The sequence below is a fragment of the Sapajus apella genome, unplaced genomic scaffold (genome assembly GCF_009761245.1).
Source record: "Sapajus apella isolate SASKATOON/1434 unplaced genomic scaffold, GSC_monkey_1.0 scaffold134, whole genome shotgun sequence".
In the NCBI taxonomy this organism is placed as follows: Eukaryota; Metazoa; Chordata; class Mammalia; order Primates; family Cebidae; genus Sapajus; species Sapajus apella.
The window spans coordinates 1,934,329-2,006,417 of NW_022437074.1; positions in this window are offsets into that span (position 1 = coordinate 1,934,329).

Here is a 72,089-nt window from a genome sequence, read left to right on the forward strand (position 1 = left end):
TAGTCATGGAGGCTGAGGCAGGAGAATCGCTTGAACCCAGGAGGCAGAGGTTGCAGTGAGCTGAGATCACACCACTGCACTCCAGCCTGACAATAGAGTGAGACTCCAGCTCAAAACAAAACAAAAACAAACAAAACCCTGCTCCAAGAACAAGACTGTAAGAAGATATTCCTATTTTGATCTTGATTCTGTATGGAGGAGAGAAAAAGAAAAAAGCTTTCTTTGAAAAGGTCAACCTCATGTAGATACAAAAGCAAGATAAATATTAAATATATGGCTCTGAATAGCTACAGCAAAAACTTAAGTTAGAAAAAATTTCAGGTTTGCAGTGCCTCTAGGTAACTTTCAGAAGCAAACTATCTCTGAAATCCCTGACCATCTCTGATGACCTGTTAACCTGGGTCAAAAATAATTCCCACAATGATGTATCAAAGGAAATTAGTTTGTAAGAAAATCATAAAGCATTTGAGGAAATAAAACATGATGAGCAAAAGTGAGGAAAACAATTCATTGGAGAACTACAGTTATACATTTTGCAGGCAGTAGAATAAACATTTTTTAAATATAAATATTTAATATGTTAACATAGGAAGATTATTAAAATTGTAATAAAAGAAAGCCAGAAAAATGTGAAGAATAAAATAGAGTTTCTAGAAGATAAAAATTTTAATAAATAAAATTTAAAACACAATGGAAGAAAACAATAGCATTTCAAATTGCACAAAAAATCTAGTAAGCTCTAGAACATAAAGGAGTATTACAGAATGCAGTGTAGAATGACTATCTGAAAACATGGAGATATGAAAGAGGTCAGGAGATCTAGGGGTTTGGTGAAAGAAGCTAAGATGCATCTAATAGGATTTCTTAAAGTAAACAAGATAAGAATAGGAAAAAAAAAACTAATGGGTGAGAATTTCCAGAATTGATAAGGGATTCCAATCTCAGATTTAGAAGGTCCCCCACTTAAACAAACAAAACAAAAAAGCTATCCCTAAACACGTCATACCAAAAGAACAGTTAGTATAGTAACTGACTTTTCAAATCAGTAATGAATGCTATCAGCCAATGAAATAATATATATGAAGCAATGAGAAAAAATTAACTGTCCAACTAAAATTGTATGGATGGAAAATCTATGTTTTATGAATTAATATGACCAAAAGCATTCACAAATCAACAGAAACCTGAGGGATTGTATTTACAAAAGATGCTCATTAAATAAAATTCTGAAGTATATACCTCAGGAAGAATGAAAATGATACTAGATGAGAGATCTGAGATACATAGGACAAAAAGCAAAGAAATGCTAAAATGTCAAATGTGGGTAAATCTGATATGGATTGACTATAAAAGAATAATTGTATTCAAATAATGGGGATTAAAAGCAAAGCTGAAATAGAGTGCCAGACATCAATAGTGTATAGTTTGGGCAGAGAGCAAGAATGAGTAATCCTGCAGTCTATTTATTTTTCAGAAGAGGGGCAGGGATATTGCTATGATTATTAAAATTTATAAAGCAACTTCCAAAAGAACAGAAGCAGAGAGTGCAACTTCCAAAAGAACAGAAGCAGAGAGTGCAACTTCCAAAGCAACAAAGACAAAAGAAATGTGAACAAAATGAAGCTGTTTTAAAAGTATGCTAGACATGAGAAATCGTAGAGAAGATATAATACTACAGAAAAACAGAAGCTACAAAATCATGTGCTAGAAATTTAAACGTCTTAGAAATTACATTAAATATCATTTAACAAAATGTCTTTATTAAAGTATACAGATTGTCAGTATGCATTTTAAAATTTCCCATCAAATCAGGTCTAAAATCAAGCAAAAGAAAGATGGCATAACTACGTTAATAGCAGATTTAAAAAACTTAAATAAAATAAATTTGAGAAACAATTTTCTGACAAAATTTCTCACAAATAGAAATATATGTAACGGTGAGAAAGCTACAAGGCAATTTTATTGTTCCACCATTTGACCAGAACACGTTCACACTTTTATGTTAGTATCTACAGGTTTTGTCAGTCAAAAACTAAATGAGGCACAGGAGATTGGGAGGACACCATTAACTAATATGATTTAGCACCTGGTAGAAATACATAAGTTTCTTCATCCAATAGTGGGAAATGTTGTATCAACTTCAATTTAAAAATGAAATATAAATATGGATTTTACCACATTATGAAGCAAATCTAAACACATTTTAAAGTTTTATTGTTATGCAGTGAGTGGCCTCTAAAATAAAACTAAATTAGAAATCTATTATAAAATATTTAAAATAACTCTTGAACATTTGAAACTGTACTCCTTTATAATGTCATGGGTAAGAAAATAAGTCATAATGGAAATATAAAATACTCAGAACTACATATCAAGATTTCAATAATCAGGCATAAACAGAACATAGCAAAAAAAAAAAGCAAATTAGAAAACTCTTCTCAATGTAACAAGTTAGACGTAAACTGAAAGAACTTCCAAATTCTTAGATTGGAAGACTTCATATCAAAAAGCTGGCAATTTTCCCTAAAGATTTTAATAAATTTACTCCCATCCTCTGAAAATGGCTTTCTTTTTTCTGGTGCTAAAAATTTAACTGCAACTTGCATGGACTCCTCTAGCAACCACGAGTGGGAAGAACTTGCTTAATGATAACCTAAAATGCAGGGAAAAGAGATTGTTAAATTTAATTTTATAAAAATAATTTTTAAAGTAAGGTCTTATTTTGGGTTAGGTATACTGTACGGCACTTCAGAATCATTTTTTCCTTTAATTATCACTGAAACCATAGACAATAGATTTAATATCCAAATTTTACATAAAAGAAAGCTGAATCAGTATGCATTTACAGAATGTGCTCAAAGTTCCATCCTAATAAATTGATAAAAGTTAATTCAACCCTCACATAATTTTATACCAGAATCCATGTACTTACCCAGTATACTTGTATGACTACCAATAGTTTAAGAAATAGGCTAAACAGTGTAAAGGACTAGAGAATTACATTACTCCAGAAGTAAAATTGCCCCAGAGCCCTCAGTAAAATATACCACCATAAAAATAATGTTTTCCTGTTTTATTTGTTTAAATAAACTGAAAATTGTGGATATAATAACGAGACAAAAAGATACACAAAAAACAGAGTTTTAACCCCAATGAAATTAAAAGGTAGTGCCCAAACTTAAAAACCACCTATATGCAAGGCTTGATCGCAATGAGGATGGGTACACTGCTAAGGGGAGGAAGGTCTCCCACACTGACTTAGGCTCATTCAGACCACTGATGGGGCAAACATTCTACAAAGATGTTTGTCACGCCGCTAAACAGCAATGCCTTGCAATGATCTGGGGGCTTGAAGCTTTTGGAACTTTCTCATCATCTCTGGGTAGTGGGACGAGTCAGATAGAGGTAGTAAATTTAAAAATAGAGAGCAAAAATAATTTAACAAGAAACTGCCTACTGATTGAAGGTTTGGAGAAGAGAAAGGGTGGCAATAACTGCAACTGCTAATCTTAGTTTTCTGCCAAGATCTAAGGCTAAATCATGCAAAGAAAGACGTTCCAAGGACCCTTCACTGTAAGCAAGGTCAGAAAAAATACAGCAAATGGTAAAGCCCAGCAATAATGTGCAGGCTGAAGAATTCAAGGAGAAGTGTACAAATGCCTGCAAGGCACTTTGAAATGCATCTACAAAAAATATGGATTGATGATTGGAGAGAAGGATGAATAAATGGATAGATACATAATAAAGTTAATAAAATGGTAACTGTAGACTCTAGGCAATGGGTATACAGGGATTCGTTGTATAATTTTTTCAACTTTGATGTATGTTTCTACATTTATATAATAAAATGAACAATAAGGGACTGTGTCAATAAGCCATTTCTAAAAAAAAAAAAAACCCAAAGGCAATGAGTTAGTAGAAAATTATTTAAATTCAATAAAAACTGATACAACAGTCTGCTTCAGATCATCATGCTGATCTCCCAGATTTTAGCAGGGATGGTTTTCCTGCAGCCCTTAAAACAATCCCATTTAATAAGTAATAATTAGAGGGCAGCCAATATACAACCTTTGCAAGTTGTTGAAAATATACAGATAAAATGAAAATGAACATAATAAATAAAAAAGAAGTGAAGAAAATTCACCAGAAAGCTGCACTCTGAAGAAAATAAAATTTAGAAAAAACAAAAAAAACACGCAACAAGAGAATCATTTTCCATGACAGCAAATGTATCTAAATTAGAAAGTTTATTTAAACAGAAACTACATATAAGATAGGAGGGATCAAGCAGGGATTGTTTAAAAAGATGAAGAGTAAGCTAGCATAGGTTAGGAAAGAAACAGAAGAGAAATGTAAAGTCATTCCATCATAAAAGTAATATAAGAATCAATTAGGAGAATAAACCCTTGAAAACAGGTAAGACACAACATAAAAAAAAAATGGTTTGAGAAAAATGTGCCTCATAAGCTGGGAGAGGATGGTAAAAGATTACAGGATTAAAGATGGAGTGATTGCTCTAGAAGACAGACAAATGATATTTTAAAACTCCAGTCATATCTGTGGAGGAACTAAAAAGAAAAATGGAAGAACAAACTTATTCTCATGCGTGATTTTTAAAAAATTGTTAAATAAAAAATCTGCTTATGGAAAATGCAGAATAGTTCAGGAAAAAATGCAGAATTATCAACAACTACATATAACTTGGTGAAATACTGTTTGAAAATATAAAGACAAATCCATGTCATCCTGAGATAATGTAATTAATTTTAGTTATTTGGTTTCCATTAAAAAATTTATAAAGCGTTAGGTACAGTGGCTCATTCCTTTAGCCTAGCAATTTGGGAGGCCAAAGCAGGAGGAACACTTGAGCCCAAGAGTTCAAGACCAGCATGGACAACATGGTGAAACCTCGTCTCTACCAAAAAATAAAAAAAATTTAAAAAATACAAAGAATTAGCCAAGCTTTTTGGTGTGCATCTGTAGTCCCAGCTACTTGGAAGGCTGAGGTAGGAGGATCATGATCACTTGAGCCTAGGAGGTCAAGGCTGCAGGGGACCATGATCAAGCCACTTGCACTACAGCCTAGAAGATAGAGCAAGACACAGTCTCTTTAAAAAAAAAAATCAGAAAGGAAAGTTTGATAATCATTTTTCAATGTGTAAAATGGTATAAAAGTAAAGGAAAATTTTTGTATTTATCATTAAATATATTTATATTATATTACCTACAATATATATTTGATAATCATTTAATTATATATTATTTTTGAAGGTATTTTTCCTCTTTAGAATAGCTTGTGTTTAGATACACAATATGAAACAATGATCAAAAGACCCTGTGGAAGAGCCAGTGTTTCCAGCAACAGCAGAATAGCTGGGGTTTGCAACCTCTGATTTCCCTGGAATCTCCTAGATTGATGCCTGGGCCTCCTCACCTCACCACAGGAGCCACAGGTCTATAGGATAATGTCAGAAGGACTAACAAATAGATGATAAGCTCAGCAAATTAAAAACAGAATAAACATGATGAAAATCATTAAGTCAAACAGACGGGAAAAAAACAAACCAAAGCAAAACAAAACCAAACTTTGACAGGAGCCTGAGAAAAATACTTATATAAAATAGTAAAAGAATTTATGGCACTATGGACATTGCTTCAGGAAGTATGGAGGCCAGGGATGTTGAAATCAATCTTTCAAGTACTGAAAAAAAAATGCAAACACAGAATTCTATACCTGGCTCCATTTAAAAATAAAGCCAAAGATATCACCTAGGGTGATGTTAGTCAAAGTGGAAGAGTAAGGACTGCTGAAAATATCCTCTTTGTTATGAGCAAGGGAAAAAATGAAAAGACAATGTTAGAATCAACTTTTTCAGCACTCTGGAAAAAAACCAAAGGCTTACAGCAACACAACAAACATTTAGTTAAAAACAAACAAACAACAACAACAAAAAAAACCCCAGCAAATCATGGTAAGAAAAGTGACAATGAGCTTTGTAGCATTTTAACTTAACATAGTCTCCTCCACCACTCTGTCCAGCAGCCTTAAAAACTAAAGCTTGCATTTTTGGTATGGAAGAGAGAACAAGTCAAGCTCCTGAAATCCTAATTTTCAAAGAATATTTGATCTGTCTCTGATTCCTGGGAAGACCTCACTAAAAATGCTTGTCTTTATTTGCCTCATTCCAACTCACCTAGTTCTAAAAGCCTCTCCTCAGGGATTGTTTGTTGATAACAAAACTGCCTGAAGTGACGGATTACAGTTGGGAAAATAAAAGTCTAACCAAAAAGCTTAAAAAGAAAAGCTGAGAAATAGAATGCCCATAGCGGCTTTGAAATTATCCAACATATTCATGGGAATCTAGAGGCCACACATGTATATAGGGCTATGTGCATTCTCAGGAAAGACTGGAGAAGACCCTACTCTCACCTCTGGCTGACACTCGGGCTCTCTACAAACAGCACTCTACATGACCTGACCAAGCGTTGAGGACATGCCTCAAAACACACACAGCCCCCCTGCAGGCTGGGAGACTTATGGATCCCAGCCTTCCAGGAAATCACTGTCCAATCAATAGATGACATGTAGAACAGGAAATTCAGTGGCCACACTTGACAAAGATATAGATTTTATAGAATTAGTCTGGAAACACTAAACACGCAAACAACAACAAATCAAATAAGCAAAAACAGTGAAAGTAAATGGATGAAAAAGATATACTATGTAAATATTAATAAAAGAGCTGGAAAACATACAAATAACAGACAAAATAGACTTTAAGGCAACAATTCTTACAAGAGACCTATGACAATATTTTAAATAGTAAAATGGTTAATCCCTCAAGAAGACATAAAAAAATTAAACATATATGCATGTAAACATATATGCATACACATAGTACATGAAGCAAAGAAATGAGTTAAAGGGAAAAATAGACAATTCAATATTAGTCAGATATTTCAAAGTCTGAATTTAATAATGGATATAATTGCACAGAATATTAACCTGAATAAAAAAAAGACTGGAAAATCATTACATCCAAATAAATCTTACAGACATGTATAGAAATAGAATAGTCCACCCAGCTATAACAGAACACACAGTCTGCTCAATTTCACACGAACATTCCCCAAGGTAGACCATATGTCAGACCTTAAAGCAAGTCTCAATACTCAAAAAGGAGTGAAATGACACTATATTCTGTGACAACAATGGAATGAAATTAGAAATGAGTAATAGAAGGATATTTGGGAAATTAAACAACACACTACCAAATAAATAAATCTCAAAGGTAATTGCTGAGAGCATTAGCGAGCCAGAGGCTGTCGTTGGACATGAACAGACAGAGATACAGGGAAGAGGGCAGATTGAGGGTACAAAGAAGAAAGAGCCCTCTTGCCATATGGAGGAAGTGGGTGTATATGACGTCCAACTGAAGATTTTGTTTGATTGCCTATGAAACAAACAAATTGGAATAGATCACTCAGTATAGAAAGACAAAGAAACAACACCTTAGTCTCTATTTATGCATTTGTTTTGAATGGGTAAAAATAGTCAGTGTTTATATGGTAACTAACTTATAGGCAGACATTTTTATCTTCATTCTCCAGTCTATGAGAATTTTATATAAGATCTGAAATTTTAGAGATCTGAATATGGTGTGAGGTATACAGTCTAGCTAAACTTACTATATATAAAATGGAAAAATTTACTATATATAAAATTTATTTTTCATTTAGAGAAAACATTGTTGAATAATGAATTGGCACTGTTAGTACAGCCTTCTGAAACACTCGAAGTGGCATTCTTTTGAGAAAGGAATGTAAAATAAGCAAACTGACTTTTTCTTTAAAAAATAAGGTTTCTAGAGATATTTCTACATTGTCATATTTATAAACACAATGTCTTAAGTACATGTTTGCAAGTCATCTTTAAAATATTGTCTTGCAATATATATGTTTTTCAGGTAAGTAAATTATAGCTTAAATTTAGACATCCAATTGGAAAATATTTTCATTGCATTTTTGAAAGGTGAAAAAAATACTATCTTTTCATGGGCCAGAAGCTTTGTCCATGTGCATGTATGAACACATGTATGTGTGCATGTGTGTATACATGTTAACATACATGTTCATGCCCACTCACATATACCTTACAGACATCTATAGAACAGTCCACCCAGCATCAACAGAGCACACAGTCTTCTCAACTGCACATGGAACATTGCCCGGGACACTGTTCTCTTTCACTTCAGAGTAAAATCAAGGTGTAGCTTGTGATGGGTGTAACCTGCACTTCAACCACAGTAAAACTAGAAATTGCTAGGCATTTGTTTCTATTGGTCTCATCTTCCTTTGAAGTATAGTCTAGTTCTGGCCAGTGTTGACCTTAGTAAGAATAGGTCAGGAACAACTGGAACTCATGTTGCTTTGTTACAAGAGATGGTAACATTTGTGTAGAATCTGGCTGAGTAGGTGCTCTTTGCCCTCCTAAATAATGAGGTTTACTGAGTGTAACAGAACTCTTCCTTCAACAAAGAGTGTGGAACTTGATGCCAAATAATGCAATAGGAAATTGGGCACAGCTCTAATGGGTGCAGCAGCACAAGATTGGGCTTTCTCCCAGAGTAGCAAAAGCAATGTGCAAACACTTATTCATACATGTTCTTTTATTTTTTGAGTCTAGCTCTGTTCTTTTGTTTTTTGAGTCTAGCTCTGTCACCCAGGCTGAAGTGTAGTGGCATGATCTTGGCTCACTGCAACCTCTGCCTCCTAGGTTCAAGAGATTCTCCTGCCTCAGTCTTCCAAGCAGCTGAGGCTACAGGCATGCGCCACCATACCTGGCTAATTTTGTATTTTTAGTAAAGACAGGGTTTCACCATGTTGGTTAGGCTAGCCTCAAACTCCTGACCTCAGATGATCCACCTGCCTCAGCCTCCCAAAGTGCTGGGATTACAGGTGTGAGCCACCACACCCGGCCTTATATCTATTCAAATATATATATATATATATATATACACACATTTATAGCAATAGTGGAAAACAAGAACAAATATGACTTGAAAGAGAAAGTAAAAGTCTTCAAACAAGAGTACTGCCAAATACAAATAAGTGTGACCTGAGCAGTCACAAGGCCTACTAATGGGCTTTCAACAACTAGCAATGTGATACCATGACCTTTTGCAGCATACCTAGAAAGGAGAGGGGCAGAGAGAGAGGAGAGGAGAGGGATATGGAAACACTGAGGAAACAAGAGCAGGGCTGTGATTGCTCAGCCATTCACCCCTGGCTGAAATGCCAAGGCCAGAGTCAGTTATAAAACAACAATAATACCCACAAATTGTATGTGGCTTGGGTTTTGTGTAAATGCACAAAGGAAAAACAAAAAGCCTAATGATTTCTTCACCAAGAGAGCCAATTATTCTCTTCTATTAAAGATCCCAGTTGTAGAATTATGATCACTTGTGATCTGAAATAGCAGTAGTCTACTAGACTATTAATTGTCTAGTTTTAGGACTAAATTCCAAATAGAGAATGAACTGTGCTTGCTTTTCAAAACAAGGTGAGGTAGACGGCCGTATGAGCAACCCCAAAAAGTGGCTAAGTTTAATGGCACTCTCCAAATCTCCAAAATAATTAGAATTTCTACAGTTCATACACTTCTCTCCAATATACATATTAAAGATGTGTGTTCATCTACATTTGTATTATGAACAATGGCATCTTTATAATGGAATATAATAAACTCAGTTTATGAAATATATATATATAAAGAAGCAGCTAAAAAGTATCCTGCTTTTACATCCCCATACCCATTACACATTGGCAATTTATTCAAATTTTAGAAGCAATCCAAGTTCCAAGAAAATATTTTTTGTGCTTTTTATTATTTATAATGAGAATATTGGATTTTTCTATATATTTATCTCATCATAATATTTTCATTAATATAAGAAAAGGAACAAATTATCTCTGGTAATTACTTTTAAAAATAGGATGTATCAAACTGCAAATTAATTAAGCAAATTTTTTAATGTCCTTAAATATTAAAAAAATTACGTCAAAGAATCCCTATAAAAGCATAGGCTGCAAAAAGTATATTAGCCTGTTACTTTCCCAAAATGATCATTGTAGTAATAATTTTAGAGGCCCATTTACTATTAAATATTACTCAAATGTCTGGAAAAGTTAATATTCTGGTTAACTTAATGTTCTAGTTAATTTAAAGTTAATACATTAAAAAATGTAATTTGGTGTAATGTAGGATGGCCGTTAACAATTGACTTAATGTGTAGGTGGGAATCACAGTGATCTATTTTCTGTACCTTTTATAATTCTCACTTTTAAACAAGACAGATATACCTAGAGCTTTAACTCCACCAAGGCCTTGCTGAATAAAAGCTGACACAGTGGTGCCTGGAACTCCCTTTCTCTACATCAGTGAGAGCAGGTTGGAATCACCTGAGGATACCTTAGGTGCGTAGGGCTACAAGACACATTATCATGCTCAGGGCTCCTGAGCTCCCTCACGGGATAGGGCCTCTGGTTCCTAGTTTTCATCTCAGGGCCTGATTTGGGCCTGAATTCTGTCTGGAACTGAAATCTAGCTGCCCGAATTTCAGAACTCCTTGCCTAGTCCCTGCCAGTATCTTCACGCTAAAGGCTGGTCCTGGCTTTTGAAAATTTTAAATTTAGTATGTTTGGACCTCCTGATCTGTGATTCTAGAATGTGTCCAATTCCCACTTATGGTTGCCTAGAAACTTCTGCCCCCATCTTCTCTCCTGTCTCATGGAGGCTGATCCTCACCCAGTCCTGGTAAGTCTGGGGTTAGCTCTGGCCTCTGAATAGGGAAATCTCTCATTTTGGTAAGGTCTTCCAGCTCCTGTGCCATGTTGTGTTGACATCTTCATACCACTCACAAATGATGATCCAATTTGCTGCACACCTGGGTGCATGTGATTTATCACACTTAACAAACACAATATGTGGAATTTTTGAAGACTGATGTTCTTCAAAGATCGGCCCCAATCTCACCCATGTCCCAATAGACTTGTTACTGAAGTTCTCATCATGAGGATGACTCCTTGGATTAATACAATATTCTTATATCTACTCCAAAAGTATTAACTAAAAGAAATAACAGTTATTAACTGCTGACATGCAGCAGGGTCCTAAGGAAATAAGAAACAAGACAGGAACAATTTTATTTATTCATTCCAAATATATATATTGAACATTTGCTATATGCAAGTCTCTGGGTTAGGCACAGTAAAGAGAAAATGCATTAGTGGTGAGCTCAGAATAAGCAGAAGCTTGGTATAATATACAGTTGGTAAGGAGTATTAATATTAAAAACAGGACGAATTTCTATATCACCCATTTATACATGTGTAACTATCTCCAAGATGAAAATATAGAACATTCGCAGCACACTGGAAAACTCCCTCATGAGCCTTCCCAGTCAGTAGCCACCTCCTCCCCCACAGGAACCTTTATTTTTATTTCTATCATCATAGATATATTTTGCCTATTCTTGCATTTCTTACTAATGATATTATTCAATAGATATGCTTTTGTGTCTTGCTTCTTTAATTGAATGTTATATATCTGTGAAATTCATTCATGTTATTATGTCTAATAGTAGGTTATTTTTTTTTCTTTTTCATTACTGTGTAGCTTTTCATCATATATGCCAGAGCTTACCTATTTTACTATTGATAGATTTTTGGGTTATTTGTAGTTTAGGCATATTATAAATAAAGCTGCTATATATATTCTTATAAATGCCATTCAGATGCATACTTCTGTTTCACTATCTCAACAGTGACAAGAAAATTATGTAGGTTCACTTTTACAATATCTATTAATTTATTCAGTCCTAATTTGGGAAATTAGACATCAATTATTGCAAGGCAATACATTACAAATTAAAATTCATGTTTGCTTGTTTGTTTGTTTTTTGTGAGACAGAGTCCCCGTCTGTCGCCCAGGCCAGAGTGCAGTGGTGTGATCTCGGCTTATTGCAGCCTCCACCTCCCGGGTTCCAGCGATTCTCCTGCCTCAGCATCTGGAGTAGCTGGCATTACAGGGATGCGCCACCATGCCTGGATAGTTTTTACATTTTTAGTAGAGACAGGGTTTCACCATGTTGGCCAGGCTGGTGTTGAACTCCTGACTATGGATGATCCACCCATGTTGGCCTCCCAAAGGGCTGGGATTACTGGCATGAACTGCCATGCCCAGTCAAGGTTCATGTTTAGCCCACCTTGATCTCAAGGAATTCAACCTAATACCTAAGACATAAGCTGTTTTCCCCCTCCCTTTCTTCTTACTTTTCTTTCCTTTGATTCCTTTCTTTCTCCTTAAGTCAACCGTTTGAAAATAACCTGCAGAGATCCTATCCCTTTGCCCTCAATAATCTTGCTTGTATCTCCTAAAAACAATGACACTGTTTTACATAATCATAGTGCAGTTTTAAATTTCAGAAATTTTAGCACAGATATAATACTATTATCCAATGTGCAGTTCATTTTCAAATGTTGCTGATTATTCCATTATTGCTCTTAACAGAAGCTATTTCTTTCTCTTTTTTCTTCAGGTTATACTTTAGTGTCACATGGTTCTCCACGTTTCTTTCACTTTTGTTTTCAAAGTATAAGCTTGTTGCATTCTAAAATATTTCTCATTAGTTTGTCTGATTTTGTCTTATGATTCAATTCAAGTTATGCATTTGGGGCAAGAACTGCAATACTTCAACAATAATGCAATGTCTTTCCCAGTGCCTCACACTAGGCAGCGTTTGATTTCATTAACATTGATATAATTAATCAATAATTAGTATTTTCCATAATGTTAATGTTGACATTTTGGTTAAGAGAATGTCTGGTACATAGTATGCATAGCTTAAAAAATGTAAAAATATAATGTTTGAACACATAAAGGAACAAAAATTCTCTGTTAGAAATTTTTCATCCCTAGATGAAAATATTTCATCCCTAGATATATTTTCATTGTAAAATGTAAAAATGAAGATAAACAAAAAAGAAAAGTCATACTTCTCAAAATACGTGACTATTATTAACATTCTGATGTAAAGGTACACACTTCAGGTTTATTTTTTCTGATAGTAGTACAGATATACAGACTTACAGATTTATAGTTTTTATAAAAATAGTATTACATTTTACAAAATCAGTTTTCTTAACCTTTAAGGTGAACGTCCTTCCAAAGTAATCATTAAGCTTCCACAATATCAGCTGGATACTTCATAATAATTAATTTGCTTTACTTTTATCTCTAGAAGACAGAGTAAATGTAAAAAAGGAAGAAATATGAGACATAATTTATGAGGCACATACATGTATATGGTTTTTGCTGTTGTTTATTTGGACTTACTTGTTCATCCATCTTTTTCGTCTTTTTGTGGGGATTAAATTCAACTTCAACTTTTCTATAATGACTCAGTTATTCTGGAGATGCCAGTGGGTCAGTTCAAAGAATAAGAAAGATGATAGTGAAGGAGAGAGAGGAAACATAACATTGGCTAAATAGTATTAATGAAAATCTGTATTTTCTTTTTCTTTCTAATTAACAAGCATTTGGTTGTGTTTGGTATTGCTAACAGGACTTGGTGAATGTTCTGTGTCACTCTGCCTGTGTGTGCGTGTGTGTTTAAATATGAGTGTGTGTGTACACCTCCTTCCTTTCTATTAAGATGTGATAATGTCTAGGGAATATTATGAACGTAGTTTGTAGCTTATTCAAAAAGTAAAGAAAAATATCAATTTCAGAAAAATCACACTGTGGACAGAGAGTATAGTCTGCTTGAAAACAATAGCAAATCTCAACAGGGGCTAGAATGCCTTTGTAAAGTGTTGGTAACCTGATACCTGAGAGTCTAGCTAACAGGAAACAAAGATGAAGACAGTAAAACTACTTGGGGCAGTTGAGGGTGAGTGTAAGCAGAGGTGGAGAGAGAGCAAGCCAATGTGTTAGGAATCTTGCTCCAAAAATACGACACTTTTAAAGGAAAATTGATTCAGATGAAAAGCATCTTAGTAAATAGAAAATCCATAAGCCATATCACCCAGCATGGAATCCCTGGGGAGAATAGAAGCCTCCCGCTACATATGGAATGGGGTTTGAGCCATTTCCATTGAATCAAGAAGTGTGGGCTACCTTAGTTAATGGTTGGTTAATGCCTGAATTATAGGGAAAATATTGTATGAATAGAAGTCTAAGTAAAAAAGAAGTAGGTTTTTAAAAAAATTCCAATTCTTTCACCAAGTAGTTAAGTGGTGAAAATGGGGGAAAATGCTCTCTGTTCCTCAATTTTTCCTTCCACAAAACAGATTTGACCACCTGACTCATCTAACCTACATAATCACCTAAATATCAAATGAGAACATCTAGAAAAGTGTAAAATGTCTTTAGGATGAAAGGCATTTAAGATTAACATACTCAGATATCACTGGCTATATGTCAATGCCTGTGATCTGGATTGCAAGCTCATGTCTTTATAGCCAACTGTATTTGGTTTTTACTCACATGAAAGTACACCCAAAATTGGCATGCAAGAAAATAATTCATCTTCCTATCCTTCAGTCTGTATGAAGATGGCAACATCCTTCACCTAATTGTTCAATGCAGAAACTTAGGCATCCACCTTGACTCACCTCCTTACCTCCACATCCAAACAGTTGCCACAGACCATCAAGTGCAACTGTCTAATTAGTGTACTTCTCTCCATCTCTGATGCCACAGTTTATTAAACACTCTGACACCCTCTTGCGTAACAGTGCAGCTGATCATAATGTTGATGATGAAGGCGATAAGCAAAAGCTTTTGTGCCAGGCACAGTATCAAGCACTTTTCACATATTAATTTATTCAGTCTCACAATAACTCTGCTACATTGATATATAATTGCCTCCATTTTCCAAATGAGGAAACTGAAGCACAGAGATAATAATTAAATAATGTTCTTAAATAAATGAAAGCACTTAGTAAACGGGGAAGCCTGGCTTAGGTTTGGACAGCCTGATAGTATATCTCACGTTCTTAGACATCACATTATAATTAGCATAGCTTCCTTTGCTCTTGTTATCCCTTCAAACTATTTTTCATAGCAAGGCTAGAATATTATAAGAAATATATAACTGTTATTTCTTGACCTCAGGGTAAAAACACAAATTTCTTTGTATGACACAAAATACATGGTTCTATCTCAGCCCTCTGGCCTAATCCCTTGAATACAAGGTATCAGGCTCTACTCATATTAGCCTCTTTTGATTTTTCTGAACATTATTTTGTGTTATCCTGCATCTGGCAGGACACTGAATATTCTTTTCTGTCCACTGATGTCCCATGCTTTGCCAATTTAACATGGCTAATTTCTACTCATTCTTCAAGTAACTGTTATGCAGTTCTTCCTCTAGTAAGTCTATCCTGACCCTCTCCCAAGATAGTTTTAAGAATGATACAAACAGGAGAGAGAGAAATACTGTGTAGAAGAGGGCAGTTCACCAGAAAAGACTCCACCCTCAAGCCTAGAGAACTGTGGTGCTAAATGGGAATAGGTGTTTCTGTTCCTGCACACAAAAAGTTGCCTTTTGGCTTGCCATGACCTCCCATCTTGTACCTATATAATTCCTGTGCCCATATATATCCCGAACCTCAGGCTCCAGAAGGAGATGAGCAGACAAGCATTCAAATACACAAGGAGACAAGCAGATGAATGGCAGAACAATGCCACAGAGAAAGAGAAAAGAGAAGGAATGCCTGAATGCCCAGAGATGTTCGGCTAGGGGTAGTGGGAGAAGAGTTCAGCTGCTGCACTCCAGGGGAAGATCATGTTCTCACTCTAACCCCGCTTCCAGGTCCCCATCCATCCCACTGTGAGCCACCTCCACGACTCAGTAAAATCCCTCCATTCATCCTTCAGGTGTATGTGATCCGATTCTTCTGGGAATCTGGACAAGAGCTTGGGATACAGAAAGCTGTCACACTGGCTCTCTGCCCTTGTGAAAGGCAGAGAGTCCACTGAGCTGGTTAACACTCAAGCTGTCTGTGGACAGCAAGGCCAATAGACCACACTGTAACACACGCCCACTTGTGCTTCTGCACCTGACTGTCTGCGTGCTCCCCCTCCCATAAGAGGTTTGAACAGCTGTGCCAACAGAACAACATCAACATCATCCTGTCACATGCCCTGCAAGAGGGATCAGGGAACTGTCCCATTTCAGCAATAAATTCCTATTACATTTTGTATTCTCTCCCAATTCATTCCATGTTAGAATTGTCCACTTACTTTACTGTATCTTCCAATTGACTACAAACTCCTTGAATAACATTTGTATTATTTAATTTTTTACCCTAATCAATTCTGGCATTCAGAATGCTCTCAATTAAAGGTTCTTGACATGAGGTCATTGTACAAATTTCAGCAGTCCAATTAATCCCCATGAAACCTTATGCCAATGCTGTAAGCTTATGGAAGTGTACTTTTTTGGGAGTGTGGGAAATGATCATAGTCTGTGACTTGCCACTGGGCAAGGGTATGCTTATAAGTAAAATAAGTTCCTCCAATAGCCTTACAGTGACTATGTGCTAAAAGAAGCTCACAATTTCTCAACATTTTCTAGGGTCTGCTCTTATAATGCTGGTACCTCCCTATCTCTTGTGTGACAAGATGGAAATGCATTCTGGTTCCATGATACCATATTCACATTATGAATTGATGGACTATGATCAGAAAATCCAAATCATCAAAGTTCTTGTATAAATTAAATGTCATTGTTGAGGCTAGGTAGGAAATGTAATTATTTTATTTAATAGAGTATTCTAATTAACAGAGAGCAATAAGAGGTGAGATGTGACTATATAGTGATGAGGGGGACTTATGTAAGTGGTTTGTGGAATTAATCTATTTTTAAATATATATATTTTTTATTGTACTTTAACTTCAGGGGTACATATGCAGATCATGCAGAATCGTTGCATAGGTACATACATGGCAATGTGGTTTGCTGTTTCCATCCCCCTGTCACCTATATCTGGCACTTCTCCCCATGTTAACCCTTCCCAACCTCCCTAACTCCCACTGTTCCCCCCCAGTCCTCCCCAACAGACCCCGGTTTGTGATGTTCCCCTCCGTGTCCATGTGTTCTCATTGTTCAATACCCACCTATGAGTGAGAACATGCGGTGTTTGATTTTCTCTTCTTGTGTCAGTTTGCTGAGAATGATGGTTTCCAGATTCATCCATGTCCCTACAAAGGACAAGAAGTCATCGTTTTTTATGTCTGCATAGTATTCCATGGTGTATAAGTGCCACATTTTCCCTGTCCAGTCTACCATCGATGGGCATTTGGTTGGTTCTAGCCTTTGCAATTGCAAACAGTGCTGCAATGAACATGCATGTGCATATGTCTCTATAATAGAATGATTTATAATCCTCTGGATATATACCCAGTAATGGGATTGCTGGGTCAAATGGAATTTCTATTTCTAGGTCCTTGAGGAATTGCCACACTGTCTTCCACAATGGCTGAACTAATTTACACTCCCACCAACAGTGTAAAAGTGTTCCTATTTCTCCACATCTTTTCCATCATCTGTTGTCTCCAGGTTTTTTAATGATCACCATTCTAACTGGCATGAGATGGTATCTCAATGTGGTTTTGATTTGCATTTCTCTAATGACCAGTGATGATGAGCATTTCTTCATATGTTTGTTTGTTTCATACATGTCTTCTTTTGAAAAGTGTCTGTTCATGTCTTTCACCCACTTTTGAATGGGTTTGTTTGTTTTTTTCTTGTAAATCTGTTTTAGTTCTTTGTAGATTCTGGATATTAGCCCTTTGTCAGATGGGCAGATTGCAAAAATTATTTCCCTTTCTGTTGGTTGCCAGTTCACTCTAATGATTGTTTCTTTTGCTGTACAGAAGTGCCAGAGATTAATTAGATCCCATTTGTCTATTTTGGCTTTTGTTGCCAATGCTTTTGGTGTTTTAGTCATGAAGTCCTTGCCTATGCCTATGTCCCAAACGGTTTTGCCTAGGTTTTCTTCTAGGGTTTTTATGGTGTTAAGTCTTATGTTTAAGTGTTTAATCCATCTGGAGTTAATTTTAGTGTAAAGTGTCAGGAAGGGGTTCCATTTCTACTTTCCGCACATGGCTAGCCAGTTATCCCAACACCATTTATTAAAGAGGGAATCCTTTCCCTATTGCTTGTTTTTGTCAAGTTTATTAAAGATCAGTTGGTAGTAGATGTGTGGTGTTTTTTCCAGGGCCTCTGTTCTGTTCCATTGGTCTATATCTTTGTTTTGGTACCAGTACCAAGATGTTTTGATTACTGTAGCCTTGTAGTATAGTTTGAAGTCAGGTAGCATGATGCCTCCAGCTTTTTTCTTTTCATTTAGGATTGTCTTGGCTATGAGGGCTCACTTTTGGTTCCATATGAAGTTTAAGGTGGTTTTTCCAGTTCTGTGAAGAGGCTCATAGGTTTCATGATGGGGATAGCATTGAATCTACAAATTACTTTGGGCAGTATGGCCGTTTTCACAACACTGATTCTTCCTAACCATCAGTATGGAATGCTTTTCCATCTCTTTGTGTCCTTTCTTATTTCCTTGAACAGTGGTTCATAGTTCTCCTAGAAGAGGTTCTTTACATCCTTTGTTAGATATTTTATTCTCTTTGTAGCAGTTGTGAATGGCAGTTTGCTCTTGATTTGGTTCTCTTTAAGTCTCCTATTGGTGTATAGGAATGCTTGTGATTTCTGCACACTGATTTTGGTATCCTGAGAATTTGCTGAAGTTGCTTATCAGTTTAAGGAGATTTGGACCTGAGACAATGGGGCCTTCTAAATACACAATCATGTCATCTGCAAATAGAGACAATTTGATTTCCTCCTTTCCTAATTGAAAACACTTTATTTCTATCTCTTGCCTGATTGCTCTGGCTAGAACTTCCAATGCTACATTGAATAGGAGTGGTGAGAAAGGGCATCCTGGTCTAATGCCAGATTTCAAAGAGAATGCTTCCAGTTTCTGCCCATTCAGTATGATATTGGCTGTGGGTTTGTCATAAATAGCTTTTATTATTTTGAGATACATTCCATCTATACCTAGTTTATTGAGAGATTTTAGCATAAAGAGCTGTTGAATTTTGTTGAAGGCCTTCTGTGCATCTATTGACATGATCATTTGGTTTTTGTCTTTGGTTCTGTTTATGTGGTGGATTATGTTTATAGACTTGTGTATGTTGAACCAGCCTTGCATCCCCAGGATGACGCCTACTTGATCTTTATGGGTAAGCTTTTTGATGTGCAGTTGCAATCAGTTTGCCAATATTTTATTGAAGATTTTCTCATCAATGTTCATCATGAATATTGGCCTGAAGTTTTGTTTTCTTGTTGAGTGTCTGCTGGGTTTTGGTATCAGGATGATGTTGGTCTCATAGAATGATTTGGGAAGGATTCCCTCTTTTTGGATTGTTTGGAATAGTTTCAGAAGGAGTGGTACCAGCTCCTCTTTGTATATCTGGTAGAATTTGGCTGTGAACCCATCTGGACCTGGGCTTTTTTTGGTTGGTAGGCTATTAATTGCTGCCTCAATTTAAGCTATTCAGGGTTTCAACTTCTTCCTGGTTTAGGCTTGAAAGGGTGTAAGTGTCCAGGAATTTATTCATTTCTTCCAAGTTTACTGGTTTATGTACATAGAGTTGTTTGTAGTAATCTCTGATGGCAGTTTGCATTTCTGTGGAATCCATGGTGATATCCTCTTTATCTTTTTTTATTGCATCTATTTGATTCTTTTATCTTTTCTTTTTTATTAATCTGGCTAGTGGTCTATTTTGTTGATCTTTTCAAGAAACCAGCTCCTGGATTTATTGATTTTTTGAAGAGTTTTTATGTCGCTATCTCCTTCAATTCTGCTCTGATGTTAGTTATTTCTTGTCTTCTGCTAGGTTTTGAGTTTTTTTTTTTTTTTCTTGCCCCTCTAGCTCTTTCAATTTTGATGATAGGGTGTCGATTTTAGATCTTTCTTTGCTTCTCATGTGGGTATTTATTGCTATAAATTTTCCTCTAGACATTGCTTTAAATGTGTCCCAGAGATTCTGGTACATTGTGTCTTTGTTCTCCTTGGTTTCGAAGAACATCTTTATTTCTGCCTTCATTTCATTGTTTATCCAGTCCACATTCAAGAGCCAGATGTTCAGTTTCCATGACGTTGTGTGGTTCTGAGTTAGTTTCTTAATCTTGAGTTTTAATTTGATTGCACTGTGGTCCGAGAGTCTGTTTGTTATGATTTCCATTATTTTGCATTTGCTGAGGAGTGATTTACTTCCAATTATGTGGTCAGTTTTAGAGTTGGTGTGATGCAGTTTTGAGAAGAATGTATATTCTGTGGATTTGGGGTGGAGAGTGCTGTAGATATCTGTTAGGTTTACTTGGTCCAGATCTGAGTTCAAGTCCTAAATATCCTTGCTAATTTTCTGTCTTGTTGATCTGTCTAATATTGACAGTGGAGTGCTAAAGTCTCCCACTATAACTGTGTGGGAGTGTAAGTCTCTTTGTAGGTCATTAAGAACTTGGTTTTTGTAACTGGGTGCTCCTGTATTGGGTGTGTATATATTTAGGATATTCAGCTCTTCTTGTTGCATTGATCCTTTTACTATTATATAATGCCTTTCTTTGTCTCTTTTGATATTTTTTGGTTTAAAGTCTATTTTATCAGAGACTAGGATTGCAACTCCTGCTTTTTTTTGTTCTCCATTTGCTTGGTAAATCTTCTGTCATCCCTTTATTTTGAGACTATATGCATCCTTGCACATGAGATGGGTTTCCTGAATACAGCACACTTATGGGTCTTGACTTTTTATCCAGTTTGCCAGTCTGTATCTTTTGATTGGGGCATTTAGCCCATTTCCATTTAAGGTTAATATTGTTATGTGTGGGTTTGATCCTGCCATTTTGATGCTAGCTGTTTGTTTTTCCCATTAGTTACCACAGTTTCTTCATTGTGTGGATGGTCCTTACCATTTGGTACATTTTTGGTGTGGCTGGTACTGGTTGTTCCTTTCTATGTTTAGTGCTTCTTTCAGGAGCTCTTGTAAGATAGACCTGGTTGTGATGAAATCTCTCAGCAACTGCTTGTTTGTAAACGATTTTATTTCTCCTTCACTTATGAAGCTTAGTTTGGCTGGATATGAAATTCTAGGTTGAAAGTTCTTTTCTTTAAGGATGTTGAATATTGGCCCCCACTCTCTTCTGGCTTGTAGGGTTTCTGCTGAGAGATCACCTGTGAGCCTGATGAGCTTCCCTTTGAGAGTAACCAAACCTTTCTCTCTGGCTGCGCTTAGCATTTTTCCTTCATTTCAACCCTGGTAAATCTGACAATTATGTGCCTTGGGGTTGCACTTCTTGACAAATATTTTTGTGGTGTTCTCTGTATTTCCTGGACTTGAATGTTGGCCTGCCTTGCTAGTTTGGGGAAGTTCTAGCTAATATCCTGAAGAGTGTTTTCCAGCTTGGATTCATTCTCTCTGTCACATTCAGGTCCACTGATCAAATGTAGATTAGGTCTTTTCACATAATCCATTATTTCTTGGAGGCTTTGTTCATTTCTTTTCACTCTTTTTTCTCTGATCTTGTCTTCTTGTTTTATTTCATTGAGTTGATCTTCAATCTCTGATATCCATTCTTCTGCTTGGTCGAATTGGCTATTGAAACTTGTGTATGCATCATGAAATTCTCATGTTGTGTTTTTCAGCTCCATCAGGTCGTTTATATTCTTCTCTAAGCTGTTTATTCTCGTTAGCATTTCGTCCAACCTTTTTTCAAGGTTCTTAGTTTCTTTGCATTGTGTTAGAACACGTTCTTTTAGCTAGGAGAAGTTTGTTATTACCCACCTTCTGAAGCCTGTTTCTGTCAATTCATCAGACTCATTCTCCATCCAGCTTTGTTTCCTTCCTGGTGTGGAGTGTGATCCCTTGGAGGAGGAGGCATTCTAGTTTTTGGTGTTTTCATCATTTTTGCACTGGTTTCTTCCCATATTTATGGATTTACCTACCTGTGGTCTTTGTAGATGGTGACTTTCGGATGGGGTCTCTGAGTGGACATTCTTTTTGTTGATGTTGAAGTTATTTATTTCTGTTTTTTAGCTTTCCTTCTAACCATCAGGCCCCTCTGTTGTAGGCCTGCTGGAGATCCACTCCAGACTCTGCTTGCCTGGGGATCACCCACAGGGGCTGAAGAACAGTAAGGGATGCTGCCAGTTTCTTCTGTTATCTTCATCCCAGAAGAGTATGCACCAGATATCAGCCTGATCTCTCCTTTACGAGGTGACTCTTTGGATAAACGGGGATCACGGAGCTGCTTGAGGGGACAGTCTGTCCCTCATAGGAGCTCAAGTGCTGAGCTGGGAGCTCCACTGTTCTGTTCAGAGCTTCTGGGCAGGTACGTTTAAGTCTGCTGCAGCAGAACTCATAAATGCCTTTTTCCCCAGGTGCTCTGTCCTGGGAAGGTGGGCTTTATTTATATGTTCCTGATGTGCTGCTGCCTTTTTTCAGAGATGCCCTGCCCAGCAATGTGGTTGTCTAGCCACAGTCTGCCTGTAGAGGTGTTACTGAGCTGCTGTAGGCTCTGCCCAGCTGCTGTGTGAACTTCCTGTTAGAACTGTCTTGGTAATGGTGGTCTGCCTCAGTAATGGCAGGCTGCTGCAGTAAAGGCAGATTACCTAGGTAATGGCGGACTTCCTCAGTAAGGGCCCTTCCCCCCACCAAGCTGGACTGTCCTGGGTCCAGCTGCACTTGCTGAGAAACTCTCAATGCAGAGCATTTCAGATTGCTGGTCTTTGTTGGGGGTGGGACCCGCTGAGCCAGATCACCTGGCTCCCTGCTTCAGTCCCCCTTTTTTTTTTTTTTTCAGTTGAATGGGCTGCTTCGTATCCCTGGTGTTCCAGGAACCTCTTGAAATGGCTGCCCAGATTTGTGCTAGTTTTGTGTGGAGATCCACAGTGCTGGTTGAAACAGCCATGCTGGAAGTTCGTGGCACTTTTCAGCCCAGGAATCTCCTGGTCTGTGAGCAGTAAAAACTAATTTGGAAATGTGGTGATCACTCACCCTCTGCATTCTTCTTGCTGGGAACTGCACTCCAGAGCTGTTCCTATTCAGCCATCTTGGATCAAATCCGGAATTGATCTTATCACTTTAGAATTGCAATTACATATAGATTTTCAGGTTCCAAGGAAGCAGAATAGAGAAAAGGCATGCTTCTGATTGGAATTTAATTTCTGATGATTTGGCAAGATCTTATAGTGCTTTGAAGCTAGCGTTGGAAGCATTCATCATCATTGCCATAACTTTACAATTAATAGAAATTCCTGGTTGAAGCCTCAGTTTTCACTCCTCTCATTTAGGCCTCGTATATGGTTGTCAGGAAGAAGACAAAAAGATGTTAAAAAAATATAGTGGATAACTTCAAGGAAAATAAAAGAAATCTGTATTCATTGGCTGTGGTGGCTGAATTGTTTTCTGTTCTCTAACATATATTAACCTTCTACCCTCCTTCTGTGGCCTCTTAACAGATTCATTATTACTTTTTTTAATGATAAAACTGTTTGGACAAAGTGTTTCATTAAAAGGACAAGCCTGAACAGGTTCTGAGCACACAGCTCTATAAAGTAGAAAGTTAATGTTCGTAGGAATTCTTACGTCCTTGGTATCCAACAGAAGGACAATAATATGTTAGTCATTTTTCAGCCTCATTGGGATATGGGGTGTATAGGAAATAGGAAGAAAATAAGAGAAATAGGACTGCCCTTTCAAGGCAATCTGTGGGGATCTTGGAGCAAGCATTATCTTCAGTCTAGCATTAATCAGTCTTCTCAAACACCTTACATAATTCTGCATAATAATAAGAGTGTCAAAAAAATTGAGGACTGGAAACACATTTGAATCAGAAACCTGAAGCTCACAAAGAACTCAAGCTGTCTTTAATAACTTAAGACCTACCTTCCCAACTGCCTCTTGGTTGTCCAAAAGGCTGTTATATTTATCATGACACAAAGGAAATTTATCATCTTCTCTCCAGATGCAATCCTCCTCTTTTATACCTCATTTCACCCAGGGGAATAAATTAATCAACTTGTCCTCTGAACTGCCTCTATACTTTGTTTATTGCACTTATAATTTTTTGAATGCTTACTTGTTACATGTGAGTAAGGCATGGTACAGATTACACGCTAGCTTCTCCCATGACAGTAAGTAGACTGAGCCCTTTGAGAGCAGGGTCTTTCATTATACATCAACTGTATCTTGCACAGCACTGACCTTTAGATATTATTTTAAAATAGACATAGCTAAGATATAGCAAAAATTATATGCCAGACACCATTCTAAGCAAGTTACATGTACTAACTCGAGTTTGCATGTAGCAGCCCTATGAAACAAATATAACTATTGTCTCATTCTCATAGGTGAAAAGACTGAAGCACAGAAAGTTTAATTAACTTTCTTAAGACCATATATCCAGTAGCAAGAGGAGCCAAATTCAAATCCAAGTGCTCTTCCTGACCTCTCCATAATCTTCTTAATATGCTGCATAGTATTTTATTGTGTCATGTAATGCTTTCCCTTTCTATTAAAACTCTCATTCACTGTCCTCCCCAACCCCACATAGGAAAATACTATATTCAATAACTCCAGGAATTACTACTGATTGTATCATCACCAGTTGATCCTGTTAGCAGACAGTCTCAGCTCTATTTCCAACTGAGTACTGGCTTCATAAGTGGTCATAAGATAATCTTTTACCTAAATGTTGACAGATTACCCTATCTGACAGCATCTGATTTCACTTCCAATATTAGAGCCTTACACTGCACCCTAATTCACTGGGTGAATTATAACAATTAAAACAATAGAAACAGCTGTATAAATTCAAAACCAGGATGAGAAAGCAAAAAACAACAATAAAATCTCAATTAAACACTCCCAATAAAAAATTTAAAAAGAAAAATTGAAAGCATAATATCGAATGGAAAGCCCAAACAAGATAAAAAATAATTCCAAATATATGAGAAGTCACATTAAATATAAATGAGTAAACCCTCAATAAACAATAGTCATTGCCATTTTTTAAAAAACATCTCTAGTTGTATACTATACTGTTATAGTATACTAATACCAAGAGATAAATGCTCACCAAAGGAACCTTCAGATGAAACAGATAACTTGACAGCAATAAGCATTATTAGGAAAAGAGAGGATAATTACAGATAAGAGGTTACTGTGGACTAAATTGTGTCCCTACCAAATGTCTATGTTGAAGTCCTGGTGCAAAAGGTGATGGTGTTGGGAGATGCTGCCTTTGGGAGGTAATTGGGAGGTAGTTAGGTTAAGTCGAGGTATGGGGGACAAGGTCCTGATGACGGGATTAGTGGCTTTATAAGAATAGACACCAGAGATCATTTTCTACCACTTACCATGTAAAGACATAGGGAAACCACAGCCATTTGCAAACCAGGAAGACAGCCCTCACCATAACCACATAACCAACCTATACTGGCATCCTGATTCTGAACTTCCAGGTTCTCAAACTCTGAAAATAAATTTCTGTTGTTTAAGATACTCAGTCTAAGGTATTTTGTGATGGCAGCCCAAGTTGACTAATACAGATGTCCAGTGTCTCTACAAGATGTGAGTTCTTTGGATCATAGTTTCAAAATAGATAAAATTATAAAATTTGACAGAAAACTGGAGGAAAATTTTAAAAATTCACTACCTTGATGGAAGAATTTTCAATTAGGGAAACATGTCCGTGAGGAAATAGAAGACTTGAAAAGAGCAATTAGCAACTAATAAACTCAAACAATTAGTGAGTTTGTACTCCATATCTGGTCATGCACAGAAGGAACATTGTGACAAGAAAACAATGCATTAGCCATAAGGCAATCGCCACACACCAAAAAAAAAAAAACAAACCACAGCTCATTCTCTTATCCAAAGTCACTGTTCTGTACAGCAGGTCATAACTATCACAAAAAAAAAAATAAAAATAAAAAGAGAACAGGCTGGGTATGGATGCTCACGCCTGAAATCTCAACACTTTGGAAGGCCAAGGTGAGCAAATCACGAGGTCAGAAGTTCGAGACCAGCCCAATCAACATGCTGAAACTCTGTCTCTACTAAAAATACAAAAAAAATTAGCCAGGTGTGGTGATGCATACCTTTAATCCCAGCTACTCAGGAGGCTGAGACAAGAGAATCACTTGAACCCAGGAGGCAGAGGTTGGAGTGAGCTGAGATCATGCCACTGCACTCCAGCCTGGGCAACAAAGCAAGACTCCATCTCAAAAAAAAAAAAAAGTGTATAAGGCTTGGGAAGGAACCAACAAAACTATGATTATTCACAGCTCTTGTTTTCTGTTAAAATAGCCAGGAGAACTTATAGGGGAAAAAAATAAAAAGAAAATTTGGTAACTTTGCCAGATACTTGATATATATGCAATACATTTTATTTTGTTCTTGATATAAATGGCATTTTATTTTGTTCTTTGATATCAATGACATTTCTATACCTAAGAGCAAAATAAAATGATTTTTTTCTAGAAGATACCATTTATAATAGCAAAAGGAGTACATATGTGAAAAAAGAAAGAAGTATTTAAAAGAAGTGTATCACCTAGATGAATAAAATTTCAGGGCTTTATTAAAATATATTAAAGTGGCCAGACACAGTGGCCCACGCCTGTAATCCCAGCACATTGGGAGGCCAAGGCGGGTCAATTACCCGAGACCAGGAGTACAAGACCAGTCTGGACAACAAGTGAAACACCATGTGTACTAAAAATACAAAAATTAGCCAGGCATAGTGGCAGGTGCTTATAATCCAGCTACTCTCAACTCTAATCCAGCTACTCGGGAGGCTCAGGCAGGGATATTTGCTTGAACTTAGGAGTTGGAGTTTGCAATGAGCCAAGATCATGCTACTGCACTTCAGCTCGACAATAGAGTGAGACCCTGTCTCAAATTAAAATATATACATATATGTGTGTGTGTATGTGTGTGTATTTGTAGGCTTAAATAATTGGAGCTTGATGCCATTTCTAGAGATAAAAAGATGTGCTACAGTTATCAATTCTCCTTAGTGTGAAAAGTCAACGTAAATTCAATCAAAATTCCAACAGAATTTTTCTTAAGTTTTCTAAAACTGGAAATATTCATTCTAAAATATATGTGGAAGAGCATACATTTTACTAAGAATAGCTAAGAAAATTGTAAGGAAAAGCAATACAGTCAGAAGATGACTGCACAGATGGAGACTCTTACATGAAGCAACAGTAGAAAGACAAGAAAGCATAGCTGAAATGAATGGTGGGACTCAGGAGCACAATGGAAAGACCAGAAACACCTAGACCTTTATAACACACGTCTTGTGCAGAACAGGCACTACCTGTCAGAGAGCAGATGGACCATTGAGTAAAAGGAATTCGCTTGTTTTTATGGATCCCTCATTTACAAAATAAACTAAAATGAGTTTTACATGAAGAGTCAAACCAGTAAACTTAAAAAAGAAAATGAAAGATCACGCCATTGTAATCTCAGGATCTGATTTTTTAAACAAGTTGTGAAACCATAAAAAAAATTGTTAAATTTGATCATTCACAAATGAAACCTCCTGTTTATCAAAAGCAGCATAGTGTGTGTGTGTGTGTGTGTGTGTGCACCTGTGTGTGAAACAGAGGAAGACAGACACAGAGACAGAGACAGGGGTTTATGGACTGCAGTACTTGTGTATCACATCTAATTGGCCAAGAATCAATATTTGGTATATGTAATTTAAATCTACAAAACTTAGAGGAATATAAGTAATTCAATAGGAAACTGGTAAAGTTAGCTGAAGAGGTAACCTGAAATATCAATTAGAAATTTAAAATATTCTCAGTCTCTCAATTTATCAGAGAGGTGAAACTAAAATCCAGGGAGGTATAATTTTACACTCATCAGATGAGTCAAAATTAAGTTACGTGATAATAACAATGGTTGGGAAAGCTATGAAACCATAGAAACTCTTATACACAGGTAATGGCAGTAGAATTAGGCAGAACAATTTTGCAGAGGTGTTTTGTCTAAATATATTAAAGTCAACAGTATTCTTGGAATGTCCCAAAAATTCATTCATAAGTTCTCAGAAAGATGTAGAGGAATTATCAAATGAGCATTAAATGCATTTTTAAAACAATTAAACATCCTGAATATAAATTAAGAGGTAAATGTATAACTAGATTCTGACATTTTTGTAGAGATATCATATAGCGTTGAAAAGGAAGGCACAGATGTAGGCCTATCACCATGGAGAAATCCCACAAATAAAATGTGAAGAGAATAATGCAAGTTTAAAAACACAATGTTTTAAAATATACAGAAGGTAAATTATATCTATAAAAATCTACAAGTAACATTTGTATATTGACTATTACCTTAAGGTTAAGACAGGACAAGAATGTTTACTTTCACCATTTGTATTTAAAATGTGCCATAAGTTCTAATCAGCACAATTGAAAGACTGAGAGGTGGAATGGAGGAGAACTTAAGCAAGAAAGGGAAGGAGAGGAAAAGAAAGGGAGAGTGAAGAAGGAAGGGAGGGGGAGAGAGAGAGAGAGAAAGTATATTGATAGATGTGAAGCTTGGAATGTAAAATGTAAAGCATTCTTTATCTGGAGGTTACATGATTGTGTTATAGAAAATATGAAGGAGGTTACAAACACTGGAACTAATAGGTAAATTTAGTAAGGTCACCAGCTAAAAGATCAATATACAAAAGATTAATTGTATTTATAGTGGCCATAAATGATTGGAAAATGGGGCTTTAAAAATCACAATTGTTAATGGCACTAAAAAGAAGCCCTGAGAATACATTTGATAAAAGATGTGTAAGACTTAGAAAATATTGCCAAAATTAAATTTTAAAAAGCCAAATAAATGGAAATATGAACCATATTTTTATATTGAAAAACTCAGTGTTGTTGACTTTAAACCCCTTGTTCTATAGATTCAACTCAACTCTAATCAAAATTACATCAGTCTTTTGTAAAAATAGCATTTGGCAAACTAATTGCAAAATTTATATGGAAATGCAAATGACCTAAAATAGCAAGGCAATCATGCAGAAGATAAACACAATTAGAGGACTTAACACTCCCTGATTTCAAGGCTTACTCTAAAGCCGCAGTAATAAAGATAGTGTGCTATTCACAAAATTATAGACAGATAGAATGGTGGAAATGAGAAGTCTAGAAATAGACCCACACATATGTCACAGGTTATTCTTTTAAAAAAAGTGTTGAAGCAATTGAATGAGAACAAGAAAGTCTTCTAATAAGCAGTGCTGGATAAACAAGATATCTATTGGGTACTCTTTTAAAACTCAATTTATTAACTCATTTGAATCCTCACACAACCCTATAGAGAAAATATTAATGGTATCTTCATTTTTATAGAAAACAAACTGAGACACAGGGGTTAAATAACTTGCCTAATGTCATGGAGCACACAAGTAGCAGAGCCAGGATTAGAACTGATGCAACAGAAAGGTCAAAGCAAGCTAGAATGAACAGAGGACAGCTTGCCAGGAGAAGGTGCTTTTGATGTGAGAAAAATAAAAGCACTTATTTGGGATCAATTTTTCTTCATGGTTTTTGCTGGTTTCTTTTTCTGCTTTCTATTTTTCTGACTTAAAGTGGTCCTTGCCCCAGTTATCCTCCACTCAAGAGGTCACTCTCCTGGTCTGGCTTTACTGCTGCTTGTGTGGAAAGTTACCAAAGAGAGAACTGCTTTAAGCCAGGAGAAGATAAGCCAGTACTCGCCCTTTATGAAGCAGATAATTTGAACAGCTCTCTGTTAAAGAAACTGGGTTTGTAATTTGTCCTCAGAAAAGAAATCTCCAGGTCCAGATGATTTCATTGCAAAAGTCTACCAAAAATGTAAAGAAAATGTGAAACCTATATGATCTTTTCCAGAAAACAGAACAGCATTCAGGCTTAACACATGCTGGAGGTCCTAGCCAGTGCACTAAGACAAGAGAAAATAAAGGCATACAGATCAGAAATAAGCAAATAAAACAGTCTCTATTTGATGATGACATGATTGTCTTCACAGAAAATTTCAAAGAATTCTTTAAAAAACTCTCAGAATTAATAAAAGAGTACAGCAAGTTTACAGTGTACAAGATAAATATTTTAAAGTCAATTGTAATTATTCATAATATTAGTTTACATGATGTATTTATATATTAAACATGTAGATTAAAAAGTTTTTAAAATATTTATAATCACTCAAAATAAATGAAATACTTACATGTAAATCTAACAACATACATAAATTGTATGTATTTATGCTGAAAAGCATAAACCTTGATGAAAGAAATCAAAAATTAACAATAAATTGAGGGACATACATAGTCCAAGTATTGAAAAATTCAACATAGTAAATAAGTCAATTCTCCGCAAATTTACATATAATTCTCATCAAAATTTCAAAACATTTTTATAGCTATATATAAAACTAGTCTAAATTTTACACGGAAAAGCAACAGAACTAAAATATGTAATATAATTTCAAAAAAAGAAGAAGAAAATAGAAGAGTTCAATCTATTGGGTTTTTTACTTTTTTTTTTTTTTTTTTTTTGACAGAGTCTTGCTCTCACTCTGTTGCCCAGACTGGAGTGCAGTGGCATGATTTTGGCTCACTGCAAACTCCACCTCCCAGGTTCAAGTGACTTTCCTGCCTCAGCCTCCTGAGTAGCTGGGATTATAGGTGTACACCACCATGCCCAGTTAATTTTTGTATTTTTAGTAGAGTTGGGGTTTCGCCATGCTGGCCTAGCTGATCTCAAACTCCTGACCTCAAACAATCCACCCACCCTAACCTTACAAAGTGCTGAGATTATAGGCATGAGCCACCACATGTTATTATATGGCTACAATGATCAAAATTCTGTGGAATTGCCAGAAGTATAGACACAGAGATCAATGAAACAGTACAGAGCATCCAGAAATAGACTCACAGAAATTCACCCAAAAGATTTTTGAAAAAACGCAAAGTGCAAAAGCAACTTAAAAATGAATATAGAGCAATTGAACATCTATTGGCACAAAAGAGATCAAAAAAGGACCCCAATCTAAGACTCAAACTTCATCCAAAATTAATCTGAAATGAATACATGGATCACGGACTTAACGTGAAACATACATTATAAAGCTTTTAGAAGACAACATAGGAGAAAATATTCTATCTCAGGAAAGGTGAAATATTGTTAGACTTGATGTCAAAAGTACCATTAATCAATTGAAAATTTGATTAAATGGACATTATCAAAATTTAAAAATTTGCTCTGTGAAAAATACAGTGAAGATAAAAAAAAAATGCTACAGAGTGGAAGAAAACATTTGCAAATCACATATCCAACAAAGAACTAGAATCTTTAATACATATTTTTAAAACTCACAAAACGTAACAGTCAAAAACAATTAACTTGGGACACAAACAACCCACATGAAGAGTCATTTCAATGAAAAGACTATATGGATGATAAACAAGTATATGAAATGTTTGACATCACTCACCAGTAGATAAATGCAATGAGCTATCACTAAACATCAATCGGAACGGCTATTTTTTTTGAGGGGGGAGGGAGCCTCCCCTATTGCCCAGGTTGGAGAAATGGCATAACCTCGGCTCACTGCAACCACTGCCTCCTGGGTTCAAGCAATTCTCCTGCCTCAGCCTCCCGAGTAGCTGGGACTGCAGGCATGAGCCACCATGCCCAGCTAGTTTTTGTATTTTTAGTAAAGATGGAATTTCACCATCTTGGCCAGGCTGGTCTCGAACTCCTGACCTTGTGATCTGCCTGCCTCGTCTTCCCAAAGTGCTGGGATTACAGGCATGAGCCACTGTGCCTGGCCAGAATGGCTATTTAATTATTTATTTTTTAAGAATAACAAATGCTTGTGGGAACATGGAGTAACTGAGTTGCTCATATTTGCTGATGGGAATATAAAATGGTATATTGAAAAGTCATTTGGCAGTTTCTTCAAAAACCAAACACGCAACCATTATGTGACCCAGCAATTGCTCTCCTGGGCATTTATACCAAAGAAACAAAGGCCTAATTAAGTTAACACAAAACATGCACATGAATAGTCATAGCCGCTTTATTCATAATAATCCAGCACTGGGCACAACACTAATGTCCTCCCATGGGTAAAACGGTTCATTGTAAGCACACTTACCATATAATACCACTCAGCAACAAACACACAGGAACTGTTGATACATGCAAGAATTTAAATTAATCTCTAAAACATAATTCTGAAAGAAAAACCAATTAAAATGGGTTCAGAATGTATGATTCCACTTATACAACATTCTTGAAAAGGCAAAATGATAAAAATTGGGAACAGAATAGTGGTTGCCAGAGATTAATGAAAGAAGAGGACTGGAGAAAAGTTAGTATGTCAATGAAAGGGTGATATGAAGGATCCCTGTAGTGATGGAGATGTTTTCTGTGTTGACCGTATCAATGACAGAATCCTGGTTGTGGTATTTTACTACAGTTTTGAAGGGTGTTACCATTGGAGAAATCTATATAAAGGGTACTCATGAAATCCCTTTTTCTTACAATCGAATATGAATCTATAGTCATCTCAAAATAAAAAAGTAAAAGGCTCAATAATCTCTCTCCATAGGCCAAAGCTCCATGAAGGGCTGTCTTGCTTTATATTATCATGCTAACATAGTTCTGGAAATAGTGGTTGCTAAGTAAGAATTTGTCAAATGAATTAATAACATATGGCCATTATTTTGTTTGATTAAAAACATCAGAGAAAAAAAAAGTTAAGGAGCACAAGTACCAAAATCCTGAGGGGAAAAAAAAAAAAAAGCACATACATGCATACATATACACACACAGACAGATATATAAAAATGGCTTAAAGCATTTGGAAAATATTTAAAGTAACTGACAATGAGATAAACACAAATTAATAAAATCCACTGACACCTTGAAATGATGACTGAAGAAAATGACAAATTATAACAACGCATCTTGCTTCCACACATTATTCGCAGAAATGCAAACAACCACTGTGTAAAGGAATTTGACAATATCTAACAAAACTGTGAGTGAACTTACACTTTAACCTGGTAATGACTTGTAGAAATCCATGCTGGAGCTACACCCTGGACAATGTGAACATACACAGACACAAAGCCATTCGCTGTAGCATTGTTTTGACTTCCAGAGTATTTGAAACAGACTAAATGTTCATATATAGAAGAACGGTTACATAACCTATGGTAAATCCACAAAAAGCAACAAATGGGGAAGATCTCTATGTACTGATAGAGTGATTGTGAAAGATATTGTTAAATGAGAAAAGCTCCCCACCTTTCATGTTGGAAAGAAAAGGATGTACAAAAATATATCCCTGTGTTGCTATTTTGTAGAAAGTATTGCAGGAAGGATAAGATGGATACATCAGAGTAGTGAGATTTATTATATAGCGAGCGTGAGCAGCAATGGGGTGGAAACAAAAAGAAAATGGAATGTGGTCACAGGAATAAGGTGGTAGTGACATCTCTCTTGATAGATAGATAATAGACGATAGATGATAGATAGATTACATATATAATATATATTTATAGAACAGAAATAGATATATGTGATACACTGTTGCTAGAAAATATACATACATTTCCTAGTTCTGTCTGTTGGAAAGATCTGTTGGAAAGTAATGATACTCCTCCACTAGGAAGGAATATACCTAGTACTCAGATTTTAATTTCTAAATATGTTCTCTAATAAAAGAAACAGAGCTGCTTGGAGAAACATCTAGCTCTACTGCTGGCATAAGGAAAACACAAGACGAACCCGAAGATTGTATAGAACTTGGAAGTAAGTAAATGTTCAAAAAATAACAACAGCATGTTACAAACAACAACAACATAAAAACCAACTGGAATGAGCTCTCAATTGCCAAAGCGGAAACAATTTGAGCAACAAACTACAGTATTGGATTGCGACTCATAGAGAGAATAAATATCTGAAACTGTATACTGAATAAATTACTGAATAAAGACTCAGAGAAGAAAGGACAATGACCCCTCACAGTAGAATACAACTTAATGCATCCCTTCACTGAAGAGATGAAGAAAATAAGAAAACCATCGTGAGGCTGATACCACAGTGATAATGTGATAATTCGCAGACAAACATTATCAGTGAATACTAAAATTTCTGGATGAAAGTATGAAAAGAAATAGAATATCTCCTGGTTTTTAAAATATCTCTTCCAAAATATTAATTCCTTACCAACAAGAGGAATTTTACAGTGAAGAGACCCTGAAGATATTACCTTAAGCAAGTGATGAAGATAAACATAATTAGTAATAAGATATATCTGCACCACACGTAGCCTGGTACGGTGAATTGAGAAGAGAGCATCATTTCTGTAGTATCATTGCCAAATAAATTTATAATCTGAATCTAATCATGAGAATATATTAGACATATCCAGACTGGGTAACATTCTACAAACAAGCTGACCAGTGCTCTTTAAAAGTAGAAGTCACAAAAGAAAAAGCTTGAGAAATGGTCACCAACTGGTGCAGACCAAGGAGACAAAAAACTACACACACTGTCACAACCTGGACTGGATTCTGGCTCAGAAAAAAGGACAATGGTTGAACAATTAATAAATTTCATATAAGGTTCTGTAGATCAGTTAGGAGTGTCAATGCTAATTCTTGTTTTCCATGTTTGTGTTTGGCTACATAGTATGCTAGTATTAAGGGAATCTGAATGAAGGTTATGTGGAAAATTCTCACTATTTTTCACAACTTTAAGTCTAAAATTATTTTAAAGGATTAATTAAAAAGCAAATACTTCAAGTGAAAATGGCTCCATAAACCATCTGAACTGGATAAAGTAATCCAGGGCAAATATTAGATTAGGGTTGTAGCCTTCCCATTCAAGTTCATAGTCTTAAGAGAGTCTTCACAAAGAATTTAAAGTTAGGGATAGGGGAGCAGAAATATAATTTTTAAAAATGTATTTATAAGGAAATTTGGATGTGATTATCGACCTACAGAACTGGCTAGAAGCACATATCAGATATGTTCTAACTTTTGTAGAGGAATGGATTACAAGGTAGTAAAGACTGAATGTTTGTGGCCTTCCCAAAATTCATATATGAAACCCTAACCCTCAATGTGATGATGCAGAAGGTGAAGCCTTTGTGAGGTCCAGAAGAGGTAATGAGGAGATTAGTGCCCTTATTTTTATTTTTATTATTATTATTTTGAGACAGAGTCTTGCTCTGTCACCCAGACTGGAGTCCAATGGTGTAATCTTGGCTCACTGCAACCTCCGCCTTCTGAGTTCAAGCAATTCTCATGCCTCAGACCTTAGAGTAGCTGGTACTACAGGTGCAAGCCACCACACCCGGCTATTTTTATATTTTCAGTAGAGATGGGGTTTCACCATGTTGGCCAGGCTGGTCTTGAACTCCTCACCTCAGGTAATCAGCTTACCTTGGCCTCCCAACGTGCTGGGATTACAGGTGTGAGTCACCATGCCCAGCTGGATTAGTGTTTTTATAAGAAAAAGAAAGAGACACCAGACCTCCCCCTCTCCACAGGAGGACAAACAAGAGGCCATGTGAGCACATACAGAAATGGTGGCTGCCTACAAGCCAAGAGAAGAGGCCTCAGGATGAAACTTGCCATAGATGGGCTGACTTAAGCAGTAAAAGTTTCTCACTGTTCTGGAGGCTATCAAGTTCAAGACCAAAACCGCAGCACTTTTGGGCCTGGTGAAGATCAGTTTTCTTTGTTCCTAGATGATATCTTCTCTCTGTATCCTTACATGGTGGAAGACACAAGGCAGGTCTCTGATGTCCCCCATCTATGGTGTTTGGGATGGCAGCTTGAGTAAACTAAGTCCAGGGAAACTGTGAGTCTGGATTCAGAGCCTAAGATTATTGAAGACTGCTCCCAATTTTTCTCTAGAAGGAGAGCTGATAATACTATAGTGGGCCTAAGAAAGGCATGAACACACTTCAGAAGGAGCCATGGAGGATAATAGAAAAGAAAAGGAAGAGTAGATCCAGGAACCATGAGAAACATGGCCAGATGTAGCTCTTCCTAGAGGAAGAATCAGGGCTCCTCTCTTCTCCGTTGCCCTATTCTTCCCCTCCAGATTGTTCACTGATGCCCCAGACATCATGGTAGCTGCTAGAGAAGTGATTCACTAACAGCTTCATTGGACACACACTGCATATGGTGAGAGAAGCCACAAATCACAAAGCATCAGTGGCTGAACTCAGTAGAAGTGTGCTTCTTGTCCGTATCATAGAACAGTGTGTGTTATGGGAGGGCCCCAGCTTCACCCATTCACTGGCTGCACATATCCTGGAACCTCCACTGGGTCCATTGCAGCTGCCCAGAAGGACAGTGAGCAGCATGTGTGGAAGATCCTGGAGAGGTTTGAATGGGTCAGGCCTGTAAATGACACTGACCACGTGTCTCTCCAACAGGTCACTGACCAGAGCTCAGTCAGGTGGACTCACCCAACAGGAGTGACATCCAAGTGCCCTGTTTGCTGAGCATCTACCTGTCTCTCTCCCACACACTGATCCTGGGAGAAGGATGGGGATCCTGACATAGTCACTTAAAAGTTCACAAGCAATTTTTTAAATTAAAAATACACTTTTGAAATATATTTATAGTATTACATATAATCTGGTTCATTTATTTACACTTCTATGAAATGTTTCAGGGTATGAATAAAAAACAGTTTAATTAACCAACCCTTTATAGGTGAGAAAATTTGTCATTTTTCAACTTCTAGCTATTATAAGCAAGGCTGCACCGAACATCCTTTATATCTCCTTGTGGCCATATGGGAGCATTTTGTTTCTATAAATGAATTTACACACAAAAAATACTGCAGTATTATATCATGTGCATGATAGCATACACGTGCTAAAAGCAATCTACAATTCCTGATAATCTCACATACCGATTTTTTAATAGCACTCCAAGTAGAAAGAGGGGAAGAAAGGAAAAAGGTGGTGAAAACCTAAGCTAGAAATTTAATATTGTATTTTTAAATTTAAAAGTAACTCAACAAAATATGCCAAACTGTTAACATATGTTTAATCTGAGTGATGGATATCTGAGTCTCAGTTATTTCCGGCATGTTTAAAGCATTCAATAATTAGAAAAATGTACTGCCAGCTGAATTTTATCCAGTTTCACAATTGCTGACCGTGTGTGGTCTCATCTGATGAGTTCTCAGACCTAGACACCAAATCTCTCTTCACCAAACTTTAGAACCCATTTTTCACATTTCATTTGCAAATTCTCATTGCAACCCCTTGCTTGGCCTTCAAAGCCAGAATGACAAGCCTAGGCATCCAGAGAGCTATTAACCGGCCAGGTCTTTAATTTCTGTGCCAGGAAACAAGCTTAGAGAAGACATTTCCTAGCCCTAATGTTCGATTTCTAATGCACACAGCTGGAACACACAAATTGAAATGTGCCAGGATTTGGCTAATTGGGGGCACAACAGGTATAATTCAATTGTGTGCTCAATTTTATAGCCTCTATTTTTGGAAGGCAATGAATAAATAAATAAATGTGGGCCTACATGCAGTGTAAAAACTCTGTGATAATTTTATCCTATCACTTAATTGTGATCCTTTCAGTATAGCTTCCTTTGTCTCAGCATTGAAACCCTGAATTTCATTATGGCCTCAACAAGAATTTTCCCTTTTCTTTTTAATTGAGTTTTCTTTTCGATTTAGAGCTGATCACACTGACAAATGCCGTAATTCACTTGGAGGTCCACAATTCACTTTGCATTTATTCTCTTCTTGCTTCTGGGAATTTGTTGTAAGAAAATTGTCCGAGGATGGATGGGCCACACAAAAATGCTTAGGGGAATATTAATGAGTCAGACTTGACTGGGGAATATTTCCCTGTAGGCACTAGACTCCCTTTCTCCATAGGGCAGCAGTGGCTTATTCTGAGAGGCTAACTCAGCACTGTCACTTACTTTCTTCTAGTGCCATATATTATATTAGAATATCTATGTACATTATCCAAAATCCTCATAACAATCCTGCCTATCAGATATCAGTATCCCTATTTTATAAACAAGAACATTGAGGCTAACAGAGGTCACAGACACAGAAAGGAAACACAAGTTTGTTTGACTCCAAAGCTGCTGAGCCTACCCCACACATCATCTAGCTTGTTTTAAGGGATGTAGAAATAAATTTATTGTGGAACTAAAGCAAGGAAACCAATGAATACAGTATGAAATCTGTTTTAATGTAATAGATGTTGAACTTCCACTAAATTAACATGCAATTAACATTAGGCTAGGAGACTACAAGACACTAGTTAAAAGTGTTTTTGTTTTTTTTTAAGGGTTTTATAGTAGAATAGAGGACATTTTACCAGTTCAGCCACCCCACACAAAGCCCATGTCCTACACTGTCAAACTTGCACAGTAGAATTTCAGGAGCCCAAGTCACTCACTCATATCTTTCCAGATTCTCTCTGTTCCAATAAGGAACAAAGTCATTGATCTACTTAGGAAGACAAACTCAAATGCAAATAATTTGGAGAGCAACAATACAAATTGACTAATAGTTTACCCCTTAACCAGGCTTTAATGTAGACAGAAGAGCAAAAGAGTGCTTTTCTCTTTTTTGCGGGAAAAGAGAGGAAATGTAGCATCCTCATGTTTTCATCCTTCCACTGCCTAGAAGGATTTTTGGATCCTTCTTTTACATTGAAGTAGACATCTCTGAGATCAGCACAAATTTATCCTTAAATGTCTCCATGCCACATCAAAAGTCAATCCAAAGAGTTAAAAACATCTTTGGTATCTGATGGAAGTATAAGGGGTGTGCGTGTGTGTGTGTGTGTGTGTGTGTGTGTGTGTATGTGTGTGTGTGTGTGTGTGTGTGTGTGTGTACATGCACAGACTATTACACTTTTGAAATAGGAGACAGTAATAGTTTCACCTTCTGTCAGTGGCTGATGAAAGGGCTGAAGACACCAGGTGTCTCTCTTTACCAGCCACTGGTGCTAACTGAATACAAGAACATATAGAGGCAGAGTAGAGCCTCTAACTTACAGAGAAGACATGGGAACATCATTCCAAGGAAACAAATAATGAGATACTTATACCTGGTCCAGTCCATAATGGTAGGACAGAAACATACTACTCTCTAGTCTATTATTAAAACGTTAAAAAAACCCACAGTATATAAAAATGCAAGAACATAGAATCTTTCCATGATGCATCCCACATACCTTTTGCACTCCATCAGATAGCACCTTGGTCTGCTCTTTTACTCTAGCTATTGCTTTGCCAGATAGCTGTACAGGTGCTCCCCGATAGCACCTCCACTTGGGTATACTAAGTCTACCACCTTTCACTCAGGGATTTCTCTGCCTCTACATGAGATTCCTTTATGAACTCATTTAGCCATTATGAAAAAAACTCAAAGTAGAAGGACAAGGGTATTATCAACCCATGGGCTGACTTTTCACCTAAGGAAAATTAAAGTTAATATATGTGTTCACCTTTTCTACCTCTGGTTGGACAATTGCAATTTATTAATTACACCTTTCTAGAAAGACCCCAAAGGAACCAAATCCTAGTTGTTGATGGACAGTGATGATTAGATCAGCTCTGTCATGTCTTCTTGGACTGGCTTTCCTTCTTCCCCTATCTTACTCTTCCCAGTCCTCCATTCCTGTGTTTTGGGAACAATTCCCAAAATAAACCACAGGCATGTATATGCTCTGCTTTTCCCAGGTCACCAGGCTAAGGCACATGAGATTTCAGACATAGCACAGCTTCTCATTACACATGGAATTTTGTTTTTAAAATTGATGATTCTTTTCTTACAGTAAGGTGCAATTGTAATATCTAGCCAAATTCCACTCAGCTGAAAAGTTGATAGTTGCAATTATTTGAAATGTCTTGCCTCCCATCCTGAAGGTAAGCATAAACATTGAGCAATTCCCAGTAGAGCTTTGCCATATGTCTAATGTCAGAAGAAAGCTTTCCCAAGTGAATTTCCTCCTGTAAATGTGCCCACACCTGCAACTCTAATATTGTCTTACCAGGGCTTTCTCTCCATTATAATTTTTAAAACGATGAAGCTGTATGTCCACCCAGGCTTCTAAATACACAACTTCACATTGAAAACTTGGCCTTGCTCTGTATTTTCTTTTCATTGTGTCAGGTCATGGAATGCCCATCAGCAAGCTCATCCCCTGGTAGCACCAGAAGGGTGATTAATGTATGTTATTTCTGCAATTAGGACTCAATGTTCCCTTAAAGTGATTTACTCTGTTAGTTCTGAATGGGTTACTTTTGTTTTTATTCTTTCTCACTACTGACTTGCATTTTTACCAGCCTTCTTTATGACAGTGTAAAACAGAGCTGGCAGGAAGAAAATTATTGTAAGATATTATTCAAATTGCATCCCGATATATATACTTTCATTTGCAAAGGGGAGGACAAATATTCATAAGGTACTTTTCATGTAACAGCAGAAAGGTCTCTGAATATTTGCAAAGCCAAATTCTTTTACTTGCCTAGAGAGCCCTCTAATGGAAGGGGTTTCTGACACCCACCTGTGCATGTACTCTGAGATTCATTGGGGACCTCTAAATTTGTAAGTAACTTATCATGGTGTTCCTGTAGAAGGCATTATTCCTAATGATGAAGTTGATGCATTATCACCTGGTTTTACAATGCCTCACTTACCACTGAGTTGAAAAATTTGATCGAGAGGGCTTCTTTGTTCTTGGAGCCATCATTTCTAACATAAAAATTTGTGCTTGCATTGGTGTACTTTTTAAAAACAAAAGAAGCAAATTTTAAAATAAATACCTTCTATAATAGGTAGGTAGAAATTTTTATTTTCCAACCTTGAAAAGTACCACTCTCTGTGTTTGCAGAATGATTTAACAAGTCGTATTAGTCAAGATTCTCTAGAGAAACAGAACCAAGAGGAGATGGAAACAGAGATAGAGATATAAAAAGAGACAGAGACAGAACAGAGATAGAAACAGAAATAAAGCAGAGACAGAGAGAGAAATAGAGATACATAGAGATTTATGATAAAGAATTAGCTTACATGGTTGTGGAGGAGGCTAGCAAGTCCAAAATCTGCAGAGCCCACACCCTACTTTGAGTAGTAGGGTGCTAACTACCAAAGAACTGAGTAGATCTAATCTTCCCACTTGGAGGACCTCAGCAGGAGAGTCTCGCTTACTTGGGGTGGGAGAGGGTTACCCTTTTGTTCTATTCAAGCCTTCAACTGATTGAATGGAGCCCACCAACATTATGAGAGTAATCTGCTTTACTCCATTTACCAATTTTAACGTTAATCTCATCCAAAAACACTCACATAGAAACATCCAGGGTAATGTTTGTCAAAACCTTTGGGCACTCTGTGACCCAGCCAAGTTGGCACATAAAATTAACCATCATGCAAGTCAACCTCTGCTCTGCAGTGGAGGATCATACTAATTGTCTGCTTCTCAAATTCCATAAGATGAAGAATAACTTGAGAAAAGTATGTCAATCTCAAATTCATGATAATATGTCTCAAAAATTATCACAGCTTTTCATATTAGGTGTTCTTGATTATACACGGCAACACTAGGTGTTCTTCAATATACATGGCAGGGAAACTAGGTGTCTTGCCATATTCAGACATATCCAAGACACAATGTGTTAAAAGACTGTACGATTTCAATGAACATTCATTAATTGTTCCTGTATAAAGATAGAACTTCTGGTCACTAATCTGTGGGCTTTACCTCAAGGTAAGCTCAAACTTACTAGAAAAGCAGAGAGGGAAGAGGAGTATGAATTAGGTTGGGTCCTAACTAGGATGTCATTTTAACAGTAGGGCTTGATTTCTAGCCAAAAGCCCACATCACACTATGCAAAGCAGATGAGGTGAACAAGGACTCTTCATCTGAGCCAGCATGTGTAGCCAGAAGATTAATATCTGGTGTGTTAGGAGATTGCAGAAATAGTTTATATGAAGTGTCATCTTCAATGTCGGTGTTGTGGTCCAGGCCAGTGTTTCCCATATAAAATAGAGGAAAGAGTAAAGCTGGCTGAATAATTGGAGACACAAAAGCCAAGAACAATGTCTACAACCTAGACAAGCACATTGAGTCAACCACAGAGGTAAATAAGAGATTAATCAGAAAACCAGAGAAGAAGCCAAGTAGCACAAAGCAGGGCCACTGGAAGGCTGCAGTTTATCTGGCACAAACACACCAGAATGTAACAGGTTGTAAGTGTGGGGTAAACCAACAAAGTTCAGAGCCCACATGTGCATGGGTCCAAGTCTGCTAAAACACTACCAGTCTTGGCAAATACTGTATAAAGACAAGTTTGAGTCTGAGTTTGCTTGGAGAACATTTCCATAGGAACTTGAAGAAGATTTACAAAGTCAATGAAGTGCAATTCAGGGCTGCTCAGTTGCATGAGCTACTTCCAAGGCCCTATACTTATTTTCGAATGTACAATGTTGTATTTTTTCTTTATACAAAGGACCCCAAAATTAATAAACTTTGGATCTCACAAAACCTGGATCCACTCCTGTTGAGACCCTATCAAAGCTCTTGAGTAGAATCTGCAGTTTTCAGCTTTATCAGACCATGCACAGCCCTTCCTGGGATCTGTTTGCATATGGATCCTTCACAGGGAAGGCTTAACTTTTTGCAGCGTAAAGGGAATCCCAAAGCCTCATGAAAGATCTCATTCATAGTTCTCATATTCATAGGTTCAGACGTTTATCTCAATTAAAAAATCCAACAGAAATAAGTTGCAAAAAAATGTGTAAGTATTTTCTAAATTCAAGGCAACTTTATAAAAGGAGCCAGTGCAATTCTATTAGTAGACAGGTATTAAAACAAGTTGGTAGAAACACAGAAAGAATCCAACTACTGTAGTTGACAAACACTAAAAATTCTTGACTATCTCATCAAGTAAATGGTCCTGGAACTGGACACATATACCTAGAGCATTAAGTAAAAGGGTAGCAGCCTACTAAATACTAGCAGGCAACTAATATGATGAGGTAACCCTGAAGTGCAAATTATTTCTCAAAATCTAATGAGGTAAACATGAATAAGAGGAAAAAAGAGGAGTGTGCATCTATAGTACAAGCTACTCTAAAGGCTGGGGTGGGAGGACCACTTGAACTCAGGAGTTCAAATCCAGCCTGGGCAACATAGCAGGATCCCATTTATTAATAATAATAATAATAATAAGAGGAGAAAAGTAACACAGTAAAAGTGTCAACAAAAACTGACTCATTAGTGACAACAGGTAAGAAAATTAGATATAATGTTATCATTTTTTTAAAAGTTATAGCCAAAGAAACAACGGAAAATTCTGGCATGACAGCGCAGCCTAGAAATTCCTGCACACTCCCCTATCACCTTCTCCCAGAAGCAGAATGAGGACAGAAGCTGATACAACAAAATCCTGAGAAAGTGTGCTAATATTTCTCAAACTAGAGAGAACTGGGTTAAAGTGGAAAACTAGGCTTACAGAAAAATAGCTTTGACAAATCCTCAAGAAGTTTAGAGAAAGGCTTTATGCTTTATGCCCTTATTTCCAGTAGTGAAACTTTATTCACTTTAGCTCATTTTAAGGCACCTGTGGCTAAAACCCATTGCCATCCTGCCCTATCACCTTCGAGCAAATAGACAAAATGGAAGGATGATGCAGAATTCTCAGAACTCCCGTAAGCACATTGTCAGAAGAGATGGGACCAGTCAGCTTTTATAGGTTCCTCACTACTCAAGATGTCACTAAACCTTTGTCAACTAGATAGTTCTATTGACTTATTAATTGAGTTATTTCTAAAGACTTGCTTTTAAACCTCTGAACCAACTAAAGTCTATAAGGAAATAGAAACATAGTCTTAGTGTTTGTATCTACTCACCTTTTAAGCAAAAGATTTAGCACTTTCTAAAATTGGCTTATTGCTCACTTGCCTGCAAATGTTTAGACTTACAGTGCACTGGAGTGGTCCTATAGTGGTTGTTTACAGAGTTATTTCTTCCCCAGGGAACTCAAACAGAAGTAATTCACAGACTCTTCTCTAAAGCCATCAGCATAAAGACTTTCTCTCAACTTCCTGGAGTTACAAAGTAAGAGAAGCAACGACTTTTTGCCTGGAGACTACAGCCTTTAAGAGAAGTGTATTTGTCAGGGCCCTAGCAAGACACAGATAACATACTCTAGGGTAATTTGAGGTGGGTTTAGTAGGGCACTGTTTACAATAGAGTGAGCAAGAAGTAGGTATACTTCAAGAGATAGTGCAGTAGTTTGAAACTAGCATCTGGGAAAATGTAGCCACTCTTAGCTTCAAGGGGCTGAGAGAAAGGAGCAGTTGCTGGACAACTTACGAAGAGAATTTATAAAGAGGGCCATATTGAGAAGAGCAATCACCTTCATCAAAGGACTTATCATCACAAGGCAACTCTTCAGTGATGGACCTTAAGAAATATTGATCTTAGCCTCACTCATTTTCTTCCCTCTGATCTTCTGCTAACTTTTCATAGGTGGGACCAACTGGAAACCAGAAGGCAAGATATCCCAGTGACGCAATCCATCTAGTGAGCCTTCCTGAACAAATGGACGGTAGGAAGGATAATTGGTAGATGAAGAGAGACTAAAAGAAGTGACTTCACAAGTACAACCCAGGGACTGCCTTGCAAATGAACAGTTTGTAAGGATTGAGCAGGAAGCAAGAAAACTGTGTAGGAATAATATCAGTGCTTAGTCCTTTGGAATTCCTGCCATTGCCTATCTTTTGGAAGGAATTATCTTCAGATAGTAGCATAATAAGTAAGTGTCTTGACAAAATCCTATTCTGTTTCTCTTTATTATTCACTAAGACCCCATTAAGAAAAATCCAGATAGGCATTTGGAAGTTAAAGTTTAGTGTCATCTTCAGCCATTATCAAAACACTGGAATGAGAACCTGAATCATGATGCTCTGAGTACATGGGGATAGAGGAGTAAAATAATTCAGGCCCAGGACTAGGTCAATACAAGCTCACAAAGAAGATGGCAATGATCATGGGTCTACGTTTACATTTCGATGTGTTTATTATATATCCACAGCTAGATACCGTAAATATTACTTTATTTCCCTTTAATCACTCTTTATGATATAAGTTAAACAGAATAGCTCATTTTCTTTAAGAAATATATTATTCCACTCTCATACATTCATACACTATGAATAGGCTACATAGGCTACATAGCTACTACATAGGCTATGTATGCAGGTGCATGTGTGTGTGTGTGTGTGTGTTTGTGTGTCTGGGCATTCCTTTTTGCTCTTTGGCTATCAAATTGGTGTAACAAATATTTGTGTGTGTGGTTCTTTATACTCAAATCTCCTGGAAGACGGGAACTGTTGTAAACTTCTCCTATCTCTATCTCCAGTACAGAGTTCCATACTTATTGCACTGGCCACCCTTCTCATAACTACATAATACATTTCTACAGAGTGACTTGTTTATCAGAATTCTCAGTACATGTTTCAGATATCCTGTCTGTTCTGGTTTCCAAATCCATCACTTATTTGATCTCTGACTTCTATTTGATATGGGTGAGACAAAATGTGGCAACCTGTTTACTTTTTACTCTAAATACAGTTCATAGGAAATGAAAAGATCAAAGTATGTGCTCTGAATACAAAACAAAACAACAACAAAAAAACAAAAAAACAAACAAACAAAAACCTTCCAGAGGCTTATGATCCAGATTTTTGTTTTGTTGTTGTTTGCACTTTTAAAGGAATAAGGGCAGGTATAATAAATAAAACTCCATAATACACTTTGGGAGGCTGAGGTGGGCGGATCACGAGGTCAAGAGATTGAGACCATCCTGGCCAACATGGTGAAACTCCGTCTCTACTAAAACTACAAAAATCAGCTGGGCATGTGGCACACACCTGTGGTCCCAGCTACTCAGAAGACTGAGGCGGAAGAATCGCTTGAACCCGGGAGGCAGTGGTTGCAGTGAGCCGAGATTGTGCCACTGCACACTCCAGCCTGGCAACAGAGCAAGACTCCGTCTCAAAAAACAAATAAAAACTCTAAAATAAGTTTTAAAAAATCCTATATTAGAGAAGTGTCTTTATCCTGGTCTGAGAGATAGAAAGACTAGGTTCTAGCACTGGGTTTTCCAATAATTAGCTGTCTTATCTTGGGAAAGTCATTTAACTAGTCTGTTGCTTGGTTTTTCTGATGATAACTGAAGAGGGTCAATGGGTGGATTTGTAGATGAGATTTAATGCCATTTTCAGCTTCAAAGTTGTGATTGTCATATAAACTGAATGACAATAGGAGTAATGCATGCAAAAAGAAAAAAAGGACAAAAAAGAATTAAGAAAGAGCAACAAATTCTTGGTCATCAGATGTTGATAATTATAGGATGTCATCCAGAGTCCTAGAAGAATAAGGCCATAATGGCGAAAGCCTGGGAAACAACTGCCTAGAAGAGTGAATGAATAAGGTCTCTCCTGACAGATGTCAAAAATTGAGAAGCAAAGAAAGCATTGAGTGATGGATGAGACTGACATTAAACCCAAGGTGATGCTGGAAGAGATGACTAATGATATGAATTTCTTCGGCTTTTGTCAGCTAAATGTCATGGCATTCCGGCTAAAGAGGCACTGCAAGCTTGGCATTTTAAAGCCCATGAACTACTCCGGAATACAGCAGATCCACTGCACCATCATATGCTTTATTTGGAAAGGGTTAGGATAAGGACATGTAAGTTGCTACAGCCACAACAAGTATAGAATCTTTTCACTGGGGACTTCTGGATACAGAGTTGATGAGGGAGGGGCTTTGAGGAACCTAATTTTATTCAGAAAAAGCTTTGCTTCTATAGAGGGAGAAAGATGTCATTATCCCAAATGAAACCCTTATATATTCAGAACACATGTAATATAAGCATGGTTCAAAAAAAGAAACAAATCAACAACATAAATAAGTGAAAACCCATGTGTGGTTTTCTAAAAATTCATATAGAGTGTCTAGCTTCAGAGTCTACAAAAAGCCTTAAAAACATTCCTTTCTTTGCCCACTCACTCCTACGATACCCTGATACTGTTCCAAAGTATTTTGCTTCAAAAGTCAAACTGCAATCCAGCACCTTCCTTCTTTCTCTAACTTACTCCCTTTCTACTCTTTCATGACACAGGTCAGAGTAACTTTGCTTAAGCATGAAAGAATATCTTTCATTTAGGAGTTAGGGAGAGGAACATTCGTGTGAGAATTCCAAAGTTCTCTTCGCTGGGCTGCTTCAGGATAGAGACTGAGTAGTACCCTTGATCCATAAAATCATCTGTGCCCAGTACACATAGAATTCATCCTAGAAGGCTAACATGAAAAGAAGCTAATGAAACCACTAGTGATAGAATTGTGTTTAGGTTCAAGAAGAAACAAAGGATGCTGAGGAACTGGAGTCCAGAAATTACTGTCCCTTGGGCTGAAGCACCAGGAGGAGGGGACAGTGCCCCTGGAGCCCAGTGAGAACTGGAGCTGAGAGTAAATGCTGCCCAGCAGCAGCTATAGCCAAGGAAGGCCCAGCTCCTGGAAGAGACTGGATCAATGCAGAGGGCTTTATGGGGAAAGAGCCCCCTGCTTCTCCTGCTCACTCTTCTCCTGCCTCCTGATCCCCAGTCACCAATTAGCAGGAGAGCCTGAGCGACAGGGTGGGCAAGGCTCAGTCTCCCAAGGCACAGAGCAGGGAAAACAGAGTCAAGAACAGACAGACAGAAAGACAAACAGAACAACCAGTACAGCTACCTCCTGCTTACATAAACATCACTGCTTAGCCAGCAGTCCTGGTTACTTCCTAAGCATGAATGCTATTCTGTCGAGTAGAATCCTTTGTTATTTTCCTTACTTCCTAGACTATATCCAAGCCAAGATCTCAGTCTGAGCTCAAAGAAAAATACCCTAGAAAATCCTCTGAAGGAAAATGCAGAAGGCACTTCATACCCACCCTAGGCTGGGAACAGATAGTCATGACCTGCCCACTCCTATCAGCTGTTCTGCTGCCCTACAGCCTGCTCCAGATTATCAGTGAAATGACTACAGCCAGAGACGCTGTGAGTTCTCACATACTTGATACATTTGCTATTAAAAGATTTTCTCTCTTAGAACTTGACATTTCACAGAGGATGTTTCTCATGGTTCTGAATCAACTCCTGTGTCCTCTAGAGGTGTACTGATCTTAGAGCTTATAGAGTTTCTATGAAGGGTCAAGAGAGATTTAAGTTTAGGACTCAGGACTCAGGAACCCAGGCTTGGGCTAACATCAACCCTCTTTCATCTTATTATATCTATTCGGAGATTTGGAGTGCCACTTTGGGTACCCTAACCATCATCATAGCAATATGTTCACAGATTAAAAAACACAAATTGCTTGTTTAAAGCAATGCTTAATTTACCTTAAACATATAAATGTTATTTTGGGATTACCCTTAGGGAGATACAAAGTTGGCTTTCGCACATTCCAAAAATTTATAGAGTAAAAATTTTAACCAGGAACAGTTAGGAAAAAATAAGGAAATACATTTAGGTGTACTGAATCTGTTTCATTTGCCAAATTCCACTTTGATAAACACACTGAAAGTGAGCTCAGATTCACTAAATATTGATTGCCAGCATAGCACGAATTTTACTTAAAAATTCACTTTGAGTTTTGAAAGTTTCTCTTCTTGTGTTGGCAAATAACCTTCCTTCTGAGTAGTTTTGAGCATCCTAATTTCAATACATAGTGGATCTTCTGTGTCCACGGGTTCTGTGTTCATGAATTTCATGGAGTGAAAATATTTTCTAAAAATGGATAGTTGTCATGGAATATTATGCAGCCATCAAAAACGATGAATTTGTGTCCTTTGTGGGGACATGGATGAACCTGGAAACCATCATTCTCAGCAAACTGATAGAAGAGCAGAAGATCAAACACCGTATGTTCTCACTCATAGGCGGGTGTTGAACAATGAGAACACATGCACACAGGGAGGGGAGCACTACACACTGGGGTCAGTTGGGGGGAAATAGGGGAGGGATGGTGGGGGGTGGGGAGCTGGGGAGAGATAGCAAGGGGAGAGATGCCAGATGTAGGTGATGGGGAGGAAGGCAGCAAATCACACTGCCACGTGTGTACCTATGCAATAATCTTGCATGTTCTTCACATGTACCCCAAAACCTAAAATGCAATAAAATAAATAAATGGGAAAAAAAATGGATGGTTGTGTGTGTACTGATCCTGTTTAGACTTTTTTTCCTGTTATTTCCTAAACAGTATAGCACAATAACTACTTAGCATGAACACTGTACTAGGTTTTATAAGTAATTTAAAGTATGCAAAAGGATACACATAGGTCGTATGCAAATATGACACCATTTCATATCAGGTATTTGAGCACCCTTGGATTTTGGTATCAGCAGGGAGCTCCTGAAACCATTGTTCTAGGGATACCAGGGCTGAGTGTACATGATGGGTTTGAAGACTCTTGTATTTCTTATTGGCGTTTCAGTCTCCTGGCTTGAAACCTCAGTCACCTCTCTCTTGCTTTAGGGGAAGCCATGAGAAATTAAACACAAAAAAGCAAAAAAAAAAAAAAAATCTCTTTGGGTAGTGGCAGGGGCCTTGATAGTTACGGAAGAGTGTGATCCTGCCAGCATGACCCCACCCTGAGACCACCATAGCACCCGCTCAAGCTCGCATTTGTACATCACATTTTCCTTCACAGTCCTCCTCCGTGCCCTTGTTTCCTCTCTTCCTATTGTTATCACCTTAGTCCAGGTCCCTATTTATTTATTCTTATCCACTGAAGTAGACTGTTAATAATCTTGCTGCCAATCGTCTTCTTTATTATGGATGCCACTGCTAGGTACAGTTTTCCCAAATCACTATCTGATTGTGGCACAAAACAAGCCTCCCAAAGCCACCTACCTGCCTGGAGCCGCAGTCTTACTTAGTCTGCCACATGAGGATCAAATCTCCTAGCCTGGTATTCAAACACCCCACTCCACCTTTTAATTCACTTATAAACCTACTCTTCTAGGTAAACACATTACTCAAATTAAAGAGAAATTTCTGTTATCCAATTTTTGCCCCTCTGATTTTTTTTATTATTTATGCTTTCTACAAAAGCAGCCAAGGTTTTCTTCAAAAGAATAAAATGTGTTATATGCCATAAATTCAATATACGTCAAACAGTTATGGAAAGCATTTTATTGAAGATTACTGGCTGGGCCTGGTGGCTCATTTCTGTAATCCTAGTACTTTTTGGGAGGCTAAGGCAAGCAGATCCCTCAAGCCCAGGAGTTTGACACCAGGCTTGGCAATATAGCAAAACCCTGTCTCTACCAAAAAAAAAAAAAAATTAGTTGAGTGTGGTGCACACCTGCGGTCCCAGCTACTGGGAGGGTTGAGGCTACAGTGAGCCGTGAATAGACCACTGCACTCTATCCTGGATGACATGACACTACAGTGAGCCATGAACAGTCCACTGCATTCCATCCTGGGTGACAGTGAGACCCTGTCTCAACAAGAGTGTTAAGACTTCCTGAAAATTAGGATAGGTGAAACCTCTCCTCCAACTCATCCTCACATTCAATTTTCTTCACATCCTTCTTCCTCCTCCTTACTTCTGCCCTTTTTAAACAATCCATTTCACATGGCCCCTCATTTTTGAACTCCCCTCGTTACAATGTCACACAGTGATGTTTTCTTCCTCTGAACAACCTAGTTCTTATTGACAGAGTTCTTGCAGTGCTTTGTGCTGCAGTTATTTGCACTGTAGTTACTTGTGTCAATTCTTTTTAACTTTATGCAATTTTAGGTTTCATGAACAATGTTATTACGTCATATTTTTCTAACTTCCATTTTCCCTTTGTGGAATGCTGGCTTACACATAGTAAACACTTATCAAAACACTTGGTATGTAAACCATTAATTAGGAAATGGCTGGTTTTTCTTTGGTTCTTTCCAGTTAAGTCCTAGCACTATATTGACTACCTTTGTCCCCTTAGTTCCAAATCACTTTCACGAATAAAGCTAAATAAAAAATTGTATGCTTGCATATCTTTTGGCTATGGTCTTGAGCTCTTTAAGAAAGCTCAGAAACAGTGAGGACACTGTCAGCTACCTAACTTCAGTTATCAATGCCTGAGGGAAAGTTCTTGCTATTGATAGTTTCTGCACTGTCCTAATACTGCATCATTCTTCATAAATAGTTCTTTGCTAAACTTGGACATGCAAAGATTACTTTTCCATTTGATGAACTTCAACGCCATCATCAACAGTGATTATAGTCACTTATGTGTGATGGCACAGATATTGCATAGCTGTTTTTTGCAACTGAAAGCATACCATTAGAAAAAGAGGCCATTACACAAGAATTATTCTCTAGGCTGCATGTTAAATCTAAAATCAAAGTACAGTTTAATCGACTATTTCATAACAATTGCAGTATTTTTAAAAGGGAGTGACACAATTATTTAAGCAAGTGATGTAGAGGATTGATAAGTCCAATATGTAATTTGGGGGAGAAAGAAAGGGAAAGAAATGTGCCTCTCTTTCCTTCTAACTCAGAAGTGATAAAAGCAACAGTAATATTTGAATATAGTCCCTTGGTGCCCCTCGAGATAGGATAAACAATTAGTAATTTTCTGTGAAATTTGGAACCACATTTATATCTTATTTGTCCTAAATGGCAAGTGGTGTACACTGGTGCAGAGTGAGGGAGAATAGGATTTTCCACTGGAACAGCCTACACCTAACCACTGGCCAGCACAGGAGCCACCATGTAACTATTGAGCATATGAAATGAAGCTCATCCAAATTAAGATCCACCATAAATAAAAATTATCACTGGATTTTGTGAAGATCTTATTAAAAATAATCTAAAGTATCTCATTAATACCATCTTATTAGTTTTGAATCGATCATATTTTGGAGACATTGGGTTAAGTAACTATACTATTTGAATTAATTTTACCAGTTTCTTTTCACTTTTTAAATGTAGCTCTCATTATATTTCTGTTGTATTGTTGGCCTAGACCATGATTCTGTTTGTTTAAACGATTGCCCAACATATAATTATTGAATTATAAATCCATAAAATGCTTCAAAAGCCCATTGGAATGACCCAACATGAACATCATGAAATGAGAATTAGATATTAATGTTCAAGTAAGGTGAAATAGGCAGTTTTCCTGAACTTAACTGCATTCATTAAGAGCACTTCCCAGGTTACTTAGCATACCTTTTCCATTTGCTCCGTAGAATCATGCCAGCCATACATTTTCATCTTCAATGTGCAGATGAGAACACATCTGGGGCACAGTAAGGAGGACGTATTAAGGTTCACAGAGTCAGTAGTGACAAAACTGAGCCCCAAACACAAATCTGTGTCTCCAGATCTTTTCTCTTGAGTTCATTGTCATTAGGACTAAATTTAATTATGTGTTGTATTAGTCAAGGGTCTACAGAAAAATAGAACCAAAGGGATCAGAGAAGATGCATGGGGTCCTTTAAGGACACTGAGGACCTCCTTCCAAGGGTAACTTACAGCCCCAAGAAAGGATGTGTCCTGCCATCTCCTCCAGGGTGGGTGAGCAGGTCTCACACAATAAGTCCTCTCTAGCATTCCAGTCTCCCTAAGCCTTTTGGTTCCTTCCTCTATGGTATACCAAGGCCTCTCTGGCATTCAGCTTCATTTAATGCAGGCCACATTTTGGTTCTTGCTTCAGCAAACTAATTAAACAATTGGGACCTTTCCTAACCCCTTGAGCTACAAGAGTAAATCTAGAATTTCTGCTTAGTAGGCCCGTGTCAATACATTTGACCTGATCTGATTTATGTTTCTTCTGGCATACCACACCCTTATATCCATGCTTACATATTTACCATGGATTTTGTTTGTATGAACTGAACAATAATGTAGCTCTTTTGGAGTGTTACATATCTGTTCATGGTTCATACTTCATAGTTGAATCTAGTTATGGGTCTAGAAGTAAAGAAGGGAGGTAGAAGTGAAAAGAATCAGTGGTATTTTGAAAGGTTAATGCCTCAGGGGAAACCATTACAGGTTTCTTGCGTAAAGCAGGGTGAGCCTCCACAGACAGGGTGTAAGGGCTGCTTCTACCGGGAAAAAAATTATACTCTAATTTTAGGAGTTCAGTGTCCCCACCTTAATCAGAGTTTTTTTTATATGTCCCCATTCCAAATTTCAGGCTCTCATTTCTTCCCAATATATGCTTTCACTTTAAAGCAGACATCCGACATGGTTGGGAAATCCATTTAGTGTTGTAAGTCAGCCACTTGGAGGAAAAGACTTTGGTTTGGTTTTCAGCAGCAATTTGAGCTCTGCTGCTACAGAACATAAGATTTTTTTCAGGGAAAACATGGAGACTTTCAATTTTTTTTAATTATACTTTAAATTCCGGAATACATGGGCAGAATGTGCAGGCTTGTTGCATAGGTATACATATGCCATGGTGGTTTGCTGTATCCACCACCCCATCATCTACATTAGGTGTCTCTCCTAATGCTATCCCTCCCCTAACCGCTCACCCCAGAAAGGCCCCGGTGTGTGATGTTCCCCTCCCTATGTCCATGTGTTCTCATTAGTTAACTCCCACTTATGAGTGAGAACATGCGGTGTTTGGTTTTCTGTTCTTGTCTTAGTTTGCTGAGAATGATGGTTTTCAGCTTCATCCATTTCCCTGCAAAGGACATGAATTCATCCATTTTTATGGCTGCATAGTATTCCATGGTGTATATGCAGCTCTTGATCTGAGAATTTATGTCCCTGAGCTTATCCTTTTGTTTCTCCACTTTGTCCATTGACATTAGGAACAACCAGCCAATCTCATTCATCATGCTTATTAGTTCAACAAAAATGTTCTGAGATATCACATACATGATCACCAAGACCTGGCTTCTTGTAAGTTTTTGATTAGAGTATTCAATGGTGATATTTTGGGTATATCTGCTGCAAAATCATGCTATGGATTATCAATGCTCTTTTTACTACTAATTCTTAAAACCCTGAAACCAATTTAAAGAAATCGTCTTTAAGTTTCCATTCTCCCTGAATAACTTTCAGTACCAAAATCTGATTAGTCAGGGTTCTCCATAAAACTAGACCCAATAAAATGAATATACATATGTAGATATATATACACACACACCACGCATACATTCATACATGTGTGTATATATATACACACACACATAAATGTTCATGTGTAATATATATATACATACATTCATATATACACACACATATGCATTTGCATATTGGCTCATTTGTGGTTTATGTGATTTGGGGGCCTTGTAAATGCTAAATTTATAGGACAAGTGGGCAGGCTGGAAATTCAGAGGAGAGTTTATGTTGCAATGTTGATTCTGAAATTCACAAGGAAAGCCAGACAGACTGGAGACTCAAACAGGGTTACAATCATGAGACAGAATAGCTTCTTCTTTGAGAAAGCTCAGTTGTTGCCCTTAATGCCTTCAAGTGATTGGATGAAGTTCATCCATATTATGGAGAGTAATCTGCTTTACTCAGAATCTGTTGATTTAAGAAGAATCACATTTTTAAAATTCCTTCATAGAGCATCCAGACTGGAATATGACTGAACAACTCAGCACCATAGGCCAACCAAGTATACACATACAATTAACTATCATATGCCTTTAATGATACAGGTTAAAAAGCTTATAACTAAGTATTTGTGTATTGGCTTCAGCCATTAGAAGCAGAGGGTGCCATAAGTAGTAGTCATAATGTGATTGTCAGTCTTTACCAGATAAACCACCTCCCTGGATTATGTTGACAAGAATTTAGAAGTCTAAGATAATCATCACAAAACAACAGCTAAAACAACAGTGCTTACTAGGTGTCAGGGGTTATATTAAATATTGTGTATTTATTAATTGATTTTAATTCCCACAAAAGCCACATAATAGTTGCTGCTATTATATTTTTAAAAGATGCACAAAATGGCTAAAAAAATTATTCAAAGTCTTGAAACTAGGAAGTGGCAAAGCAGGAAGCAAACCCAAAAAGTCTGATTTCTGAGCTGATTATCTCAGAGAAACAAAGCAGAAAAAGTATCAGCCCACAAAATACTTGTGAGTCTAGTGGAAAAGGAAATAACCAATATTTGCAGATTAACTTCGATGAAATGTAAGATTCAGTTACTCTCAATTATAAAACCAAATAATAATTTCAACTTTGAATAACACTTGCGAAAAGATGGACATACTATTTATGAGCTAAAGGCTGAAATACAGCCTTAATTGTTAAAATTAGAGATGTAATAATTACATACTATATATAGCATATATGTATATACTATATGTAGGTGTTTAACAGTAAATTGTTAAGATGATGGTTAAGGGTATAATTCTATCTGCAGAATGAGAAAACATAAACTTTAAAGATTAAAAAAAAAAAGAAAAGAAAACAAAAGCCCTAGTGCAATAAAAGATAGGAGGTCTAATATTCCCTTTGACAAAAAGAAGCCACAGGGAAAATTAGACCTTAGAAATTATTGACCTTAGAAAACAAGGGTCAATAATGCCCATTCTTGGATTTTGTTTGAGTAGCTAGAGGAGAAAGATGAAAAGAAAAAAAAATTCTCTAGTTTTGAAGAAAATCAGTTTTTATAAGTTGCATTGAGTTGTTTTCTACAATACACCCTAACCTAGCTGTTACACCAGCAAGCTTCTGGAAACCGTCGCTCAAATGCTCGGTTATTTGGCTTGTGGAAAATAGGTTGGCATTAAAAGCAGGGCCTTTAATGTCATTCTATTGGATTCTGGAATTCTGCTCTCCCAGTTGTTCTTCGTTGTCAGTCCGGAGGTGTAAAGTGACTAGGTGTCTGCAGCTCTACCTGGTGGCAAATTCATTCTGCTGAGGGTTAACATTCTTTCAGCATCCAATTGGATGCAGACATGTTTAGAAACTGCTGAGAGAGAATATTCAGAAGTGCTAAAATGAGGCCTCGCTAGTGCCACAGAGGTTTTTTTTCTGAAGTCTGAATTGGGATCACATGTGTTTTAGAGCCTAGGTTGTTAAGCAGCTTGTTATATACGATATTTTGAAATCCCTTCACTAATTATCAAGACAGAATTTTAAGCATCTACTACAAGCAGAGCATGCTACTCTACTGAGAGCTGTAGGAATTCAAATATCTTTTTCTTTTTTATTTCTCTGTCTGGCAAGACATTTCATCCATCTGGATCCTACTCAAATGTCATCTCCTTTGCAAAGTCAATCAACCCAGGAAAGCAATGTTCTCTCCCCAGTCCTATCCACCTACAGTCCTTTGCACATACCTTAAATATAGCACCATCATTTTGTAGCATGGTTATCAGATAATGTCAATCTCCCCATTTAGGACTATGCATCACTTACAGCAAAATCCATATAGTCTTCATATAGGTATTCCCAGAGCCTAGAGATATTGGATTTTGTCTTCTCAATATTCAGACACAGTAGAATTCTCTGTTTTGTCTTTTATTTCATTTTAATTGGGGAAAAAATAAAGTAAAAATTGTCAGGATATAGTGGCTTACACCTGTAATCCCAGAATTTGGGGAGGCTAAGGCAGGATTGCTTGAGGCCAGGAGTTTGAGTTAGCCTGGGAAACACAGTGAGACCTCCATGTCTACCAAGAAAAATGATAAATAAAGAAAAATAAAGAAAAAAAGAAAAAGCTGGGCATGTGCCTGTAGTCTCAGCTATTTGGGAGGCTGAAGCAGGAGGTTCACTGAGGCCAAGAATTTTGCAATGGCCATGAGCCATGATTGTACCCCTGCACTCCAGCCTGGGTGACAGTAATACTCTATCTTTAAAATAATAATAGTAAAGTAAAAAGAAAGAAGGATCAGAATATGTGATGAAAATTTGGTAAAGATAAAACATCTAGAAAATATGCGATTTTAAAAACTATATTAATGTCTAACAGAGAAATAGAGGAACAAGCTTTCCATTTTTGAGAAACTACAATAAGCAACAACAATAATGGAAAATGAATAGCTGCAATTCGTTGAACAGCTGACAGTCACTATGGGACTTCTATAAGAGCAATTCCTTACAACAACCCCATGAGGTAGGTGTCATTATCCCAGTTTAGCAGGTAATAAACAAAGGCACATTAGTTGCCCACACAATTGAACACCTGAATCACTTTGGAAGATTTAAAAAAAAATCATGGTTGGGATCGATACCAGAGCAACTGTGATCAAGCCTGCTAGTTGTGCAAAAAGTTCCCTCCTGCTCTATTTCCAAAGTCGTTATAGTGAATATACGGATGAACAGCAAGGGAAAATACTTCCCAGCCTCCTTTGCAACTTGGTGAGCCAAGCGAGTTAGTGGAACCTGAGCAGAAGTGATGTGTGCCGCCTCTCCCTGCATATGCCCGATGGCTTCACAAAGCAATTTGACTAAAGCCTAGACATAGCAATCCAGCCTTGACCATGCTGGTGATTTAAGGGCCTTCGATCCATGCTGTCCAAAACAGTCCAAAACAGTGACTACTGGCTACATGCGGCCGTGTAATTTAAGTGAATTAAATTTAAACTAAAGTAAAAATTTGGTTCCTCAATCACACCAGACATTCTTCAGTCATTCAAGTGTCACCTGCGATGAGTGGCTACTGTATTGGACATCATAGACATAGATTTCCACCACTGCAGAAAGTTATCTTGGGCAGCACTGCCCCAGGGGGTGAAGTAGCCCCATGATGATACAGGAAAGAGCCAGCATTTGTGAATTTCCATGTGGAGAGCTCCACCTCTGATCTAGACCCTTTGACTGTTTCAGGAATAAGATTTTCTTTCACTAAACCACAAAATTGAGGGGGCCTATTTGTTGTAACACTTAAGCCCACCTTAACTTTCAAACCAATAGAATCTAATTTTCTGAAGATGGTATCTATACCTCAGCATGTAAAAAATATGTATAACTCAGGGGACAGGGGTGAAAGGAATGGCATCAGCAAATTTTCAGACAGGCAACTTCAAGCTCCTGTCCAGCTACAGAAACATCAAACATCAAAAGCCAACATAAATGGTCAGGAAATGCTTTCAAAGAACTCTAGAAAACTTTCAAAGGCTTATAGCAACCAAGGTGTTGCTGAGCCAGCAAAAAGACCACTTAAACATGATAGGAAAGCTTTATGACATTTTTACTTGTCCTTGCTCCACTCCCTTCCTTGACTTGGCAGCATTCAGGAAAACAGAAGGCCAGATTCCTAGTTAGGGCCACGGTGCCTGGTTCTGGAAAGAGTAGAGCAGAGCAGAGTTTATTAGCAAATTTTTGTATATGCCTGTTCTAACTTGCCCAGGGTCTACCTGAAGGACAGACACAGGGTGCTCCTCTCTGTGTCACATAACCTAGAATTTACTGAGGCCTGAAAAGCTGTAGGCATTGCTTTAAAAAACACTATAAGCCACACTAACAACCCACTGATGCCTGAAGCAAAAGATTAGCTGGAGACATGCAATAGAGGCCCCAAAGGAACAGTGACGGTAGAGTTTGTTTGAAAAATTTGCGCATTCAAAAGTAGGTTGTGTAAGAGAAACTTTAGAAAGCCATGCACACACTCAAAGAGGCCCTGAAAAGAACCTCAGCTTTCAGATCACACTCATCTCTCAGCTTAGTGCACAACTCCTAAGTGTTAAAAGAATTACCCAGCACAGGGATGATCTGCAAAGACTGTGGGTGATGTTTGTTTGTTTCTTGTGTGTGTGTTCTGTTTTGTGCTCTCTCTCTCTATTTCTATTTCTCTCTCTGTCTTTCTCCTGTTCAAGGAAATCTGCTAAAACTAACTGAACACAAGTTAGAGAACAAAGATTACAGCGACTGCACGTGATAAAGAACACAATCTTTGCAAAAATAATTTTTAAAAGTTGCTGAATGTATGGACTACTACTGCTGTCAACAATCAGGAAAAAAATAGGAAAATCAAAGGAAAGGAGAGTATGTGATTAACAAGGTTGCTACAGTGTAATATTCAAAAGTCCAGTTTTCAGCAAAATATCAGCAAACATACAAAGAAACAAAGCCATAGCTCATTCAAAGGAACACAATAAATAGTTATTTATGATTCCAGTAAATTACAGAAACCATCCCTGAGGAAGCCCAGACATGAGACGTACTAAATATTACTACAGAGCTAATGAAAAACATCGACAAACAAATAAGAAAAGATCAGGAAATTATATATGAAAAATGACATTGTTGGTAAAAAGATAGAGATTTTTATTTAATGTGTACAGAGATTTTGTTGGAGATGATGAAAAAGATTTGAGAACAGTGGTAATGGGTGTACAACATTATAAACGTCATTAATGCTCCTGAATTTTCCAATTAAAATGGCTAAAATGATACATTGTACATAAATATTACCATCATATATTATTAAATATCAAAATGCATTTGAAGGTTTATGAAGGTTCCTTTGGAGATTGCACATATGTGAAGTTGTTCCCTATTACTAAGCAGTGATAGGATTTACATGATTATCTCAGGGAGTGCCTCATAGAGTTCTTAGCATATACATCCTCTGTTCTCAATAAACAATTCTTAAATTAAATTGTGTATAAATGCAAAAGTTTTTACTAAACCACAGACATACAAATCTGGAATCTCTAAGGAATGTATAACGCTGGCCAGATCAGATCACACTGATTCATGAGCTTCCAGTCCCTCACACACTTGCACAGATACTCACACATGTGGGCATGTTTTATTTCTTGACTAATTCTTCCAATTCTATTTCAAGTGTGACAGCAGTAGAAGCATAAGAAAAATTAGAATAGGATAATTGGACATGGAATCAAATTGTAAAGCAACAGCATTGTCAAAACAGAAGTATTTTAGAAGTTCCAGACAGAAGATGATTAATGACCAAAGACCAAAGGTCACATGCAGGTAGAAATGACAGGAAATGATACCTTGCATATGGCCAGAAAACAAAAGAGAATGGGGAATGTCTGTAATAGTAGTAGCTGCACATGTAGAAAGAAAACCTTAGAAGATTTAGAAGGCTATAAAGTTTAGAGTTAAGGGTGAAGTGTATACCACAATATTTTAGTATATAACCTATAAAATTGTAGGCACTTATAATATACACAAATAAATAGCACCAGGAGGTATAAAAGCAAATAGAATAGGGAAGATAAAGTATTATTATATACTTATAGCATTCTAGCAAAGTACTGAACTCAAAATAAAATTTAATAAATATTTGACCATTGAATGATGTATTAGTTCATGAATCTTAAAAAGTGATAAAATCATTTATTTAGGGCTAAAGCAATGGAAAATAAAAATATCTCTGAGGGAAGCCATGATTTATGCCATCACTGGTTTCAGTAATACATGGCATGGAAACGGCAAATGAACACATGAGGCCAGGAAAAAGGGGAACAGAAAACGGCAGCAGGATACCCAGGAGCATAAACTGGGGATGAGACAGAAGTGACAATGGTATCCAGTAGAGTAAGGATAGAAATTGATGATTAGAAAACATATTGAATAAGGATAAAACTGGATTTTTTTGAAACAATGAAGCGTAGTTAAAAGTATAACATGCATGAGTCTGGGCACGTTGCCTCACACCTGTAATCTTAGCACTTTGGGAGGCTGAGGCAGGCAGGCCACATGAGGTCTGGGGCTCTAGACCAGCCTGGCCAACATGGCAAAACCCCATCTCTACTGAAAATACAAAAATTAGCTGGGTGTTGTGGCATGTGCCTGTAATCCCAGCCATTCGGGGTGGGGGGGGCGGTGAGGCAGGAGGATCACAAGGTCAAGAGTTTGATGTCAGCCTGACCAACATGGTGAAACCCCGTCTCTACTAAAAATACAAAAATTAGCCATGTGTAGTGGTGCCTATAATCCTAGCTACTCAGGAGGCTGAGGCAGGAGAATTGCTTGAACCTGGCAGGTGAAGGTTGCAGTGAGCCAAGATCACGCCATTGCACTTCAGCTTGGGTGACAAAGTGAGATTCTGTCTCATTAAAAAAAAAAAGTATCATAGGCATAATCTTAATTGCCAGTAATTTTTAGAATTTTAGATTTGTAAGCTGATGCACACCCGGTAAGTGATATTATAGCATATTTCACTTTATTTCTTGAGACTTGGAAATATATAAATTGATATTCCTCAAAGGGAAAAAAATGAGGATTGAGAGTAAATCAGGCATGACTTTTAGTTGTTTTGTTAAATAACTAATTCATCTATGCATTACATCTTTCCATCCACAGAGTCAGACAGTGCAGAACATAGATTATAACAAATTGGTGGGGAAAACACAGACATATTGGCATAATTAATAGCAGTAAGAAAAACATGGAATGAGAGCCTTTTTCAGAACACAGGTTATTAACATGGGAATTCCAAGGGTTTCTATTTCTTCCTTCGCCCCCTCGTTTTTAAAATATTATACCTTAGGACAAGAAGTCTGGTTTAATATTGAAAGAATGTCAAACCCTTGGGAATAACAATACAGTTCAGTAATAGGACTCAGGCTGATGCTGGGCAGAACCAAAATGTCTTGAAATTGTATCCAAATAATAATCTTTCTGGTAAAATATATATTTTATATACCTTATCTGCAAAAGCTAGAAATACAGAGTTATTCTACAGTTATTAATGCCATCGTGGATATATTTTTGCTTTTTTCCAGTTCCTTAAGAAACTGTTGTCAACAGCAATTAAAGAGCCTTGGGCTTATTTCACTTGGGAGAGCAAACGCACAAAACCTGAGCTAATCTCAAGTCTGGATTTAACAGTGAGATTAATTTACTTGCTCCTGAGCCACATGGAAGGTTTTATTATGAAGCAAGTTCTGAAAGAATTTCAGCTTAGTATGTCAGGCAAAATGTTTAGACTTTTCTTTATACACTCTTTCATAATTTACATAACAAACAGGAAAATAATAACTAGTCCAAAATCCAAGGAATCAAAAATCCAGCTCTGTGGCTATCAGAAGACTATTCATGAATTCTTACAACACTGGAAATGTTCAGTAAATATTTATTTTTGGAGCAGCATGATGATTAAATATCAATAAAATTTCTGATGGCAAAATGGAGGATGACATGGAGACTTATTACAGGTCATCTCTTCAATAGCGTTCTGCATTTGCACAAACTCCAATCATTCCTAAATAAGTGTGTCAAAAGGCTGTAGGCACCTAGGGGAATGGGAACAATCTCCCTGAACCTAGAATGTTCTTTAATGAAATATTTTGTGTCTTGTTACATGATTTGTCTTCTTCAGGGGAACTAGTCAAATTCACATCATATCTCCATGTCTTCTGCTCAGAATCTCCGTGTACAGCTTCTTGTTTAAAACACTTGAAAATACATCTCTATTTTGTGAGAAAGGAAAATCAGATGTTGGTGACGGTTTAAGATTCTGTATTTTCTGGAGAGATAAGACAGTACAATTCGAGCATCCCTAATGAGAAAACCCAAAATTCCAAACACTCCCAAATCCAAACATTTTGAGTGCTGACACATTACCACAAGTAGAAAATTTCACACCTTCCCTCAGGTGATGGGTCCCAGTCAATGTGTCAGCACACAACATACCATTTATCCAGCACCCTCATGAGGAGAGTGCCTCCTCATCCCTAGAAGACCCATTTCCTGGGTCCCTCCACCACTTCCGATGTTTCTTTTCACCTAAAAAAAAAAAAATCAGTATACAGTAACCTTTTAATCAAAACACAGCACCATAGGTGGAGACCGAAAGCTACCACTCTTCTGTTGCTGTTGCTTAACAGCTGATTCAGGTGTCCAATGAGGCTACCGTGCTGCTTGGTTACCCTGGACACATTAGTTTTCGCTGTTTTATTTTCTGGCATATTTTTTACTGTTAACTACTTACATATGAATAAATGTAAGAAAATGATTGCTTATTGGTAAATCCAGAGCCAGGAAGGATGGTGATGATAAACAACCACAGATGGCCCACCTGCTTGGCTGAGATAGTGACACCTTTGCTTTCGGTTCAATGTGCAAGAACTTAGTTTCATGCACAAAATTATCTTTAAAATTATATAAAATTACCTTCAGGTTCTGTGTATAAGAAATATTTGAAGCACAATCAAATTTCATGTTTAGACTTGGGTCCCATCCCCCAAATATCTCATGATTTATATGCAAATATTCTCAAATCCAAAAATAAAAAAAAATCCCCAAATCGGAAACACTTCTGGTCCAAAGCATTTTGGATAAGAGATACACAACTTGAGGTAACTCAAGGTAAGGCCTTGAAATTTCTGCTACTCCCTCCCACAGGCCTGGAGAATATCTCTCTTGAAGGTTCTGTAATATGCCACCCAAATTCATTAAGAAAAAGTTCTATTTTCCAACTTACAATACAGGAGCTCAAGTGGCATTTTTCACCAATCCCACACAAATCATTTTTCATGTCATAGCTGTTGAATTTAGTCATAAAATAGCAGGATATGTTAAAGAACTGACTCTGCGTATCTCATACCATCAAAATAAGCCATTCATACCATCAAAATAAGCCATTCATTAACGGCCTTCTATATGAATACAGGATGGAGCCAAAGAATAGAAAATGGTGTCAACGCGGAGAAGGCTGCTGGAGGTTAAATGAAACAACCTTGCCTAGCATTATTGTAAAAATCAAGGCTGATCACAGAACAGAGAGATAGGTTACCAGAAAGTGTCCAAAATATTAACAGAGGCTCAGTAATCAGTCCAAGGTGATTTGTAAAATATTTTATTTCAAAAAACCCTTTGCTGTAAGAATTGAAATTCATTTCTTCATGTTGGTAAAATCATCAGGTTTTGAGTTCAGCTGCAGCACCCAATGGGACTTTTTTTTTCCCCATTTATTTATTTTATTGCATTTTAGGTTTTGGGGTACATGTGACGAACATGCAAAATTGTTGCATAGGTACACACGTGGCAGTGTGATTTGCTGCCTTCCTCCTCATCACCTACATCTCCCCTTGCTATCTCTCCCCAGTTCCCCACCCCCCACCGTCCCTCCCCTATTTCCCCCCAACTGACCCCAGTGTGTAGTGCTCCCCTCCCTGTGTCCATGTGTTCTCATTGTTCAACACCCGCCTATGAGTGAGAACATGCAATGTTTGATCTTCTGCTCTTCTATCAGTTTGTTGAGAATGATGGTTTCCAGGTTCATCCATGTCCCTTAGTTTAACAAACCCTTGGGACTCCCAACACTATTATTGGCAACAATTGTCCCCTCTCCACTCTGAGAGATATAGGACAGGAACCTGAGCTTATTCATGAGGATATCAGTCCTGAGGCCCCCTCTTCAGTGGGAGTTGTCATCACAAGAGTCCTCTCAGCCATCTGGACTTTGTTTTCTCTGGCTCTTTAGGAGAGGGCTCACATGTGAAGGAAAAGACTCACATGGACAGAGGGCAAGGACTTCCGAAGCTTAGAAGGTTCATGACCCACAAGAACCAAAACCCTTAGTAATAATTCTATAGGCCTAATAGCGTCTCTGCAAGAGACATGCCCAGTGGCAGCAGTCACCAGCATCAGGGAAGCGCAAAGCTGCGATTTCCCACGAGGTGTTCAGTGTTTAACTGCAATTTGCCAATCAGGGGTCATTTTTACCACCAGAAATGTTGCTTGTAGCATAGTGGAAGATCCACATTTTCTCAGGATGCTGAGAGAATAGTTAGAGAGTTACTTAATAGTTACATTTTCCTAGAGAAGGGAAAACACTTCTTAACGCTTTCACTCAAGTTGGCATTTCCCAATTTGAGTTCTGTGAAGCAATTGTTCCTCTTATGATGTATGCAAGTGCCAAAAAGAAAACTGGAAAAATAAAAAAAATATGGGATGAGAAAAGGAAGGAAGGAAGGGAGGGAGGGAGGACACAAGGGAAGGGAAAAAAAGAGAAAGACAAAGTTTGTTGGCAAACACTTGCTAAGCTCCATATATTACTGTGAACTTTGAAACTCCTAGAGAAAAATACAGCACATATGATTTCCTCTACACATCATAGAGCACACTATATGCCACTAATCTCCAAGATGCCTCACATTCTTATTGGCAAAAAGAGTCCTCCCCTTCCCAAGCTGTTTTACTATAACTGCTGCATAATGCTTTTGCAAAAAAAGCCAGAGTTACATTTCATTGTTAAATAAAAAAGGGTTTTCTTAATTCTTTTTCACTAGCACAGGTCTTGTCACCAATCCTTACTTGCTTTTGGAATATTCTTGGATTCAAGGCTCTACCCTGATTAAATTCCAAATAGCAAAATTGGGAATTCAAATGAGCCAATCAGGAGAGCAACAGAACCAAACTAAATTATTTTAGTTTGCATTTTGGCAAACTGGGATAATACTGAAACAGAATTTAACACACATTAAATTAGAGTGACTGGCAAGGACCTGGAGCAATTGAAAATTCTATAAAATAGAAAATCTAAGTTATAGTAAAGGAACAATTCTGCATGCATCAGAATAAGATGGTAACAATAAGTGCAACCCCTTTAGGCCCAAGTTCTGACTGTCCTCTATAATACAATATTTCATTTTTTTCTCAATAATTTTCTACCTAAAGCTATATATAGAAAGTTTTAAATTTTGATTGTTTCATGTATAAGTCAAATAAGCTCATAAGGAAAGATGTATGAGAACATGAATTTATGAAGAAAATAAATTTTCATGCATTCATGATAATATGAAATTTAAAAGTCTTCAATTTCCTGCCTGTTATATTTTTAAATAAAAATACAATTAAACAAACTATACAGAGAAGTCTTCTTGTAGCATATTAAATTGAATGACTGATGCCAGGAAGGTTAATGCTGGTACTGCTTTTAGCATGATCACAGTTAGCTATGAATAAGAACGTCACAAAGAGCGGTGCTGGGGAAAACATGGTATGTTCCTTCTCATCTTGTGAACCAATACAAAAATAGAGTTTATGGACACATATTTCAAACCATGATCAGTGGGAAAGCCTGAGTCCTGGCACAAATGTAAACATGGGCCATAAATTAGCCATAAAAAGGGCGCTACACTGTGCAGGATGCGAGGCCCTGTCTAAATTTACAAGCTGTTTGCAGAGCCTCTGAGACTAATGGATGAATAAAATATTCCAGCCAACTAGTAAAGTAAGTACTATGCATGATTGAAAAGTACTGTAGCTGACTGCTCTGATTAATGAGGGGTAAATTACTGTTAACGCCTGTAATAAATGTCACAGGCTATATTTCACTGAGCAGCAGCCAGGGCACTATACGGGGTCCACTGGTTTAAGAGATGTCGATGAAACGATGACTAATTAATCACTGAGATGTTTTAGAATTCTGCAACACTTTCTGGCTAAAAGCAGAACAGCCCTTACTTACTGCCTAAGTGGATTGCCATTCTCCCCTTACCTAACCCCTCCTGGGACAGGGGTGGAGTTTTATTGAATTTTCAGATCTGATTTTGTTTTGAGGCTACATATAATATGATCATGTTTAAAGAAATCCAAGTCTCCGAGCTATAAGTTGTCCTCATTCATCACGAATTTACAAGTCATCCTTAACACCCACTGCCTAGGGAGGTGGAATAAGTCTACCCTGATGAAGCCTGACTCCAGGACTCAGCTGTGAGTGGGACCTCTGTGCAGGTGGACTTGGTATAAATAAAGGAGGCATGTGCAGAAGGCCAAATAATCTAATTCAAGAAGCCAAGTGGAGCCTTGCTCAGGCAAAGAGTGGTGGGTGAGAGCTCATTGCTAATTCTTCACCAAGAGAGGCTGGCTGACTTAGGAAAGCTCAGAACTGGACAGGCAGGCAGAGGTCTGTCCGAAAAGCCAAAATTGGAGCCAGGACCAGGGGAAGTCAGAAGCTGCATCAACACAGATAGACAAATGCATTTTCTGAACCGTGTTATTAATATCCAGGTTACAGAGATCCCGACAATCCCAAATTGGGGTCCAGGCATATCAAAGCCTGTCCTCAAAGAGCCTCTGGTGACTGGAGGACAAATGAACATGCTCAAATTCCTATGGAGCTATTCCTGTCTGGATCATTTCTGGCACCAGGGTTCTAGGGCTGCATGCCTGCTAAGCTGCAACAGCATCACCAGAACACACCCGGAAGACAGATTTGAATTTTTGACTGAGATCGGCTGTGTGGTGATGCTACATAATCACCATCATCATCATCATCATCCCTTATTTTTGAGAACTATTTCATTTTCCAAAGAATTTTCAACAGCTTCTCACTTAATTTTCACAATCAACTTGTGAGATAAATAGATGGTAGTTTCCTCACTTTAAAAGTAAAGTGTCTGATGCTCAGGGAAGTTAAGGATTTGACCAAGATCACATACTTAGTGTAAGAATTGCAAATAGAACTCAGATATGTTGTTCTCTAGTTCAAGGTTGTCCATCCCCACAAACACACAAATAATGCATGAATTAATATATAATTAAAATATCCATACATTCATTCATTTACCAATGTACCTTTATACCCACTTATCTACCCATTTACCCATCCATCATCACCTTCCCTCCATCCATCCACCTGTCAATTCATATTTCAGGGTTTATTCCACCAGACACTGCGTGATTTGCCTCCCATATTCTTCTCCAGTGTTAATATGAATACAATATTGCCAATGTATGGACCCACAGGTATATAATTCTGTAGCCCTTCCATTTTCTGAACTACCATTGTTCTCTATCTATCTAACTATCAATCTACCAATTGAACTGTATGTCAAGTATCTCTAGCTCTGTATCTCTTCTCTCTCCATTTTAGTGAACTTCTGGTCAAGTGGAATCTTCCTCACAATGAATTTCCAGACACACATCGACAAAGGTGGCTCCTTTATGTACCCCATTGGCATCTAGTGCACCTCCAAAGAGTCCTGATACACTCTGCAGTATCAGTCATCTTGCTGGCTTTGTTTTGCTCTCTAGTTTACAGGAAAGAGCAAAGACTCTGTCTTCTGTATCCATTTATTCCCTATTTCTAAGTGCAGTGTTTTGTTCATTGTAGAAATTCAAGAGTTGCATTAAATAAGTAATTAATTTTTAGTAATAATAGATACATAACATAATGTATTCTCTAAAATCTGCTAAACATATAATGATAATGGTTAAAAGTGTGGACATTAGAGCCAGATAGCTTCCACTTCCATTGGCCACTTTCTTACTCTGTGACATTCAGAAAAAGAAATAACTACTCAAAACTCCTGTTTCTTTAGATGCAAAGCGAGTATATATTATCTACCTTATAAGGGTGCTGGTGGGTTGAAACAATGAGTATGAAACACTTAGAACGATTTTTGGAACATAGTAAATAAACACTAAAAAAAGATTGGATGTCATGATTAACCTTGATTTTTTTCTCATGAATTTTGGGGGTTAAATTTTTCCTTTTTTCTTTTCTGCCAGCAAAATGCTGTATTAAGAACAATGGCCCAGACACAGCACTGTGGACTCCGTTACTTTAGTGAAAAGTAGCCCTGCCAGGCTAACAGAGGGATACACTGGTGGGAACTTACTTGACAAGAATCCTAAAGATGTGGATGCATTTTGAATTTCATACTAGAATGATGCATTTTGAATTTCATGATGCATTTTGAATTTCATGCTAGAATCCCCTATAACTGGTAGAAAATTACCAAAGGCTTTGGGAGTGCAACTAGATGACCAGTCAGAACGTCAGTGAGTTTGTACTCATTTCCTACTGTGGGCTGGACACTAGGCCTGGAGCTGTGCTGTCGATCAGGACAAAATCAACAGCATCAGTAATTTCTCTTCCAGTGACAGATACTGGGGGAAAAATAAAATAAATGTGATGATTCCAGACAAGGATCAGTGCTAACAATAAAATAAAACCGGGAAGTGTGATAGAAAGCAGCAGGGGCTGCATTTGCTGGGTTGCCAAAGACCTGTGAGCTAAGACCTGAAGGATGAGAAGGACCCAGGGAAAGTGCGAGCACAAAGACATGGTGGGTTGGGATCTCCAGGTGAAGAAACAGCAACTGCAAAGGCCATTGTCAGTGAGTTCATGGGAAACCAGTGTGATAGTAAGCCAAAGGACAAATAGGGACTGGAGGTGAAAGCGAGGCTGTTGCACAGCTTAGGGTCCCTTTGCAATGTTTCAAGGGAGAAGTAGCAATGAGCAGTTAGACCCACAGTGGAAGATGAGAGAACAGGGGAGAAGATTTCCTTTCCTTTCCTCTCATCTTCTCAAGACCCCAAATAGGAGGTATGAGGAATGGAGGAAAGAGAACAGAAGACGAAAGAAAGGGATGTTCAGTATCTTTTGACTCTGGTCAGGACTTCAGTGGCAAATTAAATAGTATGTTAATTTCTACATCATTTTTCCCATAAATAATTCTTTAAACTTTCAGTAATGGAATATAACTTGAGATCAGATCATGCCACTGAGTTAAATAGCACAGGCTCAGCACAGAGGCAGTATGATGACTTTAGTTTTGGAATGCTGTTTGTTTCCTCCTCCTTCGCCCTCCTATCTCTTTAGAGACACACATTTTCAGCAACCTGCACTGGCAGCTTCTGCCAAGTAGTCCAGCCAGTACGTATCTGTAGTGCCTAGAAACATATTCTTGTTTACCAATCAGGTGAATTTCCTATTTCTTGAAATTTATCCTAGACACCTTCCAAGTTGATGATCTGAAATTACCATTCATGCCAAGGTGGAAATGGAAATGAAACTAGTGTTGTTAGAAAGCATGTCCTATGGATTTATGCTTTGCCTTGGAAAGAGGCTATTCTTTCCCATATTTATATTATTTGTTTCCATTCAGCTAGTAAATCTAATAAATATACATTTGTTCAGTTCTCCATCATTACACTTATTAAGCCCAGTCTTCCCCTTGCCATACCTGAGAGCCCTAACCGATCATTCTGGCTTGTAGACATTTTTAAGGCTAAAGCATCAGTAGCCAGACACAGAGAACCATATAAAATTATATCTGGAATGGATCTGAGATATTAATCTCAATTCATCCTCTAATTTTACAAAAAAGAAACGTGGAATCCAAAGAAGCAAATGACATTCTCAATGTTTTACCATGAGGCTGTGGCAGGACAATGTCTAAGTCATCACAGACTCCAAATGTAATAATTTTTCCTCCTCAGCAGAAATGAATGACAGCTTGTTATCTAATAGACAGTCTGAGCAGGCTGGTATTGTGGGAGACAAAAGGAGTTAATGACAAGGTAGCAGTCTGAGCACACTCAGAACAGGGGCTTTGCTTTGGGGACCTTTGGCTGGACAGCAGTTGTTGGAGAGGTCAGGAGGTAGATGTAAATGTGAAGAGAAATTTCTTGCACTTTACAAAATATATTGTTCTGTATAGCTGCCTGCTATTCCCAGTCTTTTCTGGTTATTATCTGGGGCATGCATAATTCTGTACTACTCAGCTATATGCTGGCAGCAATGGGTTGTCAAACATGAAACTACAGGAGAAATCTAACTTATTATGAAAGTCAAAATTTTAGTTAATGGCAAGTATTTTAAATAATTAGTACTATGATAAGCATGTAGTATGAGAAAATACTATTCAACTCAATTTTTAAGGTGAAAAATGAGACTTCAAAATAATTTCTTATTTTAAAAAAGTCTTTTTGAGTTACTTCTTTTATACTCCCAAAGGGTATGAATTCTTTTTTGCCTAAAGAATTCCTAAGTGTTTGAAGGCAGAGGAATATTCAGGAGAATTTTAAATTAAACATTTAATCAGTTGATTAATTATTTAATTTTTAAAAGCAATACCAGTATGAAATAGTCTGACCAAATAATATTCTAAATAATATTTCATAATGAACCACTTTAATCTCAAAATTACAAAACAGTATACATTCAAGAACTCATGAATTTTTAAAACTGTATGGCTGAAAAATAGCTTTCTGCATTTGCTTCAAAATTTTTTCTGGAGATGTGTCAATTCTGACATTTTATAACAGCCTAGAGGGAGACCTTCCAACCTCAAGTCTGACAGGAAATCTGTCAGCCCACCATCAGCCCTGTGACCAAGAAATGTCACATGTGTGCAAAAGAAGGTCCTTGAGGAGTCAGGAGAGGAGAAATATGACTCTTTTTAGTTATGGGTCTACTTTTTTCTACTTTAAAGACATATTTACCCCTGCAGAGAATAAGCAACTATATTTTGAGAGATAGTTTTTGATTCCAGTTAAGTGATTGTATCTTCATACATATGATTCTAAAATACTATTACATCCCTACTGTATTCCAGATACTAGGCTGGGAGGCTGAATTGCTTTATTTTTTCCTGAGGCTTTTAAGTCTTTCAACTGCACAGAGTGTTCCTGATGCAAGTTTTTAAATTCATGTAACCATCATACCTATTAGAATGTTCCCAATTATAATGAACACGCTCTCTCTTGAACAGAAGACTTTGACCATGGATAGTAAGAGGGCAAGAAGAGAATGAAAAGGGGTATTCTCATAAGACAACTGTCATTAAGAAAAGATGACAAAATAACTATTGCTAGGGTTTCCTGAAAGAATAATAGGCTAACAAACTATAGTAGAGAAATTCATGGACAACATACCATGAAGAGCAAAACACAGTGTGGCATCCTCCAATAGGACGACATGTTATGGATTGCTTCAGTGTATATATATTTCAGCTATTTTCCTGCATATAAAGCTCTTAAAGGAAAGTAATGAAAGTAAAAAGGAAACAGGCATGGAATGTCTTACTTCTTCAAAGGAGTGGTTCAGAGAGGGAGGCACCATAAATGTGATGAGCTATGGTAATCAGTATGGATGAGCAAATTCAGGCAAGGCTCTCATGACTCATGCCAAGGTGACACCAATCAAAAGATCTTCCACTGACCATGGAAGGGCCAAGAGTGAAGTTTA